The sequence below is a fragment of the Molothrus aeneus genome, chromosome 11, assembly GCF_037042795.1.
Source record: "Molothrus aeneus isolate 106 chromosome 11, BPBGC_Maene_1.0, whole genome shotgun sequence".
Lineage (NCBI taxonomy): Eukaryota > Metazoa > Chordata > Aves > Passeriformes > Icteridae > Molothrus > Molothrus aeneus.
The window spans coordinates 18,124,704-18,181,246 of NC_089656.1; the positions used below are offsets into that span (position 1 = coordinate 18,124,704).

At 47.7% G+C, this 56,543-nt stretch overlaps 2 protein-coding genes across 3 annotated transcripts; one reads left to right on the forward strand and one right to left on the reverse strand.

Annotated features, from left to right (window-relative positions):
- Positions 1-10,393: 10,393 nt before the first annotated feature.
- Positions 10,394-30,441, reverse strand: COTL1 (coactosin like F-actin binding protein 1). Its single transcript, XM_066557519.1, has 4 exons — positions 30,271-30,441; positions 29,862-29,944; positions 19,617-19,774; positions 10,394-11,712 (listed from the first exon to the last, which is right to left on the reverse strand). Exons 1-4 carry the CDS (start codon positions 30,345-30,347, stop codon positions 11,602-11,604), a joined length of 429 nt encoding a protein of 142 aa, XP_066413616.1. The 5' UTR covers positions 30,348-30,441; the 3' UTR covers positions 10,394-11,601.
- Positions 30,442-30,551: 110 nt separating this feature from the next.
- KLHL36 (kelch like family member 36) lies at positions 30,552-51,342 on the forward strand. Of its 2 annotated transcripts, XM_066557467.1 has the most exons (5): positions 30,552-30,825; positions 35,499-35,580; positions 39,148-40,221; positions 41,830-41,987; positions 49,321-51,342. In XM_066557467.1, exons 2-5 carry the CDS (start codon positions 35,521-35,523, stop codon positions 49,874-49,876), a joined length of 1,848 nt encoding a protein of 615 aa, XP_066413564.1. In that variant the 5' UTR covers positions 30,552-30,825; positions 35,499-35,520; the 3' UTR covers positions 49,877-51,342. The 2 variants fall into 2 exon arrangements, 1 of the variants encoding a protein (XP_066413564.1); XR_010784310.1 differs by lacking the exons at positions 35,499-35,580; positions 39,148-40,221; positions 41,830-41,987; positions 49,321-51,342 and adding an exon at positions 31,437-31,736.
- The last annotated feature ends 5,201 nt before the right edge of the window (positions 51,343-56,543 follow it).

Here is a 56,543-nt window from a genome sequence, read left to right on the forward strand (position 1 = left end):
TTGAATAGTTTGCATTTTTTAGAATACTTGTTATTATTAATCCTTGAAGAATTAGCAATGAAAGAAATGTCAGTGGTAAGACAAAATTTCTTATACATATTCAAGCAGTGTATCAAAATCAACACAAAATTGTTTGGTTGTGTAAAAAAATATTTTGCTTTGTTGTAAGCACCACGACTTTTTGTGGTTTTTTATTTTTCCTCTAACCAATGAGTATTTTCTAAAGTTTTGGATGTGTTTAAAAACTTTCATCATTGTAAATACTATCAAGATAGAATAGTCAATATAGAATGTGTATAGTCAGTATAGAATATATAGTCAATATAAAATATATCGTCAATATAGAATATATAGTCAATATAGAATATATAGTCAATATAGAATATATGTCTGTTGTCCTTTTATCTTGTGGGTGTATGGGGCAGAGAGAGCAGGACTGATGAATAAACTGAAAACATTTCCAGTTCCTGTTTCCTGGTACTTTGGGCTGTTGGACAGTACATGAGACCTTGAGCATTTTTCTCTTTGTTGATTTTCCTGCCCCTGAAGGGCCATGAAAGGCTGAAGATTTCCTGTCTGACCCAGGTTGCTCCTCTGATGGGGGCTGAGGTTTCTCCCCAGCTGGAGGGAGAGGAGCAGCAGAAGCAGCTCTCAGGGGAGCCCAGCAGCTCTGCTTTCCAGGAGCTGAGTGCTCAAAGCCCTCAAAGGACAGAAATAAACACCTGCTGAGGGAAAATGTCAAAATGTTCCTTCATGGCTTTTAAGAAAACAAATTCTGAAAGCTGGAGAGAACATGCCCAAAATCAACATGACAAATAAATTAACAGCTGAATTACCCAAGTGCCTTACATGAACAAGGACAGCTCTCCATGGCACAGAATGAAATGAAAGCCCCTACCAGAATGGGATTTTATGTTGCATTCAGGCCCACTCAAGAGAGGAGAATATTGAGACCGCAAGAGAGGATTTTCTGTTAAACTGGAGCAGACAAAGCAGGTTCCTCTGTTCCTTACCCTGTCAGTGCCTTTGAGAGGTGCAGGAGGGCAAGCAGAGGAGCTGTAGCACAGGCTCCAGCTCTTGTTCAGGTCCTTTAGCAACCAAATTAAGTTGACAGCACCCTCAGACAGGTCAGAGCAGGTACAAGGACACTGCAGGGTCAGTGGGAATGGTGTGGAACAGAATAATGAAATTCAGGGGTCTCCAGATGAGCCTCAGTGATTGCCATAATCATAAATCACATAGGGATTGTGATTTATGGGATCATAGGGATCACACACCACAGATCTGTCACTGCTGTGTCCTGCAGGAGAGAGACAGGCACTGCAATGATCAAAAAGGGGTTTTCCACTGCAAAATTCTCTTGTTCTGCTTCCTTTGAAAAGGACTGTAGGTATAGCATTATTTCCACCTTTGCAGAAATATTTTATCTTAAAAAGAGTCTTATTAAATAGTCTCCAGCTGGGATTGGCTTACAGAGGGGCGTTATCTGAGCACTCCAGAGGGCTCTGAAAATAGAAGAAGGAAAATGCTTCAATGAGAGAGAAAATATATGTGTGCTCATAAAGGGTAATGTGAAATATCCCAGTGTGCTGGAGACACAGAGAATTGTGGCCATTGAATTCATTTTCTCACTAAAAATATTCCAGTCAACTCCAAATAATCTCCTCTCCTCACCTGTGTTTCCAAAAGCCTTCTAAAGATTTTATCTTTGAAACCAACTTTCTTTTCATCTTCTGCTTTATCATCTTTGCTTTTGGGGTCAGTTTTTCTTTCTTAGTTTCTTTCTTTGTCAGGCTGCCTGGAACCATTGCTGTGTGTTCCACTAAAACACACATTGCTTGTGGAGGCATCTCCAAGTATGAACCAGCTCCTGAATGAGGGGTTCATTTTGAGGAACTGTGTTGAGAACTTTTATTTTCATGTGTTTTTAGGCTTGGGGATCCCTAACTGATCCCTGATGATACCAGTGTCCAAAGAGACAAGCACAAGCACCCAGAGAAAAGTTAAATGCTAATTTAGAGGCTCTGATTGTGTCCTCTGAATTCAGCTGCCTCTCCCCACTGCTCCAAGTGCGAGCCAAAGGGAATAAAAGCTGGGCAGGAAGGTGATCCAGCCTGTGCCATCATGTCCAGGTGTACAGAAAATACAGGAACTCTGGATGTCCTTCCCTTTATCACTGGGCAGCCAGCAAATATAGAAAATACTGATTTCTTTAAAGCCTTTCTCAGGCAGAGATTGATGACTGAAGAAAACAAACCCCATCATCATTCTACATTCTTCAGTTAACCTCAAAAACCACTTCCTGATGTAGGATTCTGCTCCAGGAGCTGCATCAAAGAGGAGATTGCAGCTACAGAGCAATCCCACCAGTGGGGATGGCCCTTTGGCAGCCTGAGCCTGGAGTTCATCTACAACTGTCCCACAGAAAAGAGGGGGAAAAACGCAACCACACTGCAGTGATGAAGCTGCCAATGCCAGAGCAGCATACATCCCTTCTAGGGATCATTTTTAGGGATCATTTCTTCCCTTTTAGGGGTCATTTCTTCCCTTTTAGGGATCATTTCTTCCTGAGCTCACCACCTTGGACATCCTGGCCTGGTGCCCTTGCAGAGAAACACCATTTCCACTGAATAGATCCTCACATTCTGCACTCACTGCTTGAAAACCTGTTCAGGACCCCTGACCTGTGCTCCACATTAACCAGAGCCTGTTTTTAGCCAGAATATCAGGGGAGCTCCATGGCACTGCCATGGATCTTTGATGCTCTGGGCTTTTATTAATGCTGGTGACACCAAATGCACCTTCTGGTGTGAGGGGAGCTGCAGGAAAGATAATGTTATTTCTGAATCAAATTATCCTTCCTCTTTATACTTAATTAAGAACACAATCTTGCTGGAGGCTGAAAAGCTTTGGCTTCAGTTTGCACAGACACATCATATGTGTCTGCCTGTCCAAATATTTTACCCTTACATTTTACAGCAATATCAGGGCCTATAAAAATGATGGCAAAAAGCCTATTGATTTCATCTGAACAGGAGCCAGCAGAAGCTGATTTTACCTGGATAGTGTTCTCTAACAGATGTAGCTCAGTAATAATTCATGTTCTTGAATCCAACATAAAGCTATGAATGCACAATAAAAAAAAAAAATCACAGTTCTGAGTCTGTTACTTTCCTCTCTGCTTAATCAACAGGAACAGAGAGAAGGAGCAGATGACCTGTAATAAAAGATTTTTACCATTTCTTCTGCACCTCTTTGCTGAAAGGAAGTAATCTTTCAGTCTGGATGAGTGAGAGGGTAACACAGCACCCTGTTACTATTTATGAGACATTTTCTTTAGTGATGCTTTCACCACACCACATTTGTAACTGCTGAAAAATAACCTGGACAGGAAAGCCTGGAGAAGTAAAAAGGTTCTTGTTCTGTAGGAAAGGAGAGTGAGGTACAATTTCAGAGCTTATCTCAGATGATGCCAGCAGAGGAGATGTGGCTGTAATTTCCTTGCATGAAGTAATTTGCAGAGGCACATTAATTAGTGTGTCCCTGTGAGTGTCTGAGGAGACAGACAAGAGCTCTCCAGTTCTGCCCTGGAAAACACCAGAGGCCCCTGGGAGGATCTGGAGGAGAATTTTCAGGGTTCCATGGAGGTTTACCCCAAATCCATCTCAGGCCCCAATCAGCACCACACTGGGAGCTCTCTGTCCCCTCAGTGTTCAGTGAACACAAACTGGGGATGTTTTCTCCTCCTTTCCCCTGGAACAGAGTGGAAGGGCAGATCTGCCTGGGGGTTTCAAATCCTGAATTTCAGTATTTGATTTGTATGATTTGTCTGTCTATAATTTGTATTTGTCTGTCATGCTTAGAACATGAAAAGTGCTCTGTTTTATGAGAGAGTGGACTCTCTATTCCAGCTCCCAAAGCCCTGATTCCATCTAGACCCCATTTCCCTCACAAAGAACCTTTCAAAGGCAAAGAATTTCAAAAATCACTGCTATGAGTGGTTCAAGAATCTACACAGTAAAGAAGTCCCAAAATGATCTGTCCTCATTGCAGATTTTTTGTTAGCTTGAATTTCTTGCTCCAGAAATGGGTCAATATTCACACACATACAAAAAGATCTTTTGTTTTCCCAAGTATGTGTGAATTTTGTGGAATTCTTTTAGGATACAGAAAAGCTTATCTTTATTTTCAACATCTAACATGCCAGAACCAGTTGCTTTGAAAACATCCTCTCCTCTAACGTGGTTTTCATTAGGAGAATGCACTCCCAAACTGAAACCAGTGCCAGTTTTCAGAAAGCAATCCAGTGTGTTCTTGCCTTGACATCTGTTGGTATAAATAATGTAGTAAAATGGGAATTTGGAAGAATTATTTGTGTATATTTGAGAAGATTTGTAACTGGGGGGTGATTCTGACAACCTGCTCGTACAGGCAGAGCTGCACTCAGTTCAGATATTGAAGCCAGCAAAAAGGAACACTGTGATTATTGCTGGATCACTCTTGCAGCTCAGATTTACAAGTTGCAAGCAAATAAAAAAAAAGAAATGTCAGACTAGCATGGAAGTGTCACCAGGAGCAACCTTGGGAACAGCTAAGCCTGGAAGGGAAGTTTACAGTGAAAGCTCTGTTGTTTCTTGTTGGTATTTACATTTCCAATCAAAAATCCAGGAGGATTTTGGCCTGTGTGGGGTGTTTGCAAGCTGGTGAAAGCAGAATGGGGACTTACTCCTCTAAGCAGATTTTAAATTCACCAAAAATATCCTTGTGGAATGGAAAGCTGAGAGCTGTGCACTGGTATTAGGGATATTTGCATTACCAGGGCAATATTTAATTGGCAGTTGCCCTAACTGGACCCTTCTGAGCTTAGTTTGACATTTATTCATTTTCATTTTGTACAGGATTTGCCATGCAGAGTAACCAGTGAGCACCTGCTGTGCTGCCCAGGGGATGGGTAAGTAACTCTCATTCTTTCTGCAGATTTCAGCTTCCTGGGAGCACTTAAAAGCCTTGAATGGAAAAGTCAGAAAATTTAGCAAACATTTCACTGCTTTTACTTCAGTTTTTGAGCACTGTGCCCTCCTGCCTTGTCCTGGTTGTGCTGTCTGCAGCAGGAGTGTAGCAAGAACCCCTCACCAGCTCTACAGACCCTGGAGTGGCTGCTCTGCTTTGTGCCTCTGTTAAATGAAGGATTTGTTATTTCTTGCTGTTTATCCTGTTCAGAGACTCTCAGTTTCTATTCCTGTGCTGAGAGGAGCACTCAGTGATGTTCAGGCAGGTTCTGAGCTGTTGGTCTGGGCTGCCAGGAGGGCAGAGCTGGGGCCACTGACCAGTTTCATGCCTTGTTTTAATCTGTCACAGCTCTTTCCCAGCACATCTTGCAGACTCTTTTCTACATTTTGGTCCAACATGCACTAAAATCAAACTTTCTTGGTTTACATTTAAGGGGATGAGCTTGTGCTGGTTTACTTTAATACAACATCAGTTCTAAAATACTTTTTCCACTGGAAGACTCCAGCTTTTCTGGCTGTGCTGAAAGTAGCATTTGGTATAAGCCATAAACCCTGCTGCAAACAACTTAATCTATTCAAAATGAGGCTGGAAAGGAAAAAGAGCACTACAGCAAACAAAGGCTTGTGTGTCCTTGTTTAAGGCTGAGAATCCCATGGCTCTGAGAGATGAGTTTTGCCCTTGGAGCCCTCTAACAATTTAAGACATTTTTATTCCAGCTGTTTGCCCAGTCTGGAGCAGAGCTGCCTCACTTTTGCCTTGCTACTGAAAATTCATCTGAGCTCTGTGAAAATGCACTTTGAGTCATCTCTTGTGTTATTGTACCTGAGGCAGGGAAGATGCTTAAAGTTCATAAGGGAGCTGAGATCAAATTTAATCATCTGTGCACTGCAGATAATTGTATTTCCCATTTGCTAAATCCAATTGTTGGTGTTTCATTCAAGCATCCACTGAAGAGAGTTCTTGCTTTGCCTTGCAGTGAAAAGGTGAATCAGTCAATTGTTTTGTTTCTTCCAGAGGTTAATCACCTTTCTTTATAAAATGTTTGTGTCCAGTTTGATGTTTCAGTCAATCTGTCTTCAGCCTTTTGCCACTGGTTCTTGGTTTGTCCTGCTGTGCTCAGCTGCAGGACACCGGTTCAGCCCCCAGTAAAATTCATCTTCTCTCCTCTCCCCCAGCCTGGGTCCCAGTTACAGCCTGGTGTCCCACCCCAGCAGGGTTCAATTGGGTAAAATTGTAAGTTGAATCTCCTCTATGTCCCAGGTCAGTGATTCTCAGAATATTCCACCCCATTCACTGCAATTAAATCAGCAGCCAGGGCAAAAAGTGCTCAATTTATGCCTGACTCCTCTGTGCACCCGTGTGATAATCCTCAGCTAAACTGATCATGAGATTGTGCTGCTTAAAGCCAGTGTTTATCTTTCCAAGCACTTAAGGCATTAAGTGTCAGTATGAGAGGAAAATGAAACATTGGCAGAGAGTTTTTAGAAACAAACATCAACTGGAATATTAAGAGGCTTGATGCAAGGAGCAGATTTATGGTTTCATCTGACAGGTTTGAGCTCTTAAATAAGGGAGATAAAGATAATAAATGTTGTAGCATATTTGATTTACAGCTCTGATGTGAGATAAGTTGACTGCTCTGTACAGATCACAACTGAGATTCCCTATCAAATCACTCCATAGCTATATCCACATTAACAAATAGAATATTCTCACATTAAGTGAAAATCCAGAAGTGGGATTGTCCAGAAACTTTGTGTTTTAGAAGGGAGATACAGCCAGATGCAAGATGCTTCCTGGAAAACAGCTTAAAAGAGAAGTAAAGTGCTGATTTCTGATTTAAAAACTAGTTTTGTGATTCAGCCCAAAAGCTTTTCATCAACCCTGTCATTCCAACTGAATTAAAAGTGTTAGGGGGAAAAAAGGCAAATAATTCTCCAACAGAATATGGTATCTGGTGACAGCCAGCACATGGATATGGAAAACAGCTGCTTGTCTGGGTAGTGCAGGGAATATTGTACATAGATATGGGCACTGCAAAATAGACAAGAGTCACTTTGCATCTAGAAAAGGGAACAGTGCTTCTCTTACTCTTACCAGGTGTTCCTAATAGCACACAGAATAATTTGTGACTTTGTAATGAGAATCTGTTTTAGGACCAAGAGTTATGGTTCTTGTCTGAAAAAATACTGGGAATTTTTGCATGAAACTTTAGGGACTTTTGCAGGATTCTTGCTCTCAAGAATTGTAACAGCTTTTAGTTTTATCTTGGTTTGGAGCTCAGCAAAATTGAAACGCTGACATTTGAGGTTAAATACACTTCTGATGCTCTTTGTTATGGTAACACCCCTTTCACTGCTACGTTCAAGAAGAGAGCTGAAAATTCACACTTTGCCACAGCACATTTTCAATCTTGTGTGAGCCCCGTATTCTGTAGCCAGATTTCATTGAGCTTTCCTCACATGGAACTTTTCTTGGCTCGTAGTAACGCAGAAACCCCGGTGAGGAGTTCACACCTTTGCTCAGGGCTGATCTCACCACAGCTCCTTTGCTCTCACAGTCTCACCCTGCTGAGGACACCCCTGAGAGCTCCTGGAGTCCTGATTTTGGCAAAACACTTCTTCCCACGAAAACCGACATCATTCTCCAGTGGGACAAGATTCAACTCTTATTATTTTTAAATCATGTCACTAATCTACTTATTGGAGCCTTGCCCTGGTGTAATAAAAACAAGTTTAAATTGCTGAAGGGCTCAGCTGCTGCCTCCAACAGCTGCCTGGCTGTAATTTGCCAATAGGATGTATTACATCCTGATTACAGTTTCTTTTGAGTGATAGGCCAAAATTACAAGGCCGAAATGTGGCTAATCATGATAAAGGAGATAAGTCTATTCATCTCCTGCCTGCATTTAATATTTGCACAGCAGATGCTGTTTGTTCCCTTCAGCTTCATTTTCACAGAAATTTGCTCTCATTCTGAAGAAGTCGTAAGGTTAATGAAAAACTTTATTGGACATTTTGATGGTGGAGAGAGGGAGGAAGGTGGAATATCTTGGAAGGTTTCTCTTTGTTTCCCAGCCCAGATCAACTTACACAAATCAACCAGCCCTTGAAAGACAAGCAAAGTGAGCTACTCCAGGCCAGAAACGATTTTTTCACTGAAAGGATTGTCAGGCATTGGAAGTGGTGGAGTCACCATGCCTGGGATTGTTCAATAAACAACTGGAGATGGCTCTCAGTGCTCTGGTTTAGGTGACATGGTATTGTTGGGCCAAAGGATGGACCTGATGATCTTGGAAGTCTTTTCCAACCTTAATGATGCTGTGATTCCAATCTTCCTAAAACACTCTGGGAACTCCTGATGAGCAGTGTTGCAGCAAAAATAGGCATTATTAATTCCTTCTCTGTCTCCACCACTGTGGGTGAAAATACAACCCACAGCAGAGTCCCTGATGCATCAGATCAGAGCAGCCACTCACAGACACTCAGCTCCCGTGGGGTCTCAGAACAGAGACAAATTCCAATTTATTTTGTGTTCTTGTGATATGCCAGGCATGAGACCCCAAACACAGCACAAATAATTGATCTCAAGCTTTTGCTCTTCACGTCCCAGCCTTTCTGCTGCTCCAGTTTTGCCAATTGTTCCTTGCATTATTGACTGTAAGCACAGAAGGAGAATGCCTGCAAGCACTGTGGGGTAAATACTTTTCCAGCCAAGTGGGTGCAGACCCCAGAGATGTGTTTTAGGCTGCAGGACAGATTGTGAGTTAGGCCAGGCTTGTGCAGCCCCTGGACCAGCTGAGCTGCTCCTACCACTAGTGTAAGGGTTTGACATAACACCAGTTAAGTCACTCTCCTGAGGGAAATGAAAACCATTCCTACACTGAAATATAATCAACATTCTAGAAACAAAGCCATTTAATGGCTAATTCAGATTACTCCTCAGGAATGAGAAGAGAAAATGAAACATTTAATTCTGGAAACACATTTTGCCCCAGACTCTCCCAGGCATCCCCCTGGGATGTGCATTCATCAGCTTGGGCTGGGTGTGTTTCCAGGACATTCTTTGTGACCAAGACAATCTCCTGTTCCACTGAGGCTTTGACAGGCAGGGACTTGAGTGACTTGGCTCTTGCAGTGCTGCCAGAGGGACAGGACTGCACAAACAGGAGCTCCCTGGTGGTTTGCAGCACTGGCCCAGCGAGGCCAGGGGCAGAGCAGCAGCAATGCTCCCCTGCACTCACCCCAGCTCCTCCCCACTGAGTTCTTCATAACATCACCAGCGTGGTATCCCTACACAGCCTGCTCTAAAAGATGAAATTGAGGTTGGAAAAAACCCAACCCCACTGGTTCTCTGCTATTACTCTCATTCATTAAGCTACTTTTTTCCTTTTTCTTCCCATAAGGATTTATCCTCATATTACAAATCAGTAATTCCTTCTCATTTTTCTCATGTGTTACCATGCAACGCCTGCAAACTTGATATTCCTATGCTCAGCAGCAGAGTCCATGTGCCAGTACACCACAGAAGTTATTCAAAGAGGGAATGTGGGATTTTCCATGCTCTGAGGACTGGATTAAGGATAGCAAAGCAACCACAGCCAGGGTCATGCCTCCTCTGCCTCCATCCCTGGACCCAGCTTGTCAAAGGCAACACAAGTGCTCCATTTGTCTTGCTGAGATGCCTCTGAAGGCTCAAAAAGCTAATTTGCCCCTTTTTTGAGCCCCCACCACAGCTGGTGCTGATGAATTTCTTGTGATGGTGCTGCCAGGCTTCACAAGCAGGCAGAGATTTGTGCCACAGGCTATCAAATTCAAGTTTATCATGGCCACTGAACCAGTAAGGCAAAGCCTCAGAGCATCACAAGCTCTCTGCAAAGCTCCTTCCCATTAGTGATGCCTGTCCCTGCTGTCAGTCCTGTAAAAAACAACCATTTTCCTTCTTTCAGGGCAAGGTTTAGGAAGTCCTATCCAGAACTGTAATGCCCCATGTAACCCTGTGCAGGAATCTGCAAAACTTGTCTGAAAGTGTTGTTCTTGTTCCCAAATCTATTGCTGACCTCTCTACATTTATTTTCCGTGGCTGTGAAATTCTCTTTGACCTAATTACAATTCCCACTTGGTGTTTTGGCACTGGAAATGGAGAAGCAGAGCTGCTGAACAAAAAGTGTGTCAGGTGCACTGTGGTCACCTCTGCCTTTTGGGGCAGAGAGGAGCAGACAAGGGCTGCAGGCACTGGGATCATTTTACACCTAAGCCAGTGTTTAATTCTCCTAATAGCCCCAAGATTGCAGGAGCTCAAAGCTTCCCACCAAGGATTAAGAAACCTCCTAAACATGGGTTTGTTGCAGGGATGGTAAAAGAACAACAGAGTCACTGAGAACTGTTCTTGAAAAACATTTATTCTGTCATGGATTTACAGCGCTGACTCCCAAGCCCCACGGCCTCTCCCAACAGGTCATTCTGGGCACAGTTACCTTGGATGGAAAAACAAAAGCCATACAAAGGAGCCCGCCCCCAAACAAACAGTTTGGTACCAAAGTGAGCCCAGGTTTTCTCTGGGCCTCTGCTGTTGGATATTTAACCCCAGCTGGGACGGAGCTGCCCTGCCCCATCCCTTGGTTCCCTGCCAAAGGCCCCAAGGAACTGAAGATGTTGTGTTTAACTGCAGAATAACCAGGGGGGACAGGGGTAGGGAAGGATTCAGCAGCTGCTATTTTTTTCAGACATCATTGAAAAAGGACATCTATGCATTTCAGTTTCACCTCCTGAGCCCCAGCATTAGCAAAGTCAGATACAAACCCAGAGACCAACGTACACAAAATAGTGACCAAGATCCAGACATTTCTAAGCCCCTCAGTTTACTGTGCTGTGACACCTCCAAAAAAGCAACAAAACCCACTTGAGGATTGTGGTGGATCTTATTTTTAAGAGGGAGGGACAGAGATGCAGCACAGAGCATAGCAACTGTCAAGCAATGTTTAAGGCAAATTTATTCCCATTTATCAGGAGTCAAAGAAATGGTTTTGTTTGTTGGCTTTGTTGTTTAAGCTGTTAGATAACATCTCAGCTGGACATTTCTGCTTAGATGATTTAATCAAAGTTTGAGGGAAGTCATCTCAAGCTGATCTGAGCCTAGAACAGCAAATAATGTTATTCCCAAGAATATCAGTCAGAACAAATTTTTCAAAAATTAAAGTAATTGATGTTCAGAACTCCCCCAAAACTTTCTTCCCTCAGAGACCAGGTTGAGCCCAAGTAAAACACACAGACATGAAGAAGGACACAGTGGCAAGCCTCTACAAACACAGGGCTGAGTAGGACCAAAGCAGAGCCAAACCTAAATTCCACAGGTGTGAAACAGAGTTATGAGTAAAAAAAGGGGGGAAAAAAGAAAAACAGAGCCCCAGAGAGGAATGTTTCATGAGAGAGAATGGAAAATAAAAGTCCTCTGAATGCAAAAAAAGGGAGTTCTTAGGTGCAGCCACAGAAAGCTGGGGAGTTCAGTTGCCTCATCTCTCAGGTGTGTTAGTTTGTTGTGCCTTTGCCCTCCCTTGCAGATGCAGGTGATGGTGCCAGGAGGTTCCTGCCTTTACTCAGTCTGTGCATCATAATTAGCCCCCCCTGCTTTCTTCAGCTCATTCTTGATGTAATCCTCATCCAGCTCTTTGTGGTCACTGATCACAAATTCTTTGGCAAAGTTCTGCAAGAGATAAAGAAAAAGCCTGTTAACAAAGGGGGATATTTTTCATTAGCTGATTGAAGGTGGGTTATCCAGCTTCCCTGGGTGTCTGAGCTGCGTACCCTGATCTCCCGTGGCTGGGATGATAAATAGCAAGCTGTGGATGAGACAGAGGGCTGGTGAAGGCAAAACCCAACACTTCACGTGGAAAAATGTTATGTATTCCACAGTCACTGGCTGCAGACCCAATGCAGGGGTGCAGCAGCTCTTCCTGGAGATGCACAGGCCAGGTTAGGTCAAGTTCCTTAAGCAGTATGTGAACTGAAACACTCCAAATTATTGACCTCCTGACCAGCACTGACCCTCAGCATAATCTTGGCCAAGTCACTAATCCTCTCTGTGCCCTTTTTAGGGCCCCTTCTCCTAAAAAAAGAACAGCACCACACCAGAGTCCACTACAGTGTCACAGCTGTGAAGGACTGAGCAGCACAGGGATGCTCCCAGGGGCAAACACAGCTCCCTCCGTGGATTTAGTGCCTCCTCCCCTCATCTCCACACTGTGGCCAAAGCCAGACACTGCCCCAGACAGGCTGTGCACAGGCTCTGCCCTGTGCCTTGTGTGCCAGGTGAGCTCCTGGATGGATGCACTCGTGTGCTGCAGGGCAGCTTCCTCCCTCTGGAGAGCTCTGCAGCTCCTGGAGCTGGGCAGAGCTGGGATGTGAGGCTGGGACACAGAAAAGCTGGCTGGGAGCACAGTGGGATCCAGAGCGCCTTCAGGGCTCCTGTCAGAGCAGTGGCAGCTCAGGGATTTTTTCCCTTGTTGGGGGCTGTCCTTCCTGCCTCCCAGCAGGGCTGGCATGGCATCCATGTGTGTGCACAGCCATCTCAGCAAACAGCCTGCTTGCTGCTTGCTCTAGCATTTTCCTCCCTTTCCTAACCACAACTGAGAGCACTGCATGAGCCTCCCTTCCCCCACGCCACAGACATGACAAACACAAGCATCCACTGCACTCCACCAAAAAACATGAATTAAAATCCCAACAGCTTTGCTGAGACATCTCAGGAAATCTGCAATGCCCCAGTCCCTGGGCAGTGAGTTCCCCAAAAGGTGATGGAGAAGGAGGGAACGCTTTGGGAGGGCAGCAGGAATCTTGTGTGGGTCTCCCTGGCACTGGCACAGCCCTGGCACAACAGGAAGGGGGGCTTCTAATTGGTTTCAGCCTCTAAGCCATGGGAGAGCTCTTGATTTGGCAGCATCCCAAGGGTCTCCGTTTGGGATCAGAGTCGGATAAAAGGGGGGGTGGAGGAGGATGCAGCTTGAAAGAGCCTCAGCACCTCTTTCATGCGGTGGGAGAGATGGAAAGGAGAGGAGAACAGCTCCCTCCTCCCCCCTCTGGGCTGTGCCTGATCCTGTTTCACACCGCAGGAAATCCTCGGAGCAGCTCGGGAGCCTTGGCTGCTCTGCTGTGCCTGGGGGCAGCTACAGAGTGCTCAGCAATGACAGCCCTGCTTTCCTGGCCGTGGGGACAGCACAGGCACTCATCCACGGCTTGGCAGAGGCCAGGGAAAATGGGAAAGACGTTGCTTTTTAGAGGAAAACAAAGCCTTTTCTTTTTCTTTTTTTCCTAAGATAGAAATAAAGAGGCAAACTGCCCAAACCATCAGATTTAGTCATGCTCACAAGTGTCCTACTTCCAGGTCTCCAGGGTGACATCTCTGCAAAGCTCAGCCCTTGCTAAGACCCACCCCAGGATTTTCAGCTGTTTGATGCTCCTATGTGAGTTTGGAGCTGAGCCTTTTCAATTCCTTTTCTATGGTACCAGGTTTAACACATTTTCTTCACCTTGGGAGCAGATTATCCAAGACTACATGATTCCAGGGTGAGTCTTTGCCCTGCTTTAGTGAGAACTGAAGCAGTTCAATAAAACCATTACTGAGAGGGATTCCATGAAAAGTGTATTTTATAAGTGTGAGGAGGATTTTCTTCAATGCAAAAGTGTATTTTATAATGAAAAGTGTATTTTGTAAGTGTGGGGAGGGTTTTCTTCAATGCCCACTCTGCAGAATCCAGCTGATTCTGAAATTGAAACTGCAAGTGCACTCATGCCCAAACAGAGGAGAATTCATCACATGTGCCACAAAGTAAATATAATTACTCAGATGCCTTCTCAAGTAGACACTTATCCAGATGACTCCTGGGTGATGATCTGTGGGCATCAGCCACCATTTCACGTCAGCACCACCAAAACACTTTGCAAGGAATGAACAGGGTCCCCCTAGCAGTGGCCAGATGGGTTCTGCTCCCAGCCACTCTTAAATATCCTCTTAGCTGACTGGGCCACCTCTTGTGCCAGATTTGTACCCTCAGAGTGCAATCTGGGTCACTGCTATTAATAACTCTGCTTTATTCCATTCTCTCAGGGTGCTCCTTGGCTCCTCACACCAGCTCTGACCCACCACGGTGTCTCCTCCAGCCTGGTCCCAAGGAGGGAAGATGCTTTTGGTGAGTTTGGTGCCTGGAATTTCTGATTTTAACACCCTGCTTGACCTTCTCCAGCCACAGCCTCCCTCATCACCCTGAATTTACTGTCTGAGCTCTCTGGGGCTGAGCTTTAGTTCAGGCTGCAAATCCTAAGGTACAGGGCATAACTCTGATGCTTGGGCCCCTGATTTGCTGACATGTGTCTTCATCTTACATCCCCCACTTCCTTTTCCCTTCTCCTCCCCCCAACCCCAGGCTTTCTACAACCACAGCAAGACCTGCCAGTGAATTCTGGCTTTTGTCTTCACCCCAGTCAGCAGCAGCCTCCAGATAACAAAAACAATGCTGCCATTTATCTTTATCACTCTCACAACACAACAGTGGCCACAGCCTCTTTGCTTTGCCTCTCAAATCAGTGAACAGCACACAGAAATACTGAGGTTCACTCCTGGTTCTCCAGCGCTCCTGTCTGGCTCCAGCTCCTCTTTGTGCCTGGGGGTCACAATTTTGGAATCTCATCCCCTGTGCCAGCCACACCAGGCACAGACTGAGAGGGCTCCAACCATGCAGGAGCAAAAAAGGTGCCTGCAACCTCCCTGGGAAACATGAAATTTGTGCAGAAAGCCCAACCCTTCTCTTCCAGCCAACTTAAAGGGGGAAAAAAAAGGTGGAGTAGATTTTCTTCCTCTCTTCCAAGCCCTGAATGTTTAGCATATGGGCCATAAAATTTCCTTAAATTGCCCAAGGGAAAATCCGTATGGTGCAGGTATTGTACCAAACCAGGTCTGCAGAGGTCCTTATAAATCCCAGCCTGGGAAGCCTGAAACCAGGAGTAAAATCCTTGTATAGTCCACAGACACTTCCCAGCAGCTACAGATGGGTGCCAGGTAGCTGAGCAGCTTCTTGCCATTTTTTATTTATTTTATTTTTACTGGGGCTTCCAGCAGCTTCTGCTGATGTTCAGAACTCTCAGTTCTACTGTGCTTAATGTCACCATTCCCATGCACTGGTCACCTCATCCTCAGTGCAGAGGAGGTGACATCTCCCAGGTTTCATTTCCAGCATGGTCCTAGTCCCAGTCCCACAGCAAACCTGCTCCTGCACTCAGCTGTCAGACTCCAAGCTCAGCAAAAACCCTCTCTTCAAATCTACTCCCTGCCAATTTTACATGGACCGGTTCCAGACTCTGAGAGAAGCCAGTCCAAACCTCTGGCAAACACTTGTCTCAGCAATGGGAGCTGCATTTCAGCTGCTCTGCAAATTCTCCCTGCTGTGCTTCATCCCACTGGAAGAGTCACAAGTCTGTGGGTCAGACACAGGGAGATGAGAAGCTGCTGATTCTGACCCTCTTCTCTAGACTTGGAGTTCTTGTAAATCCATATCCATTTGGTATGGCCATTGCAGTAAACCAGAAGAGGAAAAACAACCAAAAAGGAGAATAATTTAGTTTGCCTTCCCAGCAGGATCTCACTCACCCTCATGAGTAACTCTCAAAGCCACTGTGACATGGTTGTTCCCTGTGAGTTTGATTTCCTGCCTCCAACAAAGCGATTAAACCTTCTGCTTTAATTCAGCTATTTCATCTTCTGCTCAGGACTCTGTACTGATAAGAGAAAACCAAAGCACATACAGGGAATTCTGTGTGATCCCAAGATCAGGGACAGGGCCCCCATCAGTGGCGGCTCCCTCATGGGACACATCATCAGTGCAGTGAGAAATCCAGAGGGAAAGGGAAAGATGAGCAAAAAAAATATCTGGGTGTGAGCTGCAAAACAGGAACCCAGCAGAGCTGTTGACATCATGAAAGCCAGATGAATTCCTCACCAAAAATAATGATGAATAAAATGCCTTGAATATTTGCTCTCAGAAACAGAGCTGTTTTACCCTGAATATGAATTAGGGAAATAACAGAGCACATGACTATGTGGGGGAAGGAGTGCTGATGAAAACAGAGTCAAAATCCATGGAAAATCTGACAAACTGGCAAAGATTGGGCAGTTCCTTTGCTGGGAGAGTCCTGCAGGACATGAATTCATCCCTGTCAGGAAAAAGACCCCAGTGCTGCCTAAGGAAGAGTTCAAATCTCCTGGTAGGAAATGCAGTCATGAAGGGACAGAGTTCACAGAGAGGAAGGAGCACTCAGAGGGAAACCAAGCCCTGGCTCCATTTCTTTGGTGTTTGCATCAGAACCACCCCATTGCAGCACCAGGTGCCTCTCCCAGTGCCTGGGCTGGTCCTTGCTGTGGGCTCTGGTGACCAAAGTGCAGCTTGCAGGGGACACCAGTGCTGTGGGGTGGCTCTCTGAACACATCTGCCAGCTCACCCTGGCCGCAGGGTGACACATGGCTCTGCCAAACAGATGCAGAAGTCACTGCTCCATGAAATTCCCAGTTGTTTACATTGTTCTAGGGGCAGGTTTAGACTCTGCCCCAGAAATTATCTCCCCAACATCTTAAGCAGCCACCTGCAGTGGGAAATTCTGTGCCATTCTTCCCCCATTAGATCTGTCCTTGGCATGGAGAGGAGCCCAGTGGGTAGGAGGTGGGATTGTGCATCTCCCTGTCTCCATTTCACAGCAGTCTCACACTGTAGGAGTTAGCTAGACCCATTTTTACAGATAAATACTTGTTCCCCATCCTGGCCTTACTTCCAATCTGCTCCCAGCTGAACTGCTTGGACCAGGCTGCAGGCTGGAGCCAACATTTCCAGCTGAGTTAAGGAGGAAAGGATGGAAAAATAAATGGCTGTGGGGGAAAAAAATAGCTCCTGATAGTTCCTTAAATGGATTTGTCTACAATCCAAAAGAAATACAATAAACTCAAAACCCATTTTCCAACAACATTAAAGAGCTAATGAGCATAGGTCCAAGTAGGGCCAGAAGACCTGGCTCTCATCTAGTACAGATCAGAAGAACTACAGCTATTTGTAGCAGATGAGATCCATCCCTGTCATTTTACAGTTATTACAGCTAAAAATCAATTGTTCTTTCTTCCTGAGAGGTTTTCTGGCAACCTCCTGCACTCACTATCAGCACTCCAGAGCCACCTCCCCATGGATTTCACAGCACCTGCTCCTCCTTCCCAGGGAGGAACACAAAAGCCAGGGCAGCCCAGTTCCTCCCTCTGCTCTGTAATGGTTCATCCCTTTGTTCACAGCCCATAACCCACTCCTCACCAGTTCATGTCCTTGTGGTTTCCTTTTTTCCACCTTGGCAGGTGCTTCTGGGAGCCCAATAACCATCCCTGGTGGGATCCTCTTTGTCCCAGGGCTGGGCTGTGCTGGCAGGAGGTGCCTGAGCTGACTGGCTTTCCCTTGGTCTCACAAGAACAGCAACATTTATTGGTGTTTGCTGAGCCCAGCTCACCCATCCAGCACAGGGTATAAAACAGGAATCTCCTCACACTTGGGTCTTAAATAAAGACCCACAGGAGCTTTGGCAAACAGTACAAGATTGTGAGAGCCCTTCAGGTTTTGCTGAGGGCTTCTCATACTGAAGAGCTGCTCTTCTGGAATCCCAAGCTGTCCCTTGTGCACATCAAAGCTGTACAAAATCCTCCTTGTGCCACCCTTCCACAGGGTGGGCCCAACTGCACCTGTTCAGGGTTTGCAGACCAAAAATCACCTACCTTAGGGTACTGGTTATTCCAAATGGTGAACCAACACTGGCTCAGATTTGGAGTTTATCATTACAGAAAAAAAAAAAAAAAGTGTATTTTTCTATGTATAACTCACATCTCAAATAACCTCTGTAAAAAACAGAACACTGAGAATGTACCTGAAGGTCAAGGGAGCTGCTAAGAGTGAAATAGCTCTGGGATAAATACCCTCCATTACATTTCAGCTGGACTTTCTTATTTATTCTGACAGATTACCTGCAAGGTCACAGGCATAAAAAGCAGAAAATGGTTCTGCTTTATCTCACTGCACTCAGAGGGATTCAGTTGCATATCAAGAACTATTCAAAATACTTGTCAAGATAATTTCTTCTGGACAGGAGATCACCATTGCTCTGACATTCAGAAATGCTTTGCAAGCATTTATAGACAAGGTTGCTCAGTAAAAGTGTACCAAGCACCAGTTGTATTGTTTTTATATTTTAGTACAGACTAATTGGAATATGAAAGCTTTTAAGTAACAGCTAAGAATGGTTAATGCTCCACCAGATTATTAACTTGTACAGACTACTAATCAAAGATGAAACAAGTGAAATTGCAAATTATATGTAACAGACCTAGGGACAGCTCTGAGCACAGTGCTCAGGAATGCTATTCAACTCAACAGGAATACATTGTCTAAACAGATTTTAAAGAAAATCTTGGGCTTAGTGACTCATATAAGAGTCATTCATTAGTACTCTATAATTTCAACTTCAGCTACAATTACACAGTTTCAGCTGCTTCCCATGAGCAGAAACTTGCTTTCCTGTCTCTCAGGTGTCATTCTGGAAGTTTCTTTGGAGAACAGGCCCCTCTGAGTTGTCATTCTGAAACATTCAGCACCAGAGGTTATCATCTGGAAGGACAGGAATGTGTTATCTTCATTCTTCTTATCTAAATGTAATCTTCTGTATCATATAAACTACCAAAGAGTGGAGGGGGCTTCATTCTCACCCTTCCAGTGTCCTGTTGGGAGGTTTCTTTACACTGGCAAGAGCCCAGTTATTGAGGGGACATTAATTTACTCATCAGCCCATTCTCCAAGAGCATAAACAAAACCATTTCTCATGCTCTGGTGAGCTGGTTCTATGTCTCATTGGAAGAGCTAATCTTGCTTTGGATTCTCCCCCAGAAGAAACATTCCAAACATCAGCATCCTCTCCATCACAGCCAGGTCTCAGCTGTGCCTCCCACAGTCACTTCTCTCCTGGCTGTTGTTTCTTCTCACTTGGACTGAGCACATTTCTCTTTCCCCTGCTACGCCCAAGGCCAAACAAAGCCTGTTCACATCTAGTTAGCCATTAAGAGCTGTTAGTTAATTGGTGCCACAGGGACTTCAGACTTTGGGTGATTAGCTCCACAAATCCACCCTGCAAAGGCAAAAGGCCTCTGGAGAAGTTTAAACAAGGGTGTGGGTTTTCCTGTTTAATTTTACCTGCTTAACTGAATACTGCTGATGATCATTCAATAGGGAATTATTTCCATAGCAAGGAAGGGGATGGGACACATCTCAGCGGTGACAAGGAGGGGAGTGCAGAAATTCCCTCCTCATGAAATAGCTAAGCCAGCCTTAAGCTCAAAAGATGCTTCTTTATGCCTGAGTGCTCAAAGGGCAGATGTTAAGCCTTGCTAGGAGGAAGACAGGCAATAGGAAACTGTCTTCTTTTTAAAGGATTAACTCCTAAGTTGGAGGATGAGCCAACCCTTCCCTCTCTCTCCCTCCTGCTGCAGTTGGTACAGAGAGCAGCGATGGGAGCTGGTGGTTAGGAGGAAAAGGAAGAGGTTACCTGTACTACTTCCTTGACCAGAGTCTTGTCAGTCCCAGTTTTGGCTCTCTGCAGGCCACTGACATCCTCTCCAATCCAGGTGATGAGGGCAAACTTGACTCTCTTGCTCATGGCATCGCCGGTGGTGAATCGGACAAAGCCGAACAATCGCACATCGTCTGCGGAGGCAAAAAAGGGACAAAAGGATTAAAACCAGCAACATCCCTGCCTTCCCCTCTCCAGGGTGAGCCTACTGCTCTCAAAAACCAAGGCAAGACACTGATCCTGTGTTCAGTGCCAGCATTTGGGAATCGGGGGGCAGGACAGGGCTCTGCTCATACGCCCTGTGCTTGCCCGTGTGGGCTCTGCCCCTTCTGGGTTCTCTGAGTTACTGGGAGGAAACTGGCTGTGCTGAACACCCCACACCACAGTGGAAATGGCTAAAATACAGTCAGCAGGCAGGTCAAGAGCACAGGGCTAACCCCAGTTACACATTCAGCCAAGTGATTCATCTGCAGGTCTGGTGAAGAAGGGAAGACAGCGATATCCTCATGTCTCTTTCTTACAGAATAGCAGGATTAGGTTCACACTTTATAACATTACCAGAAACCACTACCATATCCTCATGTCTCTTTCTTACAGAATAGCAGGATTAGGGTCACATTTTATAACATTACCAGAACCTGACCATTGTGCAAGTCTGATCTCTCTCCCTCCTTCCATCCATTTCTGGCTCACTTGTAGTATAAGTTTACAAGAAGGAGGAGAGAAGAAGGAGGAAAAAAAAAATCTGCAATGACTTGCCCAGGTGTGTTTTTCTATTCTTTCCAAAGCCCTGGAGGGAAAAGTCCTGGACTTCAGAGCTGTGCTGATCCTTGTTTCACAACTGGCTTGTGCTACATCACACCAGACTAATTTAGCCTGGCCATATGTGTGACAACCTTGCAGACTCTTATCTCAAAGAGCTCCTTCCTCCATCTCCTGTGACTCATGGAGCAGTTGGAAGCTTCCTGATCAGGAGCAAGCACCATCCCCCTGCATCCCCAGGCTCCAAGGGATGCTGGAACCTTCCACCAGGAGGGCAGAAAGCAGAGCAGATGGACACTTGTGCAATTGTGGAATATTTCTAATAATCAATATTTCAATCGTCATCTCTCAGAGGTCACTCGAGGCCTTTTAAAGGAGGTGACTCAAAGCAGAAGAACAAACCTGCTGTTAGAGAAGACTCCTGGTAATCCTGGCACACTTGTTGTGACCAGTTCAATGTGCCTTAGAGGGATTTGCTGGGTTGACTAATTGCCAGGTGAAAATGTAGGCTCCAGGTGTAGGAATGACTGCCAACATCCCCAGCAGACTCTGTGAGCAGCCAGGACAGCCCCAGGAGCTCTGGAGACAGGGGAGAAGCAGCTCTAAATTGCTCATCCCCTGAAAATAAGCTGCTAGAAATCAATGTTAAAAAAAAATTTGGGATATTCTCTGCAAGCTAACAGATCTCAGAGCTTCTTTAACACTTTGATTTGCCAAAGTGTGGACAAAGACAAATTCTCCTTGATAAAAGAGAAGACTTTTTTAAGTCTGAAAAAAAATCCACCTCTGCTCTCCCTGTTTTATTCTCTTTGTTCTTTTTTATTTTTTTGTTACTGACTGAGTAATACTGGGCAAACTGGAAAATGGATGTAGGGGGGGTGTGTGAGCCAGTACAATGTTCAAAACAAACTCCTCTGAAGATTTCAAAATAGAAACAAAAAGAAAGATCTTATTCAGAGGAAAAATCCAGATGGATCTTTGGAAGGAGAGAAAGAGTCGTGTATCAACAATGCAGGCAAACAAAACTTCTCTCTCAGTTGCCCTGCTACTGGTGAGTGTAGGAAATGCACGTGGGGGCTGCTGGTTCTGACAGCAAATCCTATTCCCAAGATTGATTAGAGCCATAAATGAAGCGACAGCCAGGAAATACCCAAGGTGAAGAGAGACAGTAAATCCCCTAATGTTACAATTAACAGATCCAGGAGCCAGCCTTGCTTCCCCAGCTCTGACAGCAAAGGAGGCCACACTGCCCAGAACTGTTCTGTGGCTCCTCTGGGAACAGATCTGGAAGTCCCAGAGTGCTGGGAGCTCCTGCACTGCAATGGTGTCACTGCCCTTCCCATGGAGCCCTCGATCCCCACCTTGAGCCTGGGGGTTTTCATCCCTGTCCCTTCTAACAGAGGCTGTCACAGAGCTTGAACACTGCAATGTGCCCCTTTCTGATAAAGATAGTAGACAAAAGATAATGAGTGTGAAAACCCAGTGCTTTTTCATAGCAGCACAGAGAGGAAGCTCCAGGGATGCCCCATCCAAGTGTCCAAGGCCAGGTTGGATGGGGCTTGGAGCAACCTGGGATAGTGGAAAGTGTCCCTGCTTATGATGGGGCTGGAATGAAATGATCTTTAAGGCCCCTTCCAGCACTGGGATTCTATGAATTTGTCTGTCAGAATAACTTCCCTTTGACATTAACCCAAGCTCACTGGCAGCAGCAGGATTTGCTTCTCAGCAGAACTTCCAGTGCTTGCCCATCCTGTTTGAAAGCAGCTCCGTGACACTGAAGAGAGCCAAATGCAGCAATTCCAGCTTTCATCCATGAGATCACCTGAGCATGAACAACCCTTACTTCACCATGTCCTGTAAGTTTCATGAGCACCTGAGGTTGGACTGGGGCTCTGAGTCACCTCTTGGGCAGATTTTCCTGGGGCTGCTTCACTTGTGGGGGCTTGAAGGGGGTCACACCCAAGTGGGTCCTGTCTCCTCCTGTCTCCCCATGGAGTTTAAACCCCACTGGAGGCAGAGCAGGCTCTTCAGCTGCCACAGGATATTTAGCACAAACGTGATGCCTTAGCTGCTGTGCCGGGTGTGAATCACGCTGCACACAAAGCCAGAGGGAATGTGAATTGGAGCCCTGAGCAATTAACATGTCTCAGTTCCTAAAAGGGCATCAGGGACGGATGGAGAGGTTTTTAGCACTAGCTCAGCCTGGCTATAAGCCTCTCCAAGCGCAGGTCAAAATCCCCGAGCAGAAGTGGCTGAGTTTCACAATTAGGCTGAAGCGTGTTCGGCGTGATAAGGGGATCAAAACGCGAGTCCTTCCCTACTCCCAGATTTCCTCTTTCACAGTTCATCAGTTCTAGCCTGCCACATCAACTCCCCACGCTGGAAGTCATCAATGCCATCAGTGCCAATTCCCGGAGAAATCTCAAGGCATTAACATCCACCAGCCCCTGCTCACACAAAAGCACTCACGGTGGTTGTAGGAATTTGCTGGGAATGAGGGGAGCAGAACAAATCAGACAGAGACAGCACAGATTGCCCCTGAAGGAGGAAATCCTGCCCAGAGCTGTGCCACCCCCCCTTCCCAGCCACTGAGACATGAATTTCAGGGCAGAGAGAAGTGAATAACTGGTCTGGGGAGAACGGAAATAGCAGCTTTATTTGAGATCACGCAGGATCCAAACAGCAGAAATTAACAATGTTTATTCAATTAATAGCACGGCTCCCTTCACAATGGCTGGACAAACAATGAGCAGCACAATGAATGCCTTAACGAGCATCACTTGGTATTTCTCTCCAAACTCTTTATTTATCACTAAGACAGGATTTTCCAAATATTCTGATTAAGCCGCCCTTGGCTGTCAACAAAGCTTGATGCCAAACTACAGAGATTTCCTTCATGGTATCCTTCCCTTTTTCTACATCCACTCAAGTGCTTTGGTTCAGCTGTACTGAAAAATTCCCCATTAGATTGAAATGCAGTGAGTCACCAGTAAAAGATAATAGCTGCAGGAAAGAAATGCACTGCCAAACCATCAGGGTTCTGAGGGCTCTGAGTGGCCAGGCCAGAGATGTGCCATGATAAAATCCCTGCTCCCAGCTTCACCTGCCTCCTGAATCAAGGTCACAGGCAGCCAGGCAGGTGATGGACTGACCTGCTTTTGTCTTCTGTCCAACATGAATTACTACAGCACATGACAGGTTCCATGAAGATTTAATTTGTTTGCTTCAATTGGATTAATTTTGGATTAATTTGTCAATTTTCCACCTCTTCAGTCAGCCTCATGGTCACGTGGCTGCAAGTGCAGACAGAAATGTTCCTTCCCTCTTCCTACACTGTTTTTTCCTCTTAAACCCTGCACTAAGCCCACAGCTCTTGTGCAGGGCTGCCTTGCTCCACCCCAAAGTGTTCATTTAATCATCTCAGACCCCACCACAGGGCTTTGCTGGGGCACCAAACCTTCTCCAGGTGACTCAGGGTGGCCCATGTGAGTGCAGGGACACAAATGCAGGGACAGTGACCCCACAGTGGCTTCTCTGCTCCAGGGGGGTGCTGCTACCCCAGTGACAATCATGGCTCCTCTCCTGACCTGGGTGATTACTGAAGGCACAGTGGGAGCAAAAGGGGACCCAGCTGTTCCCTGAAGGAAGGAATGGTTGGCCAGAAGGGCCAGGCAGGCCCCAAAACAAAGGGCAGGCAAAAGGTACAAAGCTCTTCTTTCCCTGCTCCTGAGCCCACCATGGGATGGCAAAAGCGGACCCACAGCCATTTTAATTGAATATCACAAAACCAAGAGCTACCATCAGTTACTATCAGAAAACCCAGAGTTACCATCAGTTACCATCACAAAACCAGAGTTACCAAGAGTTACCAAAAAAACCAAAGAGCTACCAAGAGTTACCATCACAAAACCAAAGAGCTACCAAGAGTTACCACAAAACCAAAGAATTACCAGCAGTTACCATCACAAAACCAAAGAGAACCATCAGTTACCATCACAAAACCAAAGTTACCAAGAGTTACCAAAAAAACCAAGAGTTACCAAGAGTTATCATCACAAAACCAAAGAGTTACCAAGAGTTACCACAAAACCAAAGAATTACCAGCAGTTACCATCACAAAACCAAGAGTTACCAAGAGTTAATGCAAAACCAAGAGTTACCATCACTGCAGGCCCTGACCCAATAAATTACTCCCACAAAAATCAGTGAGAATATTCCCTAAAGCCACACCCTGTCCACAGCAGGGCCAGGCTAAGCCTGGGCTCCAGCTGGCAGCCAGGAGATCTCTGTGGCCCTGCCAAGAGCACGTCCGCACAGGCAGGGAGGGCACAGGGGCAGGGTGACAAACTCCATAAGCCACCCATGGCCCCAGGTCTTCCCTGAAATAGCCAGGAAGGGAAAGCAGGAGAGATGAACACCGAAGAGGAAAAACAAAAGCAGTAGGAGATTGATTTACAAGGCCCATTTTAGCAACTTAAGATGCAGCCAAATGCAGATAAGCACCTATCTCATTATATGTCCTCGTGTGTTTTTACAAATCTTTCCTACAACCTCAGGTGCCAACGTTACCTTGGTGATCTCTTAACTCACAGCTCCTACTTTTTTAATGTGCAGCCCAGGCTTTCTGGGACAATTGATCTAAACCCCAAAAAACTTGTATTTTTATTAGGAGCCAATTCTATTTCTATTTTCTAATATTTTATGTCAACCCTAAATGATTTTATAGGGTATTTATTTTCTGTTCTTCTAAAGATTTTCTGTTCTTCCTGCTGCTGAATGCCCAGTGTGGTTTTGGGCTGATCTTTTCAGACACATGAATAACTATCCCATTTCATGCTGTCATTGCAATTATTTATCTGCACTGAGGCTTTCCAAATAAAAGGCTCATTATTTCTTTTGTCAGAGATGCATTGAAAACAGCTGTTCACATATGGCATGGGGAGGAGGTGGGGGGAAATCCAGCCTTCTGACCACTCCATTTTTTTCATGGCAAAATACACACTAAAAAAAATGAAATTAAACCACAGACAGAGCCAATGTGATGCTGTGCTGCTTCATAATAGAGACATTAAGGCAATGTCCAGGGCAGTCAGGTACAACAGACACACACAAACGTTCCACAGGATGTCATTTCAGCAGTAACTCATTCTGCTCTTCTCAGCAACAGCATCACCAGCCCAGTTGTAAGACTTTGAAATTAAAAACATCAAAAAAAAAATCCTAAGAGCTGTCACATCCTTCCATACAATAACCTTCAACTCTTATCTCTTTCTGGCCTCAAATGCACCAGCTCAGCTGTTTTTGTGTTTTTTCAAAGTGTACTGATGGCACGTAGTACTAACCACCAAATTAATGCTTCCTCTGGAGCCAGGCCATCTGCAGAGCAAGAGCTGGAGCTGGGAAGTAAAATGGATCAGAAGCCTTGAATCAAGTCCTTGTTTAATGCAGAGGGGGTAATCTGTGCTGCTAAACCCAACCAAAACAGTCTCAGCCAGAAGACACAGGGGGTGTCCACATGGAGTGGTCAGTGACCCTGACACAGTGAATGCCCTCAGCTTTGGTCTCCAGACCCTGTGGGTCAGACCAGGGCCAGCAAAGGCATTAGACAGGACACTGGCCATTAGACAGGACACTGGCCATTAGACAGGACACTGGCCATTAGACAGGACTGCAAGAGGAAGAGCCCCTAGCAGCCACCAAGGATGTCCAGTGGCTTAAACCAACCTCCTTGGCCTAAACCAGCCTCCATGGCCTAAACTAACCTCCTTAGCTTAAACCAACCTCCATGGCCTAAACCAACTTCCTTGGCTTAAACCAACCTCCATGGCTTAAACCAACTTCCTTGGCCCAAACCAACCTCCATGGCTCAATCCAACCTCCATGGCCTAAACCAACCTCCGTGGCTTTGCTTTGGGATAGGCTGGAGGAGAGGTGTCACACACAGATGGATGCCAGGCTCTAAAGCAGGGTCTGCTGCCTCCCAGGCAGTGCTGAGACAAACAGACCTTGACAGCAGGAGTTCAGGGTCAGGCTGTATTTGCAGTATCACCCCAGGACCCTGAACAAGAGGGCACTGAAGGAGCTCTTTTTTTCCACATTTCCTTCCTCTAGGAGTGGCAGCTGCTGTCCCCATACGGGGATGGGGAAAATGTGATAATTTAATGATTCTGTTTGTTCAACCTTTCTGTTCCTACACAAAGCATAGTGAAGATGGAAGGAAGAAAAGGCCCCCATGCCAGGATCTGTAAGATGCAGGTCTGATGTGGGAGGTGTATCTGAGAGCACAGCAGAGGACAGAACCCAGAGCAGGGCCAGCAGCAGCTCCTGGCTCAGGGCTTGGGCCTCCCTGCCCCAGCCCAGCACCTGTGGCACATGTGCTCCCCCAGCAGCCCCAGAGCAGGGCTGGAGGTGTGCAGAGCTGGTTTCTGACACGGCCTCCCTCAACTGCTACTTCCTCTCAAAGAAGCAGTTTCAGTTTCTCTCCTTTCCCTTTGTCCCCAGCCACGCTGGTTCCCCAAGGAGGTTTGCAGAGCCAGTGATGGGCATGGAAAGGGTGATGGATAGGGGGGAAAAAAAGCAAAAATAGGGGCTGTTACCAACAGCCCACTGACCTCTGTCACTGCACAAGGCAGGACATCCACCACAGGCAAGGAGATTCCAAACTGGCACAAAAGCCCCTCCTGGTCCCAGAGCCACAGGAGCCAGCACACAGCGACCCCGCCCAGCGCCCGACAAGGGGAGCTGTGAGTACCAAGGTGCTTTTCATAAGAATGGCTCTTAAAGACAGCGGGGACACTGGTGCTTGCAGCTCAGAACAGCTGCTGCAGAAAGTGGAGCTCCGACGGTGACTCTTTGCACGCTGAGATTTGCAATCCCAGCTCCCGCTCTCACCTCCGACCACCAAGTGATGCTCAGCTTCTACCAGAGGCAGCTGCTGCACTTTGTGGCTTTCAGGGCAGTGTTTCTCACACAACAGGAATTCAAAACAAAGAAGTTTGTTCTGATACCAAGATATTTAGATTTTTAATCGCACTTTTTGAAGCTAGTTGCATTGATAGCAGCTCATCTCCCCTCTGATGGAATATAAAAGGAGATGGAAGAGACCAGGATGAAAGAGATGGAGCAACAAGAATAAATAATATTCAACAGCTTTTCCCATCCCTTGCTACTCTTTTTACTGACTTTGTTTCAGTAGAAATATTCCAACCAACTCTACTTCCACTTTCTTCCAGATGGGAAGGAAAGCTCCAACTTCACTGCTGGCACAAGGTTTGATCCCTGACTGTGTCTAGCAGGCCAGGTGAAGGTTTGCTGCACAGATGGAGGCTCCAAAACTTGCATCTCTTCCTTCCCCAACTGCGGCACCGAAATTCGTGGGTGGAGGAAGATCTTTTTCAGCTCTCAGCCAAGGACCAGGCACCTCAATTTGCCTTTTTTTAAAGCCTCCAACAGCTGTGCTCCAGAGGTGCCTTTGAGGACAACTTCTTGGCCCTGGTCTGCCAGGGAACAGCCCTCAGCAGGTGCATGCCAAGGGAAAGGGAAGGGAGGAACAGGGAGCAATGGAGCAGCTCTAAGGGATTTAGCTCCCCATTAAAGGCTAACAATACCCCACAAGTGCCCTATATTTAACTCTTTCCTTCCTGAGCTTATTTCTAAAATATGGAAAATTTCCTTTTTTTGTATCTTGGGGCCAGCTTGCTTTGAGCACCCTGTTTATAAGCCCTGTTAAGAACACAGATGTGGCCACACTCCAGAGAGCAGTGTGTGCCTCCACTATTTGTCATCCTCATCGTCCCCAACCCAACCCCTGCCTGTGCTCTGCCAAAGCTCCTCTGCCTGCTCAGCCACTCCAGAAAAGGACTTTGCCAAGTTCTCAAGGGGCTCCCTTCCAGAAAAAGCATTAAACATCAGCTCAGACAAAAAGGAAGACAGGAACTGTAAAAAGGCAAGGAGAGAAAATAAATGGGGAAAGTTCCCCTGCAAGCCTCAGGTGTCTGGAGACAGCAGAGATGCTCAGTTAAGTTGTTCAGGAGAGGAGACAGAGAACTCAGATCCTGAAGTCATTGACCTCCCAAGGGAACAATTAACCACTGCCATGAACTTCCACAGTGCTGAGCCCTGGGATTCCCTGGGTTCCAGGTAATTGCTTTTCCCTTCTGTTGCCCACTAAAAAAGAGTTGAGTGGGAAGGAGTTCCTGCAGTGCAGGATCAGCTCTTCTGACACCAACTACAACAGGACCTTTCCTAGTTCTGAGAATTTTCCCTGCAGGTTCTCAGGAACAGCTGGAAACAAGTGGCTGCATTGATCTCAGTGAGACCCCACTGCCAACATCGTAGCAGAGCAGCCTAAACCATCATCATTTCATGGCTCCTTTCCAAGGACTAAAATACACTTTTCTCCTGTCAGATCAGAGCTGTCCTGCCCTCAGTTACTTTGCTGGGAGTTCTCCCCTTGCACTCCCTAAAGCCCAGCCAAGCCCTGGGACTCCCAGCCCCACGGTGTCCCCATGAACTGCCCCACCTTGGGAGGACAGAGACTGCTCAACACAATTCCTCCACAGTTCAGACCCAGAATTCTGAAAATGCAGGGGATTGATTGTACAGTAACTGGCTGAGTGAGTAAGTCTTTGTTATAATCCAGTATTAGTAAAAAATACTCTGTATCTCACCGCACTTGGTGACATTGTTAACTAGCAGCCAAGATAGGAGAAAAACTGATAAAAACTGAGATAAAAATCAAAACCCCCCTTTGTGAAACTCATCAAAAATCACGATCAGAGGCAGTTAAACACTCCTGAATTTATCTTCGTTTTCCCCAGGCTTTGTTCCTGCCCTGAACGTTCCACAGCCGGCAGCTCCACAATCCAGTGCCACGTTTGAACCTGGAGCCGCAACAGTTGCGCTTGTGCAACGCCACATCTGCGATTGTTCGATTGTTTGCAGGGCTGTATTGTTCCAGCCCCGCTTTGCAACCACCACCCTCCAGTCAGGTTTTGTGTTCTCAAAAAGCCCCAGCAAGCCTTCCAACGGCAGTCACTTTAGTGCTATGATTTTCAGAAGGATTTTTTTAAAGTATTTCATTCCCAACGATCTGCACGACCACATCTTTCTGGCCACAACCGAGTCGGGTTTGCCCTGAAATTGCATTGCCAAACAAGGCGGCCGTTGCTTATCAGGCGTTTTATCTGGTTTATAACCGAGGAGCAGTGAAAGATTGTGCAAAGAGGGGAGGAAGAGCCCAAAGGACGTGAAGTCTAAGGGTGAGACAAAGGACCCGCTGGACTCTGGACTTGGGGGAGTTGCACTCGGTGGGGCTGGAAAGGCGATCCCGCAGGACGGGGCGGGCAGGGAAGCAGCAGCGCTAATCCCAGTCCCCCCAAGTTTCCTCCCGTCCTTTGCCCCTGGCCGCGGGCAGCGGGAAGGGCGGAAAGGGGCCAAGGCAGCGGAGACGGAGCTTACCTGTGCACTTCCTTTTGAAGGTTTCATAGTCTACCCCTTGGTCTCCAGGGACGATCGTAGAGCCATTGTACTTAAACGTCACCCTTCGGGGAGGGAAAAGACAAGGGGAATAATACAGTTAAAAGTCACCTTTCCGGATGGGGGGAAGGAAAGGGGAACAACACGTTTAAAAGTCACCCTCTGGAATGGGGGAAGGGAGGGCGAAGAATACATCGAACAGTCACAGTCTTTAGGAAGGGAAAGGAGGAGATGGGGAAGAATAGGCGGTGGAAAACGCATCCTTTAGGAATAGAGGAAGAGGAGAAGGGGGTGAGATCTGCAGAATTCACCCTTTGGGGAGCGGGGGGAGAGGCCGGCGAGCCCCAGCGCCCCGCTGCCCGTCCGGGGGGGATGCCGGGGGGGCACCTACCAGTTCACCTCGGTGGCATCGTCCCTGACGAGGTTGTACGCCTCCCTGCACGCCTCCTTGTCGATTTTGGTGGCCATGGGGGCGAAGGGGAGGGGGCGCAGCGCGGAGCGGCGCGGAGCTGGGGGGGCCGCGGCCGCCGCTGCTGCCGCACCGCGCTGAGCGAGCCGAGCCGAGCCGAGCCGAGCCGAGCCTGGCCCCGCGCAGCGCGGCCGTCCCGCCCCCGCCGCCGCCGCCGCCAATGGCTCCGCGGGGCCTGGCCCGGCCCCTCCCGGCCCGCCGGGGGGACCGCGGTGATGCAATAGCCCGGGCACGGGGGCGCGGGGGCCGCGGGGCTCGGCCCGGCCCGGCACGGCACCGACCCGCCCCGGGGATGCTTTTCCCGGCCGTGGGGTGGCTTTTCCCGGCCGCCGCCGTGCTGGCAGCCCCCCGATGCTGTGGCGGCCGCTGAGGGCCGGGAGGAGGAAGGAGGCAGAGCCCGGGATGGAGCGGCCGGCGGCGGCGCGGCGGGGCCGGGGAACGGGCCGGGAGCACGGGAGGTAGCGCGGAGAGGAGCAGGTGAGCGGGGATGGGGGCTCGGGGATGGAGATGGGGCCTGGGGATGGAGATGGGGGCTCGGGGATGGAGATGGGGGCTCGGGGATGGGGATGGGGGCTCGGGGATGGGGATGGGGGCTCGGGGATGGAGATGGGGGCTCGGGGATGGAAATGGGGGCTCGGGGATGGAGATGGGGGCTCGGGGCCGGGGATAGGGGCTCGGGGATGGAGATGGGGGCTCGGGGATGGAGATGGGGGCTCGGGGCCGGGGATAGGGGCTCGGGGATGGAGATGGGGGCTCGGGGATGGAGATGGGGGCTCGGGGCCGGGGATAGGGGCTCGGGGATGGAGATGGGGGCTCGGGGATGGGGGCTCGGGGCCGAGGATGGGGGCTCGGGCCGGGGCCGGGGATGGGGCTCGGGGCTGTGCGGAGCAGCGGGGGCTGAGCATCACCCGCATCCCGGCCCCAGCGCTCAGGGCGGCCCCGGCCTCGAACGGCGGCTCCGGGGTGACTTTGGGTGGTGACAGCCGCTGCTGGGCCAGGCGTGTGCGGGGAGCTGTGTGTGTGTCCGTGTGTCTGTCCGTGTGTGTGTCCCTGTCCGTGTGCGAGCGGCTCGCCCCGTTCCAATGCAGCGATCTCCCCCTGCCGGGCTGCCGGCGCTGCCAGGAGCGATCCCGCATCCCTGCGAGTCCCCGCGCTCCGGGAGATGCGGGTGAGAGCCTGGGGCTGCCTGTGAGACCGAGCTTCAGCCCCACAGCAACAGAGACAGCTCTGTGCTTTGCAGAACCCGTGGGAATAAACAGCGCCCGGTGATGTCGTGCCCAAGGACTGGAGTTGTACAAACCAGCCCTTCGGCATTTTAGTGGGTTTCTACCCAAAACCCGTAGGGCTGGATTCGGAATTTAATAAAAAACCGTATTCCTCGATAAAAAGTATCACATTTTGTTTCTTTTAAAGTTTGCAGGGGATGACCATTGCTTGTTTCACCTCAGCGTTGTCCCTGTGAAGGCTGAGCAGTAGGAGCCCCATTACCACCCTGTCACTGAGTGCTGTCAGACGTGAGGGACAAGAGCTCCAGAGCGAGCCCTGAGTGCCAGGGACCCTTTAGTGCCACCAGTGCTGCCCCAGCTCCTTCCAGCTGCATCCCCGTCCCTGGATGACGTGAGGCTCTGGGGCACTGCTGCAGTGCATCTCTGGCTCGATGAGGTCATAGGGAACAGGGAAATATTTCTGAAGTCAGTACAAGTGGAGGACACCGGGTGAATCACACGCGGTATCTGCAGGCTGCAGGCTCTAGATGATAATATAATCACACATTAATACTTCTGGATTTATATTGATCTTCTTTGCTTTTAGGAACTCTTTTATTTTTTCTAAAGCCTTTGTGCTGAGCATTGTCTGGTCATAAATGTATTTTTTGTAGTCTGTGTTTATCATCCATTGGCACTTGCTGCTGTTTATACCTGTAACACTGCTGCTTGTCCTTGCCCTTGTCCCTTCAATCCCTGACCCTCAGCTCCTGATGTTTCCTAGGGCAGAGGTGGGTGACTCCAATGTCATCCCCTTAGGAGGAGGGAACCTCATCCTTGTGCAGGTCCCTGTGACCCAGTGGCTGAAGAATTCATTCTCTTAATTAGGGACTTCATGCCTCACACTTTTCAGTGCCAGATCTAACATCAGAAATGCACATCTTCCTTGTGGGACCAAACCTTTTCTCTTTGCTTCTTTTCCTTGTCTTTCCTCACTTTTTCATGGATATTTTTTTTAAATGCATGGAGGGACAAGTATTGTGCTCAGTTTCATCAGGCTGTAACTGGAGTGAAAAAATTACCTACTTTTTTGACTTTAGTGAGCTCTGATTTGCTTTTCATATGGCAATTCTGAGACCTCCAGAACATGGGGCTTTTCATCCTGTGAGGAAGATGTCACAGGCCTGGCAGAAATACCTGTCCATGTCACAGGAGTCCCTGGAGAGGAAGCACAAGAGAAAGTGAGGACTTAGGGATCTCCTCAAAAAACCATCTCCAGCAGGCATGGAGTCCTGGGAGTCTGGAGTGACCTTCAGCTCTCTAGAATGCAGGAAGGCCCTCAGAATATTTGAGCAAACAGGATGGCCCTGCACAGCCATGGACCCCCAGGAACATCATCTTTATCTTAAATTACACCCTGCAAGTGCCTTGTCCCCGTGTCGCTTTGCCATCTCCCCCACTTTTTGCTTCTTCTCCAATCTTTCTATGTGCCTGTTCCCAATCCTGCTTCTCCATCCCTGACTTTTCTGTGCAGAAGCAGAGAAAGGAATAGAAACTACAGAGAAAGGAATGGATAGAACAAGAACAATGCTCTCCTTCAGGAAGAGGCTGCCCTGAATTTTCAGATGACGGTTAGCATTGGGGCTGTCAATTTTCAGGTCAGAGAGAGTATTGGGGTTGTCAATTTTCAGGTCACAGTTAGTATTGGGGTTGTCAATTTGTAGGTCAGAGTTAGCATTGGGGTTGTCAGTTTTCAGGTCACAGTTAGTATTGGGGTTGTCAGTTTTCAGGTCACAGTTAGTATTGGGGTTGTCAGTTTTCAGGTCACAGCATTGGGGTTGTCAGTTTTCAGGTCACAGCATTGGGGTTGTCAATTTTCAGGTCACAGTTGGCATTGGGGTTGTCAGTTTTCAGGTCACAGCATTGGGGTTGTCAGTTTTCAGGTCACAGCCCACACTGGGGCTGGCAGCAGAGTGGGATTTCACTCAGACAGCCGAGGGTCTTTACCCAGGTCCTCATGGTCACACGATGAGAGACCAAAGCTGGCAAAAACACTTTCATCTCCAGACTCAGAAATCAATAGATGAGTACAAAGCCATCATCATCCCCTCTGGTTTCTGGAGTGTCCTTGGGGCTGGCTGGGTGCTGCTGCCCCAGCACTGGAGGGTGGCAGAGGCCAGGGCAGGTAGAGGTGCTGGCACAGGCAGCTGTGGCACACTCCCCTGGTGTCCCCATCACCCTCTGCAGCCACACAGCCCTGTCACCACCTGGGACACGCGTCCAAGCTGGGCTGTCCTTGGTGGGAGCAGATGGAGCCTGGACACACAGCCAGCCTTCTGCTGTCCCCGTGATCACCTCTGGAGGGTACCCGGGGTGCTGGGTGAGCAAAGGGCTTTTCCCCTTGCACCACTGCCCTGAAACTGGACCCGGTGGGTCTGTGAAGGGTCTTTGCTTCTGAGTTCCCCCCTGAGGCAGGGAATTTTCAGCCTGCTGCTCACCAAGGGGAGGTTCTTAATTTTGAGCCTCCTGGGCCGTAATGAATGAGGGAAAGTCCCACGGAAGCAGGGAAAGCCCCACTGGGGAGGTGAATTTCTGAGGTCAGGTAGTGTCAGGCAGGGTAAGCAGGAGATGGTGATGGAGCTTCAGGCTGCATTTCTCAGAGCCACTGCACAGTTTATCACCGCTGGACAAACAAAACACAAAAAACCCAAATTCCCTGCAGCCAATGCCCCTGGCACGGCTACCCGTGTCTGCCTTGCCTCAGGCCCTGCCAGCGCCATCCCTGACCCGGCAGGAACAGCCCCGAGCTCCCGGGTGTGTCCGAGCATCCTGGAGCAGGGAACAGCCCCGAGCTCCCGGGTGTGTCCGAGCATCCCAAGGCAGGGAACAGCCCCGATCTCCCGGGTGTGTCCGAGCATCCCAAGGCAGGGAACAGCCCTGATCCCCCAGATGTGTCCGAGCATCCTGGAGCAGGGAACAGCCCTGATCTCCCAGGTGTGTCCGAGCATCCCGGGACAGGGGACAGCCCTGATCTCCCGGGTGTGTCCGAGCATCCCGGGACAGGGAACAGCCCCGAGCTCCCGGGTGTGTCCGAGCATCCTGGAGCAGGGAACAGCCCCGATCTCTGGGATGTGTCCGAGCATCCCAGGGCAGGGAACAGCCCCGAGCTCCGGGATGTGTCCGAGCATCCCGGGACAGGGAACAGCCCCGAGCTCCCGGGTGTGTCCGAGCATCCCGGGGCAGGGAACAGCCCCGATCTCTGGGATGTGTCCAAGCATCCCAGGACAGGGAACACCCCCGAGCTCCCGGGTGTGTCCGAGCATCCCAAGGCAGGGAACAGCCCCGAGCTCCCGGGTGTGTCCGAGCATCCCAAGGCAGGGAACAGCCCTGATCTCCGGGATGTGTCCGAGCATCCCGGCCCGTCTCTCGGTCTCTCGCGCGGGGATCCCCGCCCCAGCCCGCCCCTCCGGCGCCTCCCCCGCCGTTCCCGGCCCCGCTCCGGTCCCGCCCCGCTCGGTCCCGCCCCGCCGGCGTTTCCTGCCCCGGCCGCGGGGCGAGGGGCGGCTGCAGCCTCCAGGAATTTGTCACCGCTTTGTTTTCCCGGCTGTTTTCCGCCCGGATTTTGTCCCCGCGGCCGATGTAGCGGGGCCGGGGCCGGTCGGGCAGCGCGGCCGGGGGGCTCCGGCCGGCCCCGGGCAGCGCTCGGCGCCCGGGGCTGGGCTGGGCTGGGCTGGGCTGAGCCCAACTTGTTGACACCACCGACCTTTGACAGCAGCGGGGAACAGCAGCGAGGAGAGAAAATTAATATTTTTTTTTTTTAAGCCGGGCATTTCCAGCACGTGCCGGGCCGGGAATTGCATTCCCTGCTGGGCTGAAGATGCGAGTGAGCGCTCAGGAGGGGCTGGCGAGCTGCTGAACATCCCCCTCCCTGTGCCTTTGTTGCAGAAGTGCTGCGGATCGGGCGGTCATGGAGGGAACCCGGCAGAGCAGGATCTGCCGCCCGCACAAGATCAGCGAATCCTCCAAGGTTCGTGCGATTTGTGTCACCTACCAAAAAAATCCCGCTGGGGGTGGAGGGTCTCCTTTGGGCGGGCTGGCTGCGGGGAATGTGGGAATTCAGAGCTTTGAAAAGAGGGATGGGAATTGTGGTTTACCTGCTCAAGTGTTTTTGGTAGAAGTTGTGCTGCCTAGTGATTAAGGGGGAAAAAAAAGGAAAAGCAGCAGCAAATGGGCATCTGCTCATCATGACTCATAACTTAGAAACCCACATCATTGCAGCACAGCAGTTTCTCTATACTAAAAATTCAGTTATGAAATGTGGTGTGTTTGTTTTTTAAACTGATCCATCTCGTAAAATCCAAGCTCGTTACAAAAGCAAAGCTGGGATTGCTCTTTAGATTCAGTCTTGGTTTTGTACAAGATGGGAGCCTCGATCCTGCAAACTGTGCTTAGCCCAGTGAACTCACAAGAACCTGGGCTGCTTTCTTGAGTTTGTGGGGTTCATTTTCTTTGTATCAAAGCTCTGTCTGCACAAATACATTGTTTTTGTTTGTGAATTCACGGAAATCCATCTCAGGCAGCTGTTTATGCAGGTCCTCAGGGTGAGTTATAAAATGTTAATAACAGCTGTAATTATTATGTTCACTTTGTTTCGTGCCAGTGCAAGCTGCTTTTGTGCTGTAGTTACAGGAACTGCAGAACAGGTACCTTGTAACTCCAGGAAAAAAAGCTGGAAAAGAGAAACTTTGCAGTGCCTCCTTACCAAAGCTGAATGAGCCAGATCTCATTTTCTTTTGCACCATTGATGAGCAGCAGAGCTGCATTAACAGTCTGAGAGAAATTAGATCTTTGAATCCAAGAGAAGCCGAAATTCTGCTCTAACACAATTGATGAAAGATAAATAGGACTAATTTTTAAATGCATCCCTACCAATATAATCTTTCCCTCATCCTGTCTGCCACTTAAATGGTTTAGTCTGAATGTAATGATAATTCATCACATTAAAAATTAATTAACTTGACAGCATTGTTTTATTTGCTTGCTTAGACAGCAGCTGTCACTATCTGTTAAACTTAGAATCACTGATAATGTAAGGCTGCTCTCCAGAATATAAATAGCTTGAGGAAGATGTTCAAGTTGAGTATGAAATTAGTCTTGGTTCTGAAATGTGCAGCTCTCAGCTCCATTTCTCGCTCCCAACAAATGAACTCAGCAAGGGGCTGAGATCCTGAGCTGCTGTGCTGTGAGTGCCTCTGCGCAGGGTGGGATGGGTTTGTGCCTGGCTCCTGGAGCAGCAGCAGTCCCACATGGCAACAGGGATTCCAGGAGATGCAGGCGGATCCGAGGGCAGGATTATGCTGCTGCCTCAGCATCCAGCTCAGCACAGAGGGATCTCTGGCAAATCTGATATTCTGCTGTAATCTCGTTATGCATGATGGTGGAATTAGGGAATATTAGAGAGAAATGATCAGCCAGCTCCCAGGGATCAGAGGCAGGAAGGGTTTGGTTCAATCCAAGGGTTTGGATCCATCCTATCCCCTGTCAGTCAGATTTGGGAGAGGGTGCTGCAAGTTGTCATTTCTTGCTGTTCATCTGTCACCATCAGCTGCCCCTGATTACAGCTGCCACACAAGTGTGGTTTATCCTTTGCCACGTTTATTCTTCTCCCCCTCCTCTCCACCCCCTGGTTTCTGCTTGGGCTCCTGTACAATATCAGCTTTTCCCAGCCTCAGGAAAACACAGATAAAAAGCTTTACAGTCCTTAAACACCATTTTTTTTTCTATTCCTCAGTGGAAGCCACTTTGTTGTCTATGCCATAGTTCCCTTTTTAAATTCAGAGGTGTGTTCATGAGTAGAAGGCAAATTAAAGAGTTTTGATGCAGAAACCTTTTAATTATCGAAGCCTCTTCCCTTAGACTGGTTTAACTCTGCACACTTGAGTGTTCAGAGCCATTCCAGCAGCAGGATTTTTGGCAGCTTGGGCTCCATTGTTTAGAAGAGAACATAAGGAAATAAAGAGAATCTGCTGGGATGTCACAGTAAGAGCAGCACATTTAGTTGTTCATTTAGGTCTCAAGAAGCTCTCTTGGCTTTAAGAATCAAACCTTTTCCAGCCAGGTGGGTAGAGAGGGTCCCACTGTGGTTTAATCTACCCAGCAATGGCTTTTCCAGACTGCTGTGGCTGTGTGCTCTCTGCCTGGGCAGCCAGGAGGGCCACAGGGCATTAGGATTCCAGGGAGAAACAGCAGCTTGGTGGGCAAGAGAAGGGGGAGAGCCTGGGAGGCTCAGGTCACCTGTGGGACCTTTTCAGGTGTCACCTCTGGCAATGCAGCCTGGGGAATTAGGACTGGGCAAGATTCAGACAGCCAGGGCTGCTCAGAGCTGCCTTAGGTAGGACACAGGGATGTGCTTCCATTCCACCCCTTCACTGCTCTTACAAGTCCTTACAGGCTCTGCCTGGTTTGGATTTGGTAATTAAAGTATTTGCTATTTGCATTTACCTTAACCTGGCTTTTATTAAGAGGCCTCACAAGGTACCTGACTGTGCCATCACACATTTAATTCCTCCAGAGGGTGGTCCTAAAACTTCACTTGGCATTCTGGGCTGACCAGCAGTGTTCAGTTCATGTTCTGAGGTGATTGAGGGGTACATTGGGGTACATTTGAGGGGTAACAAAATGTTTCCAGCTTGGTTCATCCTAAGGCTGGTGATGTGTGTGGGAAAGAAAGCAAAGGCTGGTGGCCTCACAAGCTCAGTGACACGTCCAGAGCTGGTGGTCAGAATGTGAGGAGCAGAGGGATCCCAGAAGGGCACTTAATGGATGTGTCCTGAGGGCATTTTCCCTTTCCTTTAAAAGAAAAATATCTGCTCCTATTCATTTAAACAAAACCTACCTCAGCTTCTGGAAGCGAGGAGAAGCCTTGTGGGAATCAGCTCTCCCTGTGTGGCTTTGCACATAAATAAACAGCTATTCCTTCTGAGTGCAGTGTGTGTGCCTGGAATAATGTGGGAAGAAAGAGAGGGATTTTACCCTAACAAGCTTAGAAATGCAGAGTTCTGGAAAGATTTAAGAGGGGGTAGCTGTCAAGCAAGCAGTAACCCAAACAATACATGGGCTGAATGAAAATTCAGAGTACTGCTGCGTGTGTGCTTCCCACTCTGAATGCTCTGTGAGCAGCTGAGCTGGGAGAACTCTGCAAGGAGTCATTTGGGGGACAAGGAAGAAAGGAAATGTCAGCAAGATGTCTTTGAGACAATGAGTGGAAGAGTTTCAGAAAATTGTGCCTGTATAACTCATCAGGGAGGAGGTTTCAATGCAGCACTGTGGGGGAAGGAAGAGTAAATTTTATTTAAAAAAAGGGGAGGAGTAGGAAGCAGTAAAAGTCTCCATAGGCCTTTCAAAGTGAAGGTGAGGAGCTCAGGCTCATACTGTGTCACTTGCCAACTACTTCATGTCAGAATTTATTATGAATGTGAATGTGCAGCACAAAAAAGCTGTCTCTGACTCATGAGTGCCTGCACTTAGTGGGAAAACGTTTCACTCTGGCTCGTGGTGGAGGTGCCACCTGCCTGATGCTGTTTGTGTTTCCCAGGTGTACAGGTGGGATGACCACTCCAGCCTGGTTCTGCAGAGCCTGAACGAGCAGAGGCACCGAGGCCTCTTCTGTGACATCGTGCTGGTGGTGGACGAGCAGAGAGTCCCGGCCCACAGGAACCTCCTGGCCGTGTGCAGCGACTACTTCAACTCCATGTTCACCATCGGCATGAGGGAGGCCCACCAGAAGGAGGTGGAGCTCTTTGGAGCCTCCTACATCGGCCTCAAGGCCGTGGTGGATTTCCTGTACGGCAGCGAGCTGTCCCTGGATGGAGGCAACATCGACTACGTGCTGGAGACGGCTCACCTGCTGCAGATCTGGAAGGTGGTGGACTTCTGCTGCGAGTACCTGGAGAACGAAGTCAGCGAGGAGAATTACCTGTACCTGCAGGAGCTGGCCTCCATCTACAACCTGAAACGCCTCGACTCCTACATCGACTCCTTCATCCTGCAGAACTTCGGCACTCTGTCCTTCACCCCGGACTTCCTGCAGAACATCTCCCTGCAGAAGCTGTGCCAGTACCTGGACAGCAGCGACGTGCAGCAGGAGTGCGAGCACGACCTGCTGCAGGCGGCCCTGCAGTGGCTCACGCAGTACCCGGAGCGGGAGAACGAGGCTTACCAAGTGCTGGACAACATCCACTTCCCCTTAATCCCCAAGAGCGACCTGCTGCACAGGGTGAAGCCTGCCGTGTGCTCGCTGCTGCCCAAGGAAGCCAACTGCGAGGGCTTCATCGAGGAGGCCGTGAGCTACCACAACAGCGTGGCGGCGCAGCCCGTGCTGCAGAGCAAGCGCACGGCGCTGCGCACCTGCGAGGAGCGCCTGCTCTTCGTGGGAGGGGAGGTGTCGGAGCGCTGCCTGGAGCTCTGCGATGACACCTGCTTCCTGGACACCAGGAAGGGACAGTGGGTGGCAGAGACGCCTCTGCCCGCCCGGCGGAGTCACCACTGCGTGGCGGTCTTGGGAGGATTCATCTTCATAGCCGGGGGCAGCTTTTCCCGGGACAATGGAGGGGATGCGGCGTCAAATCTCCTATATAGGTATGACCCCCGCTGTAACCAGTGGATAAAGGTGAGGCTTGAGCTGTATTTCTTCTCTTGATGTTTAGAGTGTTTTCTCCTTGCTGGTGGAAGGGCAGGGCTTGTGGGAATAGTGAACATGGCAGCACTTCCAAATGGAACTAACAAGTTAGTTACATTGAAACAGCTCCTTGAGTCCTTTGTGGGAATGCTTAAATGACACAAAGAGCAATATTCAGATATCTGATATTCAATGACACAAAATGCAATATTAAATGACACAAAGAGCAATATTCAGATATTCAGATATCTGATATTCAATATCACATATTCAATATTCAGATATTCAGATATCTTCATTTGGGATTTGGGGGGAACGCGGGACAGTGGAGGGAATGCAGCGTCAAATCTCCTATATAGGTATGACCCCCGCTGTAACCAGTGGATAAAGGTGAGGCTTGGGCTGTATTATTTCTCTGTTCAAAGTCCTTGATGTTTACAGTGTTTTGCTGGTGGAAGAGCAGGTCTTGTTGGAATAGTGAATATGGCAGCACTTGCAAATGAAAAGTCAGGTTAGTTACGTTGAAGCAGCTGCTTGAGTCCTTTGTGAGAATTCTTAATGACACAATATTCAGATATTCAGACATTCAGATATTCAGCTTCATTTGGGATTTGGGGGGGATGCAGGACAATGGAGGGGATGCGGCGTCAAATCTCCTATATAGGTATGATCCCAGCTGTAACCAGTGAATAAAGGTGAGGCTTGAGCTGTATTATTTCTCTGTTCAAAGTCCTTGACGTTTAGAGTGTTTTCTTCTTTGCTGGTGGAAGGGCAGGGCTTGTTGGAATAGTCAACATTGGCAGCACTTGCAAATGAAAAGTCAGGTTAGTTACATTGAAGCAGCTGCTTGAGTCCTTTGTGGGAATGCTTAAATTATACAAGCAGCAAAAGAGTTTGGGGCAGATATTCAGCTCCATTTAGGATTTGGGCATCTCATCTGAGAAATTCCTGATCAGCATTCACCCACAATTCTTTAGATTACTTCTGGGAATAATTCTGGAATGGACTTAGAGGTGATTGCTTGGTTCACCTTCCTCAAGCAGTAGTACATATAAATCAGAAATGGGTGTGATGTCAAAAGGAAATGTCTCTGACAATTTTCAACTGTCTCTGTGCTAAATGTCCCTTAGAACGAGCTCTTTGCTCCCAGTGCTGCCACAAAACCCCTCATGTGTGTGGGTTACCGTATCAGCCACTCCTTGTTCCCATATGGACCAGTCATGGTTCCTGTATGGAGCAGTTGTGGTTTCCACATGAACCAGTCATGATTCCTCTATGGATCAGCCATCCTGGATGGCTCACTTGTGGTTTTCAGTGATTCCAACGCCTGTTTCTTGCAGAGTTGGGAAGGAGTTCCTATAAACACAAATGTTTCTAGAGTAACCTCTCTCTTAGATGTTTTCCTGTTTTCCCCTTGTTTGAAATGGATGCTACTGCAGAAAAACAGAAGCGTTTTATGAATATAATAGTCAAAACCAGAATCTCTCCTTACCAAATACAGGGGAAGAAGCAACTTCCCCATCCTCAGGCATGAATAGCCCTTAAATCCCTTGCTTGCCAGACCCTGGAAGATGCCAGCAGGTCATTTTTCTTTTCCAGGTTGCCTCCATGAGACAGCGACGAGTGGATTTCTACCTGGGAGCCATCACTGACATGCTGGTGGCTGTTGGTGGCAGGAATGAGAACGGGGCCCTGTCCTCAGTTGAGACCTACAGCCCTCAGAAGGACTCCTGGACCTACATAGCAGGACTGCCCAGGTAACTGAGCTGTCTGGAAGCTCCCCTGTGTTTGCAGGGTGGTAGTAAAGGGAGCTTGTGTGGCTTTAGCTGATGAAGGGAACCCTGGGAGGGAGGGAAGGGGATTTAAAACCAATGTGGCATCAGCCATGCCAACCACAGCACAGCTGGAGCCGAGCAGGCAGTGCCTTGTGTCAGCAGGGTTTGAATTTTCATCCCAAGGTGCATCTGGAGGATGGGAGGGAGAGCTCTGATTTCATTCCACAATTCTTACAAAGCTTTTCCTGAGGCCACTTGGGGTTGAATATTTTCAGAAGCACTTTTCACATCTTGGTCAAAGGGGTTTGTCATTTCTTTGGCCTTACTTTGTCACCTTGGTGTGATGATTTTCCTTCTAGGGTGTTTGTGTTGGGCTGCTCAGACTGGCTGTCACAGCTAAACACATTTATCTGTGTTGGAAATACAGAACCCTGGCAAATGTGAGCTCTCTCTGTCTGAGTTGAAACGTGGCTGTTCTCTTGCGAGAGGTTTAAGCCCTGCAGCTCTTGTTGTAGCAGACAGAACATTGCTGTGCCTTGAATCACCGTCAGAGCAGTGACTTTGTAAGGCCAGCAGGACAGCATTTCATTTGCTGTGATCAGATTTGGTGATGTTTCACATTTGTGGGAATCACAGGCTGCATGGATGCTGTTTCCATGATGCCTGAAAGCTCAGCAGCAGTGCTGGCTCTCCTGGTGCCATCACAGAGCAGGTTCCTGCAGTTTGGGGTGAGAGTTCAGGGATTTTCCCTGCTCCCTGAGCTGCAGAGCTGCAGAGCCAGAGGCAGCCAGTGAAGGCACAGAATCCTGTTGCCCAATTCTATTTTGGGCAGGTGCTGCAATGCAAGGCTGATCCAGGCTAACAGCTGGGCTCGAGTGCTCTTCACAAGCAGGATGCTTTTTATTTCTGCTCACTTAGGCAGATCCAGCAGTTTGGGCTAAACACCACAGCCCTGCCTGGGAAGCTGTGCAGGAAGGGTCCTAAATCCTTTTGTTAACTGGGGTCACCTGTGAGGTGTATCCTGTGTGGATATTTTTACTCATAAATGATCCTGGGGAAGTTCACACAGTTGGCTTAATCCACTCAGACTCCCTAAAAAGGAGCAGTTTGTCTGCATATTCCAACTGCTGCCTGTGTGCTGGCTTTGGGAATTCTGCAGCTGCAGCATTTAAAGTGAACTTTGACTTGTGGGTGTTAATTTTTTATTAGATTGCCTGGCTGGTCTGCTTGGATGAGGCAAAAGTCCCCCCATTAGGGGACAGACCCCTTTTAGGATGAATTATTCCTGCACCCAAATAAATGATTCTGCATCCTCTCTTCCTGTGGCTCTGTCCTTGTGTCAGCTCAGCTGTGTGGTGACAGCTCCCCACTTTGCCATGCAGCTGCAGTTTTGCACATTCAAGTGCCTTTAGTTAGATCTTAGTCGACTCTTGGCCCGTTAGGATTTTTTGTCTTTTCAGCCCTTTTTTTCCATTTGGTGCTGGGCAGCGAATTGTTTGAGTTTGAATTGTTTCTGCACAGAAGGAATAAGGCAAAAAGAACTTTATTATGCAGGTTGCAAAAGGCCAGACTCAGAGGTGAGCAACAGGAACCTTTCTGACTCACATCCACTGCTCGAGCTGGGTGGCTCTGGCAGATTTTGGGGCTGCAGAAAAGGCTCTGGGCAGCCCCTCCTTGGGGAACTTGAGGTGGAGCTGTTGGAGCAAGTCCAGAGGAGGCACCAGGATGATCAGAGGGATGGAACAGCTCTCCTAAGAGGAAAGGCTGAGAGAACTGGGATTGTTCAGCCTGGAGAAGAGAAGCTTCAGGGTGACCTAACTGTGGCACTCCAGTGCCTGAAGGAGCCCACAGGAACCATGGAGAGAGGCTTCACAAGGGCCTGGAGTGCCAGGACAAGGAGGAATGGCTTCCCACGGGCAGAGGGCAGGGTTAGATCAGATATTAGGAAAAAATTCTTAGCTGTGAGATGGTGAGGCCCGTCTCTGGTTGCCCAGAGAAGCTGTGGCTGCCCCATCCCTGTCAGTCTGTGGTTTACAGTAGGCAGGGGAGGAAGGATGAAAGAGGATTCTGTGATCCATTCAAGACTAAAAGCATTCCAGCTACAGTTCCTCCTGCCTGCTCCACTCTTCCCTTCAATGCACTCCTCATCTGATCTCTTTGTTCCTCAAACAGATTTAAGTTCCTGTTTCACTCAACATCTCCCCCAGCCCTCTTCCAGCAGCAAGACCTCTCACGTAGAGGAAACCAGAAGCTCCAGTCCTCTGCTTCCTGACTTCCTGCTCAGGCATTGTATCCCAACAAAACCTCCTCTTTTCCTGTGTTTTTCTGTCTTCTTCCCTCTGAAGAGAACGTGTTCAGGTGTTTTGGTCCTCCTGGGAGCATGACCACCAGCAGCAGGATTTTTGGTGCCATTCCTGACTGCCCCAAGCCAGCAACTGCCTGGAATCCTGTTCCCTGGAGTGACAGGCTCGTGTTGAGGTCATCCTGGGGTGTGGGCTCGTGTTGTTTGACTCGAGCTGTGTGGGGTGGGACTCTCAGAGGTTGTTTGTTAAAACTTCTATGCTGAACATCCAGAAAATGGGTTTGTTTTGCTGCTTCCCAAGGGTCAGAGCTTGCCACGTTGTTACTGTTAGGTCAGATGTGACATCCACACACGTGATCAGGGTCTAAGAAGAAAAAAGGTTTTTATTCTGCATGTTCTCCAGTTTATATACTCTTAACAGAGTGTGATCTTAAGTCATTAACTACATCACAATAACTTATTATATTCATTGGTGCAAAGCAATTAGCATCAATATAATTGGTAAAAGATTTACAGAAATTTAATAAGGCATGCATACACATTTACTTATGCACTTAGTCTAGTTTAGAAAAATTTTCATGTATCTTTTGTAATCTGTTTCCATGCTGACAGCCTTGTCTTCTTCTTTGCTATGGCTACACTCAAAAATCATCAATTGATGTTTCTTGTATTAACTCAGCTTGGCTTGCAGGCCAGCTGTCCAGCCCCTCCATGCCACGTGTGTGGGGATCTGCAGGCAAGGCAGTGGTTGTGTCCTTGAGCCCAGGTGCCAGCACCCACCCCGTGTCCGTGCTGCTGCTGTTCACAGTCCTGCTCCTCTAAGGAAGAGCTTTAAGGCTCGTTATCTCCTCTCACCCCCTCTCCTTCCCACCCTATATGGTCAAAACAACATCTTGTTTTCCCTAAGCACTCTCTTGGAAGGAACTGAGCTGTTTTGACTGAACTTGGGCTGTCTTGCTGGAGAAGCAAACAGCCTCTCGGGGCAGATGCTTTGCAGGGAAAACTTCAGCCAAGTTGTCTAAAGGGTGGACCTGCTCCAAGCCCGCTCCAAGGGAATTCAATTTGCCTGATGCTCACTGGGGTACTTGCTTGTGGCATACCTTTCCCTTTCTTCAGAGAGGTTCTGTATTTTTGCCCCTTTTCCCAGAAACTGGGAGCAGTTTCTCTCATAGTTTCTAGCCTGGCAGGGAGCAGTGGTGGCTGAGGAGTTGGCAGAGCAGGAGGTGGGGCAGTGATGATGACACTTAGATGACAGAGATAGCTGAATAGTTTTTGTTAATTTTGTTAGTGATTGTAAATATTACTCTGTGTCTCCCTTATCTGCTTGGATTCTTGCATTGAACCCTGCAAAAATCCTTCTCAGCTGTGTTTGTCTCTCAAATACAAAAAGGGGGAAGTGTGGAGGGGCTGGATGGCTGGCCTGCAAGCAAAGCTGAGTTAATAGAAGAAATATCAATTGATGATTTTCGAGAGTATCCATAGCAAGGAAGAAGACAAGGCTGTCAGCATGGAAACAGATTACAAAAGATACATGAAAATTTCTGTAAGCTAGACTACGTGCATAAGTAAATGTGAATATGTGCCTTATTAAATTTCTGTAAAACTTTTGCCAATTATATTAATGTTAATTGCTTTGCACCAATGAATATAATAAGTTATTGTGATGTAGTTAATGACTTAAGATCACACTCTGTTAAGAGTATATAAGCTGGAGAACAAGCAGAAAAAAAAACTTTTTTCTTCTTAGACCCTGATCACGTGTGTGTGGGTCACGTCCAGCCTAACAGTAACAATTAGGGTCCTTGCTTGTGGCATACCTTTCTCTTTCTTCAGAGAGGTGCTGTATTTTTGCCCCTTTTCCCAGAAACTGGGAGCAGTTTCTGTCAGAGTTTCTGGCCCGGCAGGGAGCAGCGGTGGCTGAGGAGTGGCAGAGCAGGAGGTGGGGCAGTGTGTTCTCATCCTGAGCACACCATGAAAAGGCCTGCTGCAGACAGCAGGGAAATTAATTGAGTGGCCCTAGGTTAAAGTTTGGCAGAACAACTGAAAGCTGCTGTGTGAGGAGCTGTGCTGGAACAGGTTGGGGAGTGATGGTATCTGCTCTGCCAGTTGGGTCATGAACGATCTCTCAGGGCTACGACAGGTGGACACCAAGATTCAGAGCAACCACAGCTCACCTGGACTTTGGTTGGAGTAGGGGATTCCCAAAGCTTGATTGAGTTATGTGCTCTTCTGTCTTGGGCAGTACATGGTAGGTTTTCTGGCATTTGAATGGTGTTACTGGGTCAGGAACTAATTTTTCAGCACTGTATCTGGGTTAAGGCATTCAAAATTGGTGCCAGGCTCCAGCAGATGTTAAAATCAAATCTCCTTTCTCTTAATGCCTCTGCTTTTTTTCTGGCCACTCTTGCAGATAATGCTGCCAAAATGCTCAATGCTCTCTGTTGGAGGATGTCTAGACCCACTCTATTGATGTGCCTGTTCTGTTGCCCATTTAGAAATGCCCCTCTCTCCATCACAGGGCTTGTAGAAAGGATCTGCATTGATTGGTTTCAATTTATGCATCTATTTCCTGCAGTTCCTAGCAAAGTGATGCTATTTTGGATGAGCTTTCAGAAGTGAAAGTTTCAAAGTGAAACACCTCTGGTGCCTTTTAGTGGGTAATTGTCCTGTCCTGGACAATAACAAATTGATGGTCGATTTGGTGCTTCAGATCTGATGGTTTCTGTCAAAGCAGTCTCTGGCTGCTGCTGTTCCCTGGACACAGCCATGGACTGAGGCAAAAGAACAAGAAAATCAGTGCTTTTTATGCAGCTGCCTGTGCTGGGCTGCACGCCTGTGCTTGAGACACAATGGCTATTGCTTGCTTACCTGTACAGAGCTCCAGAGCAGGAGAATATTTAACCTGCTTCTCCAAAGGCCATGCAGGTTTTTATTAACTTAGGGTCATTTTTCCCTGAATGGTGAATGCAGTGTGATTGCCACCAGCAGTGCAGGGCTCTGGGGTGCATTCCATGTCCTCACATTGTCCTCCTCCTGACTCCTCCAAACTCCCTGGTACAGCACAGCCTCCAGGCAGCCTGGCTTCATGTGGGCTTAAAGTCTGCTGCAGTTTGAAATGAACTGAGCTCAAGCTGTTCATCCCATCCCCAGACTGAGCATTTTTAACCCCATTCCTGTGCATGCAGAGAAACACAGGCTCTGACAAAGCAGCCCAGGAGCCACTGGAGAGGGACAGTCCCTGTTTTGTCTGGAAGAGACCTCAGCCAAGGAGCAGCATCTCTGGGCACTTCACCTGGGGATATTTCTGTCAGGGTGAAGGCCAGGGGTCCATGTGCTCAGGGTACAATATGTTCACCAGAAGCACTGAGCTTGAATGAACTGCTTCCATCATGAGGCACATTGAGAGCTGTGGAAATCCTGAGTTGCCTTTTTGGATAGAGTCCATAACTGTACCAAAGCTCTCTCCTTTTTTCTTCCTCTCTTTTCCCTGAGAGGCCAAGAAGGAGAACAGCAGTGAAGTCACCTCTGCAAGATCTCCAGCCCCTGTAGCTGAACACACTGTCCTGGTCATTCAGCTCTGTCAGCCCAAGCGTGTCAGGGATTTTTCTGCTTCTTGTAGCAGGAACCTATTAAAATATCTGATTCAGACAGGGATCAGAGGTTTTGGTAGGCATCTAGGATAATAACCACCTTTTAGCTCATCTCAGAAGCCTTGTGCTTTCAGGGTAAATGTGGGGTTTCTTTCCTAGGCCATCTTCTCCCTTGGCACACAAGTGCTGGCACTCAGCTGCATGGAAGATGTTCCGATAGCATTTGTGTGGCTCAGAGAAACCATTAGCCTGTGAAATAAAAACAGCTCAAGGTTCTCTCCACACAGAGCTCCAGCGTGTTCAGGCATGGTTCAAAGGCTACAGCAATGCTAACAGAGCTGTCTGCCGTGGAGGCTGCGTGGTCTCCAGTGCCTGACTACAAAGGATGGTGGTAGAGGCTGGTGAGTGCAGCCTGATGAGAGCATTGCTCTGTGCCCTGTGGGGATTGAATTGCCTGGGTTCCTTGACAGAGCCAATTTGCTGTGGCTGGTGCTGCATCTTTTGACGCCCCAACTCCCCCAAAAGAGGGAAAAGGACATATAGAAATGATGTGTTCAAAGCAGCTGATGCTGTTCATTACCTTGGCTGTGCACTGCTGAGAGCTCAGAGGGGTTTGGTTAGGAATAGCCCAGTGTGAAGTTAAGCCTAGATCTCCAGGCTGTTCTTATAGTGGGTTTATTACAGATGATCCAAGGGAGTTTCTCTCTGCCCTGTGCATGCAGCATGCATGGTGCTGCTTCTACCATCTCATTTTCTCTTATTTCACCATGATCTGTGGTGGGCTGGGGTCTGCTGCCTTGTCCTGGGGTGACCAAAGAAGTTCCTAGCTGTAGGGCAGCAGTGGTAGAGCAGACAGATGGCTCATGAAAAGGACACTGTCTGTGTTGGGACTGCAGGTGAACCGAGCAGAGAGTGCCCGTGAGTAAGAAATGTGTCCAGTGATCCTGAAGCTGTGCAAGGGCAAGGCAGCAGCAGTTTTCTTCTTGGTTTCTCTTGGTTTATCCCTACTGGTAAGTCTGAGAGGTCCCTTTCTTAGATGTGGATTTCTTCCCTCTCTGGCCCTCTCAGACTGATGCAAGCCAAGCACTGGAGCAGAAATACGGGAGTGAAGGTCATGCCAGTAGAGCAGGATGGGCTATTTCTGTTGTGTGACACACTCTAGAGGATGCATTAAGAAGTGATTGTCATGCCTTGGTGCTCTGTAGCGACCAGCTATGGAAAGGGTGATTTAAAAGTGGTTGTCAGGCTGTGCACTCTGCAGTGCAGGGTGAGGCCCTGGGAATGAGAGGAGTTACTGGGTAACTGCCAGACCAGGGATTCTGCTGCCTTTAGTTACTGTTTATTTGCCTCTTTAGCACAGTCCCTCTGCATGCTGGTGTGTGTTGATAAAACCCATAAGGACCGCTCCTGTTTGCTGCCCCAGGTTTACCTACGGCCACGCCGGCACCGTCTACAAGGAATTCGTGTACATTTCGGGAGGCCACGATTACCAGATCGGCCCCTACAGAAAGAACCTGCTGTGCTACGACTACCGCACGGACGTGTGGGAGGAGAAGAGGCCCATGATCACTGCCAGGGGCTGGCACAGCATGTGCACCCTGCAGGACAACATCTACTCCATCGGCGGCAGCGACGACAACATCGAGACCATGGCTCGGTTCGACATCCTCAGCGTGGAGTCCTACAGCCCCCAGTGCAACCAGTGGACCAGAGTGGCCCCTCTGCTGCAAGCCAACAGTGAATCGGGGGTGGCCGTTTGGGAAGGCAAGATTTACATCCTTGGAGGTTACAGCTGGGAGGAGGCTGTCTTCTCCAAAACAGTCCAGGTGTATGATAAGGAGAAAAATAAGTGGTGCAAAGGGACGGACTTGCCCAAAGCGATTGCCGGAGTGTCCGCGTGCGTCTGCGCCCTGAAACCCAAAACAGAGGACAAAAAGAAAAAGATAAAAACAAAAAAACATCAAGATCGAGGAAGATGACCACTCCTGGATAGCCACCCTTGGATGGTGGGCTCCTTGTATTTAGACATTTCTATCTAACCTTTATTCTTTTTCTTTTTAAACAGGGTGGGGAGGGCATCTTCTGAAGCCTCCGAAAATGTACACTTGAATGTGGTTTTTGGATTAAACTCATGTTTAAGGTAAAAACAACAAAAGAAACCAAAAACTCCCCCTCTTGCTATACAAAGGGTGATGTGGCCAGAGAGGTTCTGCTGCTCTCCTGAATGTTAAGGCTTAGGCTTCTCCTTCTGTGGTTCATGGCATTTCCACATACATCGTATTATATCGACGTTTTAAGGAGGTTTTTAAAAACAACTTTTATACTTTTTTATACCACATTTTGCTAACTCAGTCTCTCGTTTGCCATCTATTACGTTGTTGACTGTAGAAGCTGCAGCTCTGCGCTCGTGACCCCGTTGCTGGCGTCAGGAGCTCCTGGTGTGATGATCTTGGGTGTCTGTGTGCCTTGGCCAGGCCGTGGTGCAGCTGCTGGAGCAGCGCTGGCATTCCCAGCATTGTCAGGCACTCAGCTGGGACCGGGACTATTGTCACAATCCCAGCTCCCCCAGAGCCCAGCCCGCCAGCCATGCCCATAAACACCCTTTATTTCAGTCACTGCTGATCTGCTGAGTGGATTTCAAGGGCTTTGGTTTAAAGTTCAGCTGTTGATCATTGCTGTTATTTTTTCCTCAGTCCTCCTCTCCCACCTCCCTTTCCATGTATTTCAGATTTCTTCCATCTGGCGTATGTGCAGGTGATATCCTGCTACCCTCATTCTTTTGTCTTTCCCCCCCCCCCCCCAAACTATTTACCTCAATAATTGGAAAACACTAAGAAAACATTTTTGCACTTAATTTCATTTGAAACTCTGGTAAGAGTTTCTACTAAGAAACCTACTTTAAGACCTACTACAAGCACATGTGTAAGGAAAGTGGTAACAATAAATTTCTGGAGTGCAAGGAGGTTATAGGTTGTTTCTTCAGTGCTAAGAAAACTGGTTGGAATTAATTTTCTGAAACTCTTTGAGGTTTTTTTTGGTGTCTTTTTTGTTAATTTAAAAAAAGCCTCAGGAGTCAGGCTTTCATTTGCATTAATGGATTTATTTTAAAGCTTTTGTGTACTGCATGAGGTAATGGTTATTCTTTTTTAGCCTAAAAATAAATTTAAAACCAAAAAAACCCAAATGAAACATTTTGGTTATGACAAACTCATTGACAAGTTTTTGGGGTTATTTTTTTAATATCTGAAATCCTTGCTATGTTGACTGACAACTACTTAACTTTTTGGGGACATTTTCATGTGTAAGTATAGAACAAAAATTTCAAAGACTTGCTTTTTTTCTGTTACTGGGTTGCTTGTTGCTATATCCCCTCTTTTATTGTGTTTATGTATTACATTAATGTCTGGGAACAATAAATCCAGTTTAGAATATTCTATTCATCACAGTCTGATGTCTTGTGTATTGATTTCACTGAGGTTTTCCTTTTTGATTAATTGAAAAAAAAATAATCCTGTCATCATTATTCAGTGGAAATTATAATGGTAGAAACATTTTAGTAGGAAGATAAATTTAACAATATTAAGTAGAAATAGAACTTTTATTTAGATAATCAATTTTTTTCTGCATTTTTCTGCTCCAGTCAGAAGAGACAAGGGGGAATGGCTCCCCACTGCCAGAGGGCAGGGTTAGATGGGACACTGGGAAGAAATTCTCCCCTGTGAGGGTGGGGAGGTGCTGGCACAGGTGCCCAGAGCAGCTGGGGCTGCCCCTGGATCCCTGGCAGTGCCCAGGGCCAGGCTGGACATTGGGGCTTGGAGCAGCCTGGGACAGTGGGAGGTGTCCCTGCCATGGCAGGGGGTGAAACAAGGTGAGTTTTGAGGTCCCCTCAAGCCAAACCATTCTGTGATTCTATGAAATTCCTTTTCACATTTTTGCAGGTCTGACAAAAAATCCAATCCAGTTTGTAGGGTGGTTTCAAAGACAGTATTTAATGGGGTGTAGATAAACAACTTACAATTGCTTAATGTTAAACATGAACAAAAGAGAGCCTCAGTGCTCATCAAAAAGGGTTTGTTGGGGAAAACACCAAATCCAGAGGCTGTGAGTGAAGGTGGATTAAAGGACATGTCATGAGAGGTCACTGGGGGATCCTACCTGCTGTTGCCAGAAGCATTTTTCCATTACTAAAGGAACAAGTGATCCCTCTTTGCACCTCCAAGCCCATCCAGGGAGCACTCCTAAAGGCAAGGTCAGGCAGAGTGCCCCTGGATTTGGGATGCTGTAGGTCCAGATGTGGCTGATCACCCCTCAGGAAGTGTCAGCAGCCAGCACAGTGAGCCTGGTGCTCACCCTCACTCCCCAGCGCTGCTCAGCTGCGGGGAATTGGTGTGCTGGAATTTCTGAAAAATGAAAGGGAGAATTTGAGTGACACCAGTGGATTTCTGCTCTGGTTTTTGAGGTCTGAACAGTCCTCTTGGTGAGGAATTAGGGATGGCAGAGGAAAGGTGCATTCTCTTGCTTCAGCCTGGCTTCTGAACCTGCAGGTCCCACTGCCTTCATCGCTAAGCTCTGTGAAGCATTTTACTCTTGCCAGGAAGCACAGCTCTTTCTTCCTTCCTGCCCCAGGGAAAAATAACTACTGCTCTACTTCATTTCTAAAAAGGCTTCCATTGCCAAATTCTGAGGAAAGCTCGTTTTACCTGAAACAAAGCAGCTACCAGAACGCTCAGGTTTGTTCTTCCCACACTTCCATGCCTGTATCGTGGCATTGGCGTGTCAAGGAGCTGCTGCTGGAACTCTGACGTTGGATAACAAATCCCTTGAGGTGCCCTGAGGAAAAAATCCCAGCCTGGTGTGAGATGCAGTTGTTTTGAAGGCTTGAGAAAGAAGATGGAAATATTTCTGTTCTCAAGTCGAAATTTTAAATTGAGAAAAATGTGCTGGTGTCTTTGTGTGTAAGAGATCTGACTGCTTTCAGTGGTTTCTTTCAAAAACTGCTGATTTTCTGGGCGCTGTTTAGGATTCTGGATTCTTGCGTGACAGCAAAAAAAGGGGTTGTGTGTCTAGGGAATGTAAAGAAATAATTTAACCTTCAGTGCTCTTTCTGAGAGCAATTTAACTTGCAGAAAACAAGCCCAGATTTGAATTGTGATTCTTCCCTTGCTGGTATGTCTTAGCAAAGCTCTGACCAGTAAGACAAAAAAAAAAATGCTGGCATGACAGGCTTTAAATATTATTTTATTTCAACTTCTTGAGCTATTTCAGTTCTCATGAATGTAATAATGAGAGAGATGCTAATTATTCCTTCATGAACTTATGGCTTTGGGGTGTCTCAGGGATCAGGTCAGGGCAGATGGAGAGGTTCTGTCACCACGCTGTGAGAGCCAGAGCACAGCTCAGGTACTCACAGCTCCCTCCTCCTTCCTGGTGACTCCACACAGGGGACACAGCCCAGGCACGGGGTTCTTGGTGATGCACACATTTTTTAGTTCCTCCTGGAATTCAGAGTAGCTTTGGGAAAAAATGTACCTTTGTTTTATGATGATGGATTTGGTGACAGAGCACGAGGGGAAGGTGAGATGGAGACTTGCTGGTTCTTTTGATGCTCCAGAACTGACAGAGATGATTGAATGAGAAGAGGGGAGACTTATATTTAAGATAAGGATGAATAAGTCACAATTAATTAGCCAGAAGTTCTGCATAGATAATTGAAACACTGAGTCAAGCATCCACATGATCTACTCAAGGCTTGTCCACACTTCAAATGTGTTTCTGCTTGACCTAGTCCATGCTTAAGCTTTTTACATCAACAAATCTTTTTAGAAATGTCCAGAAAATTTAGGAATTCCCCCTTTCTGTGAACAGCCAATGGAATTTGAAGTCAGGCTTGCATTAACCCATTTTTGGAATTAACTAGCTGCTGTTTGCCCATGTTACCTGTCTAAACTCTTGCACCCGCAGAACCATTCCTGCCCTTCTGCTCTCAGGTTCCCTTTGCCTACTCCCAGTGCCTGCTGCTGACCTGGGACATTTAGGGCCCAGAAAGTTAAAAAAATATCACCCAGGTTGATAATTGTACAATCTCTGATGCTGACCTAGAGCTGGCTGGTTCTCTGCTGAAAACTTAAATATCTTATTTTTAATATGAGCCAACTGACTCTCTGTGAGATCCAGCCAGGGCTTGCAAATAGTTTATGTAGCCAAAAGCCCTTATTGGACCTAGAAACTGTTGGGATAAAGGTTCTGCATCTCTGAAGAAAAAGTCCTGGGAGCTCCTGAAGCTCTTGGCAGCAGGATAAAGCTCTACAAGGACAGCACTAAACCTCCTGAAGTGCTACAGCATTCCCTCTGTCCCTGAAAAGGTGAGTGTGAGGGTCCTGAGTGCTTCAACTCCCCGAAAGCCATCTTCAGAGGCCGTGTGTACACATCTTCTCCTGGCACTGTCACATGAGCACAGATCCCATGACCTTGTGAAGTCCCACGGAGTCCCCAGCACTTTGCATTTCCAGCAGGATGGGAGCAATTACAGCAGCACCTGGAGCCAGATACCCTGGGAGTGGTTTATCCAGCTCCCGGGCTGCTGTCAGACAATCCTTTATTTCCACAGCCATGGGACTCATTTGGTTATGATAAATCCACGTGCTGTTGGGAACACTGTTCCATGAATTTTAAGAATGTGCATATGCAGAAAGAAAAATACAACACTGGTTGTTTTTTTAATTTGGAAAAGCAACTTGTTGATTTGGAGGGATAATTCACAGCCACTGGCATAAAGAATGTAAGAAAGTACAACTGGTTTGTGCAATGAAAGCAGTAATGAAATAACAGGCCAAAACCTGGCAAAAATTAATAGAACAGAACCGAGGTTGAAACATTGCAGCAGGTAAGTTTCATCAAAAAAAAACCCCTTAGAATATTAGGAAATATTATGGTAAAATATTAACAAACTTTATAATTAAACTATACTAAGATGGGATAAAATTGAACGTGTTTAAAATGTTACTGAATTAAACAGTGACATCCTTTCTCAGTTTTCACCCTCAGCTCTGGTTTTTAGCAGTTTTGGTATTTGAATTTCTGCTTTCCAGGCTGAAGACACTGTGCTCATTTGTATTTTGGAACAGTCAGTTTACTAAGGCAGCATTGTGGGCAGAAGGGAATTTTGCCTTCAACCAGACGAGCTACATAAGGGTTTTCACTCCATTATTTACCTTGTAAATTAGACTCCCGAGGGGAGAGGGGCTTTCAGACGTTTGAAATGCTGTATGCAAAAAGCCTGAACATTTGTCTCCCTTTTTTGTTTCTCCCCTTTAATATTAACCAGCCATTTTCACTGCTGGTTCTGTGCCTCAGGACAGCACAGCAACACTGGGGAGAGACAAAAGCGAGGGAGCGGCAGCTGGGTGTGTCAGCTGGAAGGGTAAAGGCTGATAGAGAAAATCATTTACTGTCATTAGCACACGGGAAGTGTTGCTCTTCACAAACAGGAGGGACGTGTCCTTGTCGTGGAGACGAGGAGGAATCTTCTCCCCATTTTCCCAAAGACACAGAGCTCCTGTGTGCTCTTCCTTTTCTTCTATTCCACTTTCTCACTGATATAAAGTTGTCTCCATCACCCGCTCTGGATCCAGAGCCGAATTAGACTTTTGCAGGAGTTGGTAGTTTGTTTCAGGAAAAAGAAATATGGAGTAAATTAGCGATTAATTTGATGGATTCTTGCCTGGGGGTTTCAGTATTGTTATGACTCAATCCTCTCAAAATCATGGGATTGGCTTAGTCATTCCTTTTATTATTTTTTTTTTCCTAGATACAAACCTTGAAGCCTTTCCCACCCTGGATATTTGGGACAGAGGTGGGACAGCTTCACTCTGGCATCATCTGGGCACACAGCCTTACCTGTCACCTGCCAGAGTGACAAATAAGGAGATTTGTGCATGTGCCCTTTTACAGATGAAAATTGGACATTAGGAGGAATTTTTTCACAGAAAGGGAGATTAAACGTTGGAACAGGCTGTCCAGGGAGGTGGTGGAATCACCATCCCTGGAGGCGTCCAAGGAATTCCTGGATGTGGCACTCAGTGCTCCGGGCTGGCTGACCAAGCAGGGATTTGCCACAGATTGGACTCAATGGTCTTTGAAGGCTTTTCCAACTTAATCAAGGAATCACAGAATTATTTGGGTTGGAAAGGATCTTTGGAGATCACCCAGCCCAACGACCTTGCCAAGGTAGGGACATCTGGAGCAGGCGACACAGGAACGTGGCCAGGTGGGGTCAGAATGTCTCCCTCAGAAAAGACCCCACACCCTCCTTGGGCAGCTATTCCAGAGCTCTGCCACCTTACACGGACAGAAATTCCTTTTCACGTTGAGCTGAAACTTCTCATGGTCTAGTTTATGGCCACTGCTGCTTGTCCTGTTGTTGAGCACCATGGAAAAAGGCCTGGCACCAGGCTGGCACAGGGTGCCCCTGGATCCCTGGCAGTGCCCAAGGCCAGGCCGGACAGGGCTTGGAGCAACCTGGGACAGTGAAGGTGTCTCTGATCGTGGCAGGGGATGGAAGTGGATGATCTTTAAGCTCCATCCATGATTCTTTCAGCACCCACCCTGGCGATATTTTACATGTATTAACCACATCCCCTCTCAGCC

Coding starts and splice junctions, on each gene's coding strand:
- COTL1 (XM_066557519.1), bottom strand. CDS start 30,347: ATGGCCACCAAAATCGACAAGGAGGCGTGCAGGGAGGCGTACAACCTC. Junction 19,775..29,861: donor CTTCAAAAGGAAGTGCACAG/GTAAGCTCCGTC, acceptor TTGCCTCCGCAG/ACGATGTGCGATTGTTCGGC. Junction 11,713..19,616: donor TGGTCAAGGAAGTAGTACAG/GTAACCTCTTCC, acceptor TATCTCTTGCAG/AACTTTGCCAAAGAATTTGT.
- KLHL36 (XM_066557467.1), top strand. CDS start 35,521: ATGGAGGGAACCCGGCAGAGCAGGATCTGCCGCCCGCACAAGATCAGC. Junction 40,222..41,829: donor GCTGTAACCAGTGGATAAAG/GTGAGGCTTGAG, acceptor TTTCTTTTCCAG/GTTGCCTCCATGAGACAGCG. Junction 41,988..49,320: donor TACATAGCAGGACTGCCCAG/GTAACTGAGCTG, acceptor TTGCTGCCCCAG/GTTTACCTACGGCCACGCCG.